Source organism: Hippichthys cyanospilos, chromosome 4, assembly GCF_059441005.1.
Source record: "Hippichthys cyanospilos isolate Australia breed blue-spotted pipefish chromosome 4, RoL_Hcya_1.0, whole genome shotgun sequence".
Taxonomy (NCBI): domain Eukaryota; kingdom Metazoa; phylum Chordata; class Actinopteri; order Syngnathiformes; family Syngnathidae; genus Hippichthys; species Hippichthys cyanospilos.
In genome coordinates this window covers 12760182-12821383 of record NC_142372.1, presented here as the reverse complement: position 1 = coordinate 12821383, position 61202 = coordinate 12760182, and the positions used below count along the sequence as shown (strand labels likewise).

The 61202-nt window shown below is 38.8% G+C and overlaps 2 protein-coding genes across 6 annotated transcripts; both read left to right on the top strand.

Annotated features, from left to right (window-relative positions):
- The first annotated feature begins 15223 nt into the window (after window positions 1-15223).
- On the top strand, window positions 15224-35743 carry syt9a (synaptotagmin IXa). The gene is made up of 7 exons (XM_088413903.1): window positions 15224-15691; window positions 22965-23463; window positions 23728-24283; window positions 28429-28549; window positions 28651-28822; window positions 28971-29100; window positions 34270-35743. The coding sequence occupies exons 1-7, from the start codon at window positions 15544-15546 to the stop codon at window positions 34336-34338; spliced, it is 1695 nt and encodes a 564-aa protein (XP_088270029.1). The 5' UTR covers window positions 15224-15543; the 3' UTR covers window positions 34339-35743.
- An 8452-nt stretch (window positions 35744-44195) lies between these two features.
- On the top strand, window positions 44196-60600 carry ppfibp2a (PPFIA binding protein 2a). 5 transcript variants are annotated; one of them, XM_088413925.1, is made up of 22 exons: window positions 44196-44678; window positions 45966-46052; window positions 48157-48270; window positions 49617-49748; window positions 52339-52527; window positions 52917-53009; window positions 53891-53987; window positions 54248-54309; window positions 54914-54992; window positions 55097-55218; window positions 55310-55374; window positions 55454-55514; window positions 56312-56423; window positions 56956-57070; window positions 57341-57469; window positions 57616-57766; window positions 58198-58309; window positions 58395-58483; window positions 58566-58688; window positions 59427-59552; window positions 59647-59835; window positions 59911-60600. In XM_088413925.1, exons 1-22 carry the CDS (start codon window positions 44631-44633, stop codon window positions 60133-60135), a joined length of 2520 nt encoding a protein of 839 aa, XP_088270051.1. In that variant the 5' UTR covers window positions 44196-44630; the 3' UTR covers window positions 60136-60600. The 5 variants fall into 5 exon arrangements, with proteins under 5 accessions (XP_088270051.1, XP_088270049.1, XP_088270052.1 ...); XM_088413923.1 differs by having other exon boundaries at window positions 52339-52617; XM_088413926.1 differs by lacking the exon at window positions 52339-52527.
- Window positions 60601-61202: the final 602 nt, after the last annotated feature.

Below are 61202 nucleotides of genomic sequence, written 5' to 3'. Positions count from 1 at the left end.
ATCCAGTCTTTTTTTTTTTTTTATTGGAACCAGTGCTGTACCCATATAGTACAATTTTTAACCCCTGTCCCTGCAACTTGTTTTGACAAGCAATTGTTCTGATTTTAGTCGATCAAATAAATAATACAACATATCAACGTACCCTTTGCAATGTGCTCACAGACAAGTAATATCGGTTTGGTGCATTAAATGAGTATTTGTATAGATGTTTGAGATGTTTTAAAGTGTGAGTGGCCATTGAATGCACCTCCAGTCAACTGTGTGAATGAGTACAGTACTCGCTTTCTTTAGCTTGTCCATGTGGTTATTGATTATTGAATGCAAGTACACTTTTTTCAATACCTTGTTCATAGAACTGAGAATCATTTAGTACAACATACCCAGCTGTCAAATCCTTGGAATGTACCACCAAAAACCTCAGCTCGCTATGTTCTGATGCCCAACATTCCCTGTTGGAATGTGACCTTTGTAAAATCTGGACTAAACAATGGGGCTGGCTGGCCAAATCCAACAGGCTTTGGGACACAAGGCTGAAAATCAGGACTGTCCTAATTAAAATGGGACTTTTGCTCACCCTAAACTAGCTGTACGCTAACTCACTGATTCTCAACTGCTGTGCCAAGGCACAGTAGCGTGCCGTGAGACATCATGAAGTTTGAATGTCACGTAACTGGGACAAGCTGTTAGAAAAATGGATGGATGGACCCAAAATCATTTTTTTTAACTTCAAATAATGCACATTTTTATTTTTCTATGCCATTGACATAAACTGTAATGAGAGGCCGTAAATTAAAGTAAGTATGGCAAGTATGGCTGCATGCATGGGGGTCTCAACAAATAGGTTCCATGAACTATTATAAGCTTTCTTTCATACAGCCTGTCAAAACAATAACTTTTTTGGGGGGATACATACTTTTTCATTGTAAACCGTCCTATATGCACCGCAAGTATGCTTCAAATCCATTAAAATACATCTTAACCAATGTATCTACCTTTGATTAATTTCTGCACGTAGCTTGAGGCATTTTTCGTTTTGAAGGTGCTTTTGGAGTTTTTTTTGTTTTTTTATTCATGCAAAATACTGTTTGTGCCTTGGCTCAAAGAAAGCTGAGCAGACAAGCACAGATTTAAATAAAAAGAAAAGAAAAGCCCTCATCTCGAAAGAATGTTCTTTTTTTGGTGGCCAGGGTGAAGACTTTTTTATCGCTTCCTGTTTGGCATGTGTCACTTGTTTCATTTCATTTCAGAGCCAGATGGTAGAAAATAGATGGATGCATATATTAACCAAAAATCAGATATGAAACCAAATTAATATTTCATTTCTTCAGTGATCAAAATGATCATGGTTATTAGTTTTAACACAGGTCTGCTAGAATAAATATAAGCAAATACATTATGGAAATATGGCCCTACAATATATTTGGTTTGCGTGAGCTTTTTTTTCCCCCCTTTTCTCTGTGATGTTGTTGCATAGTGATATATTACCCCTCAATTTGTCCAATCCTTTCCGTCCAGATTGGTTTGGACCCCAATGAATCAGAGAAAGATGCAGAGAAAACCAGAAAATCACACGTCCATCTGTTGGGCCTGCACCAAAGGTCCCTGTGATATTTCCTGTGAAATTAATGATGATGGTGATATGACGCCTCACTGAACACTCCAGTCGCTCAGTAGACGAAAACTGCAGTTTGAAGGAGGAGTAAGCTATTCCTGTGTTTTTAATTTTTGCCTGAGTACTCTTGCTACTTGTTAACCACAATTGCAGCACAGCACATTGAGTTTTATTTATGTATATGGTCAATTTGTTTGACGACATCAGTGTTTTAGGAGTGAATTTTAATCGAGTGGAACAGCAGGTTTTTAGATCACTGCACCATTATACTGCTGATATTGGCCGGGGACCGGTTCAGGGTGCATCGCACCTTTCTCTTTAAGGCAGCTGGGATCAGCTCCAGCTCACCCTCAGCCCTAATGAGGACAGGCACTATAGAAAATGGATGGATGGAAACCGTAACTTTGACTGAAACAAAATCAATAACACCGACACAATTTCTTGACAGATGTGCGCGTGATCGTTGGATAAAAGCAGCTCACTGATGAGCCATGTACTCAAAGGTATCCAACACCTGCTTTGGCAAAAAACAATAACCGACAGAATACCCAGCCTGTAATGTTTCCATGGTTGCAATGCTATGGGATGTTTTACCCTCAATTACCCTCGGGCTTATTCTCAAAGCCAATATTGCACAATGGATTATAACGTGAGATGAAACAAGAATCTTATAGTCTGTGGAATTTACAAACTTAATTGAAACCCATCCTTCTAAATGAGAAATAAGTAGGCATTCAATAGTAAAATAAAAGTACAGAGTACACATTAATGTAATGTGTCTGATATTAGGACTAATTCCCCACTTTTCACCAAAGCCAGAGAGTCCTGCTTATCTATGGCTTTTAAGATTATCTTAAGACATGTTTTAATGAGAATGATTTTTCTATTATCATCCTGGTTAGTAGAGACAAGAAAAGCTATTCACAATATTAAAAGTTGGTCATGAATTATGCTTTGTGACAGCAGATATCTAAATCTTGCTTTCCGTAATTGTAAAGTGGAATGGACGGTAAAAGCGGCAGTCAATCAGAGACTGAAAAGGACAGAAGCAAAACAAAAAATTAATTATGGTAGCGACCGCCCAAGGTTGCAATCATAAATATAATATTTAGAAACAGTCTCTCTCGTTCTGTTTTTGTGAACATTTAGGCTAACCATATTACTATATTTTAATATTGGCAGTTATGGTATGTCAGACCAGACAAAAGTTTTTATTGTCATATGGATAGTAACACCACACAATGAACTTCTTATTCTGTTCACTTCTCTGAGCAGACTACATTCCATAATAGAACAAATAATAAAGTAGGCAATAAAAGAAAAACCCCTCAAAAAACAGTAGTGGATGGTCGCGCTTGAAGTGCAAATTTTGAATTTGACGGTACTTCATGTAAAACAGCTGATAATGCCTGTCAACGAGGTCGACACATCTCACTAACATCTTTGAAACAATGAAACTTTTAGCACAGTTTATTGGTAAATGTCTCATTGCTAGTGAGCGAAACATAAACACTACATACACACTAATTTGTTAAATTTCACCTCCATGGTGTATTACCTAGAAAATAGCAGGCTTTTTGTACTCCACCACTGTGCCTCTTGCCCTTTTGCCCTTGCGGAAATCATTATTGATTGACAGTGTTCAAATCATTTTTTGCAGGGTGGGTAATAAAAGTGTGACCAGCCTTTGTTCAGTATGTTAGCCAAAAGGCAAAGACAGATGATCAGTAAATCAATTGGAGCTCAGCGGAGGAAAGTCCTGTTTATGTAAACTAATGGCTCCCGCACACGACCTTGTGATGGCTCCTGCTTGTGCTTCTGACTGTCTTCTACCAACCCCCACTGCTCATTTCCATTTTAATCCTTGGGGTGTTCTTTATCAGGCTATATTACTCCCACTTCCTCAAAGCCTGTTAATTTCTACTGAATTGACTTAAGTGGTATTATATTTAACTTACACCGCTGTGAGCTACGTTAGCCGTATAGACTGATAGTGTTGGATAAACCTCTGAGGTGTGCTATCTACAGGTTCATGTCTTACCCTGAATAATAAGAAGGATTTAAGATAAAGCAGCTGGACTATGAATACTGGTTCATTCACTGAAAACATACCGTTTTGTACCATGGAATGTTTCAATAATTCATATATGGAATGTTTAGCTTCGAGAAAAGATGCTCACTTCAATGACTTTGAGATCAGTGGTTCTCAACTTTTCTTCAGTGATGTAAACCTCTGAAATATTGTTTTAGCCAACTACTCACTAATCAGTGAGAGGCAATTTTGGATTAAACATGAAAAAAGACTTAAAACTGTTATGTTCCATCCATGTCTGATTTTAAACTTTGGACCAAATTTAAAGTGATATTACAGTTTAGAATTAAATGTCTTTTTGCTTTTTAAATATGTTTTATATAAAGTAATTATTTGCTGATAAGAACATTCTGTGATGCATTTCCACTACAGGCAGTCACCAATGGGGACTGCATCAAAATTTGCATTCTTTCTCTGATTGGCTCTTGGCCAGAACATGCAAGATAGAAGTTTTTAAATTGTCTGCATTCCCTCAGATGTGGGATAAACGCGGAGGTGTATTTTAACCCCTTATCTGGCTTTGTATTTGTATTTGTGTTTCTATTGCTGTGTAACTGAAGAACCACAGACATGGTCTTAACTTTAAATGTAAATAATAAAACAGGAAAAAATAATTTGTATGAGCACAGACAGAAGTAGAGTCGCGTCTGATGAGTGACAGACCAGAAAAAAACAAAATGTCAAATTTTGCCTCATAGTGGCGGCGGAACGTTGGGCAAAAATACTGTACACAGACGGACTGACAATAATTACGGGGCGGGCCTCTGACGAATGTCGGACCAGCAAAAAAATTGGAGTTACCCACTTCTGGCTGTGATGACAGTGTGTGTCCATGCTAGTGAATAAAACTCTTGTTTTATTTCTGGTTCATGTGCAGCCAAATTGTTAAATTTCATCACAAAACTAACAAAATTGAGGCTTACAATGTATTGCAAAGGAGTCATTTTCATTTCCAATTAATTTCCTCTTGATTTTGAAGAAATCTGTCCTGTTCAACAAGTATCAATTCCTCAGAAACACTTTTAAATCTCAGATAGTCTGTGACCTGAAATGATTTCACGTATCCCTGTTTGAGAACCGTTGCTCTAGAGTTCATTATTTTCAAAACACTGAGTGGGAATGAAGCATGAGCAGAGCTTAATGGAGTCACAGATGATGATGTTAGAGTACAAATATTTCATTTGAGTCGTCAGGATGAATTATTTAGACATGGACTATCTTCTCAGAGCACTGCAAGCAATGAAATGCAGTATATTGCTTCACATTTTGAGAAATTGTTCATTTTATTTAACATTGAGTAGCTAACATTACTCTTGAGGGCTATGCTTGCGGATGTGATGCTACACACATAATACACACGTGTCAGAATAATCACGGTGGAGTTTGTGGTTGTTTGCTCCGCCCTCTGCGACAAAACACTGTTATCATCGCTGTACAATTGCACAAACACACAGTTCCTTAATTAGCTTCTGTGTCACATGCGCAAAGCCGTCTGAACCGTTCCAGCAGATAAAGCGGCCAGGAAGTCCACCTCAGAAATGCACACTTCCTGTTCCATAAACTGAAACATCCTGTCTTTTGAGTTTGTGTCCGCAATACAGGCTGAGAACGTATGACACATTCATCCCTTTGCAGTGTGACAGAGAATATTGTCATCTTCAAGTAGCCCATTTTGGCAAGTAAATTGCAGAATGTAATGAGAAAGAGCTTTTATGGTATACGAGTTCAGGCCATTTCCAGGTGTTCTGCATCAGTGCCAACCCAGATTACACATTTGGTGAGCAGAACAGTGATCAGTCCTTCCACCTAAGAATGGATCTGGACAGCCATAACCAAAGACATGAGCGCTAGAGGTACTTGCTGCATTGTTACCGTGGCAACCCACCATGCAGGGCTATATGTGCCTGTCGCTGTGTGTGTTATTTTCGGCCGTGAGATGCAATGTTAGGATGGTGTTGGGAAAGACCAGACACCCAAACGGCAAAGGTGTGGGGGTGATTAATCAAACAGAGCCACAGGAGATTGAGAAGGATCTACGTGATTAGATAATATATTACACATTGCGTGGAACATATCAGGTGAGCTTGTTTATTACAACTGCAATAAAATATGTATGTCAAGTCAAGCACAGAATTGTACTCTGACTTCAACATGATGATGCGCAGCTAAAATATTTATAAATCTATTAGTTTGGGCTTTCGTAGTGTGCTCCGCTATTACACTACAGTCTGCTGGGAACGTGACAAAGCTAGCCATGTTGCCTATCCTGCCACCATTCCTAACCTAAGGACACACATGCAATAACAACACTAGGACAAATTCCATTTGTTAAAATACATGGCAGAGATGTTTCAAATATAAGATAGTGTTGCTTAGTGTCCCCTGGTACGTCCAGTACAATCCAGAAACATTTACAATACAGATAGCACACACGTCAATGCAAACATGTCTTCTTGCATACATGTGAAGGAAAATAAACAGCACAGAGGAGCTCCCATGAACCCTTAGTTCCCTAGAGTCTACTTACAGAGTTCTTTTTTCTAATATGCAGGAAGCCAGCTGAGGCTGTGCAAAGAAACGATGGAAAATGCAGTATACACACTGGACCACAAGTCTCATTTGGGATATCACTCATTACTCGATCAAAAGAGGCTTTATAAAAGGAAGACACTTTCGCTTTGTTAGGTGTGGATCACAAATGTCAAGATATTCAATTTGTGCAGTTCCCTTTCAACATGTAAATGATGTGAGCTGTAATAGGCTGAAAGAGAGCACATTAGCAATGATGTGTTTTGCATTTTGCTCAGTTTTAAATGACAGAGTCACTTGTCAAACCTTTGTACAGCAGCTCTTTAAAAAATAGCAGAGTCTGTTCTCAAGCAGGAATAGACTATTATGAAATTCCCTCTGATTACAGTGGTGTTTAGCTGGTGACCCGGCTTACGGGTTCTTCGAGAAGCGGACATTTTTTTGCTTCGCTTTGTGAGCAAAACCTTGAGATACAAATGATGTAGGGTGGCATTAACTCAACTCAACTTACTTTACAACAAGCAGCAAATTTGCAATTCCTCAACAATTCCTCAAAAATGAGGTTTCAAACTGTTGAAGGAGACGGTCAAAAAACTCATACAACAAAGACAATTACACATTGTACTGCAACCGCATAACTTTGTCTCAGGAAAGTCAACTGAGCTTTTTACAGTACTAACAAACAATGCATTAAACTAGCTATCAAATATCATTAGCATTACAGTTACTCAAAGCGCTTTACATTGACAGCTTATACACCAGAAGCAGACACACATTAGCAGGGACAAACAACCAGTCACGCACCCAATCACACCTAATGCATGTTTTTCGGATGTGGTAGAAGGCCGGAGGGCCAGGAAGACTTGAGGAGAACATGCAAACTCCACACAGGAAGGACGGAGCCAGCTGGAATCAAACTTGCGTCCCTTCACTGTGAGGTGCTAACCATTCTTCCAATGATTCTAATATGACAGCAAAATGAATGAGATACGATATGTTGTTTGGCTATTTTGCAATGAAAAATGAACCCTCCCAAAATCAGCGTGTGAATAACGGTGAATCCTCCTGTTTATCTATTATGCCCCATGCCTAAATCCTCTTTAGGAAAATCCTCCTTTGGGCCCCAGGAGGTTTAGCAGGTGCTAACCTTTTTCTGGCTGCTCCTGCATGAGGTACAACAGTGTCATGTAGAGCGACACATTTTCATTCCCTGAGGAGATTGTCGTCTGCCAATCACACAGGTGGCGATGATGGGTGGCCACATCAATCTCCCTCAGTCCCAAAGTAATTTTACTCTTTTGTTCTGAAATGGAAAAATATCAGTGAAACACAACTGGAGAAGTCTTCATTACTTTATTGTAAAGAAGACTATCCTCACAAAAACAGCACTTGTACTGTACACTATATATGTATGAACTAGCCAAGCATGTCATTTATTTGAAGAAATTACTGGTGTAGTGGTTCACGTAGCAGACAGAATTTAGAAAATTGATATGAGTATTGTCCTTGTTTCGTTTTCATTCCTGATTCATCCACCTGTCCATCCCCATTCCACATTGGTTGACACTCAACCAGAAACTCACAGTGACACCTATGGGTAATTTCCATAAGAGTCCTTAATTAAAACAGCATGCTTGTTTTTGAGTTGGGAAAGGAATCTGGAGAACCTGGAGAACATGCAAATTCCACACCGAATCTTTGATTGTGATGCATACACCATGCATATATTTATGATTCAATAGCTACATTTATGTGCACTGTATGACATAAAGCCGAGCATTGTGGTGCCCCTTTAATTGTTTCCGCTGTGTGTTATTTCCCAACAGTGTTTTTTCCCCCTCAACTGGCCCACTGGGTGCACTTTGGCACACCTGTTTCCATTCACCAGCTGATTATCCTAGAGACATTCTATTTCTTGGTCAACATTTGCTTTCGGCTTTTTGGACTTGCTTTTAACCCTATGGAAGTAAAACCTTCCTATGTAGGATGTGTGACATTTTGAGGACAGTGTGTTTTTTGACTAAATTACTGTACGTGGACCCCGTTATACTGTACTTACTAACATTGTGATGTTTAAATAACATTGTCTGATTATAGGGATTATATATATATATATATATAGATTATATACTGGTTGTTCCCAACCAGTTTTCAAAGTACATCCGTGTAAAACCTCACAAAATAAAAGCGTACAATGTTGTAAAAAGGTTGTGTCTCTACAACAACAATTAGGCAATAATAATCCAGAAGAATGTATTGACATTTCTTCGGCCATTTCGGCCCACATTTAGTCCTTAGTAGATACAAATCAAACTCAAATGGACACCAATTTGGCCAGAAGAGTATTTCAAATAGAGTATTTCAAATATTTGTCTACTTGATTTGGTTTCATTATACATACAGTATATATATATATATATATATATATATATATATATATATATATATGTGTGTGGACAGTCCAGGATTGCGTGGCACTCACATTTGAAAAACATTATTTGTAAATGAGTCTTCATTGTGCAGCAGCTTCTGTTTGTGAGTATTGTCCAGGGGTGGCCGGAAATAAGGTTTATGGGTAAGTGAAAGCCTCTGAAGGACCCTACACATTGATGTTTGCAGGACCCCAGAGGCACTAGCAGCTTCAAATACCTGTTTACTGCTTTGAAATGGCATTTTAGCTGCTGCTCTCTTCATGCAATGTATTTGTCTGCCAGAATCCTTCCTCATTGTACCTTTATCTGCACAAAACGGTGTGTGCATTCAGTCAATTGAAGAAAAGCCTATGTAATTCTGCAGTGTCAGATATGATGAAAAAGGTACATATATGTAAAATGTATCCATTTTTGATGTCACTCTCTGTACTGAATTACTACCTCTTGGGAACAAGTTGTGATGATATACCAAAATAATCCTTTCGTGAGAAACCTCTGTTTGCTATTCAAAATCAATTTCTTCCCAAGCGTATTTTTTTTCTCTGACTTTCACTTTTCCTTCTACTCCCTGCCCCCTACGCCAATACTCTGGCTTATCACATTCTTGATACACTCAGTATGATCACTGCTGTAGCTTCTCGCTCTCTTTTACACCCTCTGTGTCTTTGGCACACACATGAATGCACACATGTCTCCACACACAAAAACACACTCATATTGGTTTGTTTCTTTTTTAAGACCTGTCACTCACACTCACACCCTTTCTTTGTCACAGAAAATAGAATTAGAGGCAGAAAAAAAGCCAACTGAGATTAGTGACAAATGATCCCGCACATCCTCCTTCTCTGCTTTTTTGAAACGCTATTATTTGATTTTGAAAACTACTGAATAATGAACGATGCTCAGATTCTAAAATGACGCACATTCTCTGGGAAATATGCATAGTGTAACCTTGATTTACCAGGCTAATTGAAGGAAGAGCTTGCTCGTTAGTGCTGATTGGCTGTTATTAAGGATACTTTTTTCCTGGACTAAAAACACCTAGTATTGTACAAAATTATCCTTCATCCATCCATTATTGTAATTGCTTATCCTCACACGGAGCGCAAACATACTGAAGCCCATTTTATCTGTGTTCGGGCAGTAGACTGGGTACAACCCTAACTACTTGTCAGCCAGTTGCAGGACACACAAAGGCAAACAACCATTCATATGCACAAACACACCTAAGGATATTTAGAGCATCGGTGTCAAACCCCAGTCCTGGGGGGCCGCTATCCTGCATGTTTTCGATGCTTCTCTCTTAAACACACCTGATTCGAATGATTCTTATCAGAAAGCTTTGCAGGAGCTTGAAAATGATCCCAATCATTTGAATCATGTGTGTTTAAGAGAGAAGCATCGAAAACATGCAGGATAGCGGCCCTCGAGGACTGGAGTTTGACACCTATGATTTAGAGTGTCCAGTGTAGCATGATGGATGTTTTTGGAATCTGGGAAGAAAACTGGAGTACTCAGAGAAAGCCCACACAGGCACAGGGAAAACATCCACACTCCACACAGGAAGGGCGGAGCTGGAAGCGAACCCACGACCTTTGCACTCTGAGGTCAATGTGCTAACCATTTTGCTACCATGTAAATTATTGTATTCTCCCTCAACCCGCATGGGTTATCTCTGTCTCTGCGTGCCCTGCGATTGGCTGGCAACTAGTTCAGGGTGTCCCCTGCCTACTGCCCGGAGCCAGCTGAGATAGGCGCCAGCAAGCCTGCGACCCCTGTGAGGATAAGAAGCTCTAGAAAATGGATGGATGGAAAGTGAAGTGTTGAATGGATCAACACAGACGCTTACATGCATTGGGTGGAAAGCCGCCAAGCCCAGATATTATCCAGACGGATACTATTGTTTTTTTCCCGCATGAGTGTTGATTTTTCAAATGACTATATTTGCCACGCTAGAGTGATGGGAATTGTTTGCACTCATTACAACACATTTTTGTGCCAGTTAAGACATTTTACTTTTTTTACTGTTTGGAGATTATTTAACTAAGCAAAACAATTTGAAGATTTCTCTAACGAAAGTAAAGTGAAACGACTGTAAAGATTACATACCAGAAACCTTTAGAGAACCCAATTGGAATGAAGTCAAATTTAACTGATTTGCATGTGGAAGAGGAGCATTGAGAGTATCATTTCTTGGCTGACACAGTGGAAATTCCTGTCATTACTTTATCTGCACCTCATCATGCGTCTGCTTATTTATGTATGTCGACTGATTTTAATATGTTTTTGTGTGTCTTCTTGGAAATAAAACCTCTAAAATTACACAGCAATTTCTTGTGACAAAAGTGCAGTCGTGTCTGTGGAACAACAAACTGTGAACCTTCATTCTGTATGAGCTCATTGCCTCCGACGTGCTCAACAACAAATTCCGTTTTTCACAGCTGTTGGCAAAAAATGGGAATTACTCACTAGCTCATGACAAGCTACCTGATAAGAACCCTATCCAGCTTGAACGAAATCACTTTAAACGGCTTGCTAGAACGCCTACAAGCAGTAGTCCCTATTTTCTCTTCGTCTTACCATGGATTTCCTCTAAAGTGGATTGATGGCTTATACTAATTCCATCCACCCATTCATGTTCTATACTCTCCACAGGGGCTGGAGCCTGTCCCAGCTGATTGAGGCTCTGAGGCAGGGTAGATACAAAACTGGTCGCATGCCAATCACAGGACTGACATAAAATGAAGACATTCAGGTTCAGGTCAGTAACATCATGAGCATGCGTCAGAATAATACAATCCTGAGGTCCTTTTGAAGGGGCCAAACAAAGGAAAGACAGACAACTACAATTATGAGCCTTGCAATGATTTCATGTTTTTCATTTGATGTGTATGTGATTTTGATTTTAATTCTGCTAACTACATTGTGTGCGTGATGTGTTTTAAATCTACTGTTAAGTCGTTGGATCATTTGAAAGTTCAAATAAATGTTGAATGTAGTTTTTCAGCACAAGACTTTTACTTGGTTTATGTTTAATTAACATATCCATTTAAATGGTATTTATATGCATTCTTGTAAAAAGACTTTTTGATTATGCTTATTTGATTATGTTTTTTTTATAACATGTTTGCTGTTATTTTTTATAGAGAGAGCCAGGACGACCCAATGATAATATTGTTTCTGGGAGTGAAAATTGAATCATTTGTTAGGAGAATAACCAAAGAAAACACATTACGGACACGTTTGGGTGACCTACATAATACCCCCTGGGTCAAAGTGACCGAGAATATTTTTGCCTTTTTTTTTTTACAAACAATCATAACAAGAGGCTTTAAAATACATTGAGAAAAACACTCGAAATCCGGAACTCTCTTGCTGTTAAGCAGCAGAACTCACCAACGGACAATTGTGTTGCCCCCGATTGTGTGAAGAGATAAACTTGCCTCCAGTTAGAAATAAAATAGACTGCGATTAAACTCTTCTAAGCCTGTGTAGAAGAGTGAGAGCCAGTTGGGGAAAGAGACGATTATAGAGACACAGCTCATGCAGTGCCAAGAGTGTCTGCAGGCATCTTTCACAATGGCCTTTTAAAACTGAGTGAAGACTGTGTGGTAAGCTTGCTGCATTAGTTCACGACCAAAACTGTGAGTTAGACAGCGAATGAGGAAAATGAGACACCCAGGGAGATGAACAGGAACTCTTCACAATTATCATAACCGCTATTACACACTCACCGAACTCACATATTCATAATTGAGGAAAGACGGACGTCATATTTTGTGTGAAATTGGATGCGCCGTCACGATTACAAGGCGCAGAAGCTCGACAGCGCATTCCTACAACAGACGAGCAGCAACGCAAAAAGCACGCAGGGCACATCTCATTAAAGGTGCTTATCATTGATGGGAGATGGCTGCTGTTTTTCCTTCTTGCTGAAATAAGCATGCAAATCACGGCGCTATCACTTGCTTCATCGTCTGAGAAATTCAAACTGATAATATCCTGAAGCGCCCATCAATTAAAATTTCGTAACAGAAAATCCCTACTTCTCTTTTTATGACCGTGCTTTATGTTTATGTCAGCAGAGGAATTTGGTAGGAAGTGGTCCAAAAATATTGCTAGCAATGCATTTCTTTGCAAAGATGCACTCCACTAGCATTACATTTCTTGTAACAATCAATCAAAACTTTTATAGACATTTGGTCTTGGCGCAACAAAAACAACATTAATGTGTGTTCCTGTAAGAACAGGTTTTGTGTGTTCTCTTGATATCCACTTTGAAGACAAATTCTCCACTGCTTAAAGGACAGACCATACATGGAGACAACCAGATTTGATGATATGCACTTGGAGACCACGTGGAGTTTATCATCCAATTACTGGTCAATCAAATAAATGCATTCAATGAAGCAGGAAGCGGCTGTGTGTTTTGAATCAAGCTGTCATAGTTCAGCTCATTCAGTTAAATATAACTGCATTCATAATTCATACACTGTAGAATAAATTAAGCATTGCATAGCGTGACATTTTTTCGTGTCAAGGCACACACTCGGCAGCCTTAGCATTACGTACACCTGCGTAATCAAATGAGATACAATAAGCTATAGTGCCTCCCTCTATGAGAGCAAAATAAAAAAGATTCTTTGTGACTAAAACTGTGAATATTTAATTTTGAAGTCTGGAAAGAAAAGTGAAGCTGAATATATTTTATGGTATCATTATTTGTTATTAAGGATGGGAATCTTTGCCTGTTTCATGATTCAGATTTCGATTCGATTTAAAAGCAATTTTTAAGTCTGAAAGATTTTCGATTCAAAACTGTTTAACTGACATCGATTTGTGCTTCAACCTGTAGATGTGCAAAGAAACATCAGGATTGACTTAAAAATACATATTAAGGTTTAAATTGTCAGGAAAGTGCCTTTTTTGACAAAAAAGCTTGTGGACCACAACTACCACTCAATTCTTTATTTTGATTTATTGGCATGCCATCTAACTAGAAGGGAAGACGGGAGGCTCGTCTACAAAACATAAGTGACTAGATGGACTCTTTATTATCATTAATGGCGGTCTATTGATGTTGGTAGAGACGTGATGTGATTGGCAACAAAAATGGATTCACAAGGAGGAGGAAAATAGCAGGTACCAAGCACCACTGAAAACAGTAAATTCAAAATAAAAGCATCCTATGGCTATTGTGTTTAACGACATGTTTATTTTAAAATCAGCCTTTACAACACGCTGGACTTGTGTCATGTTACATGGAAGTTGACCAGAAAGCATATATATATATATATATTTATATATATATATATATATATATATATATATATATATATATATATATATATATATATATATATATATATATATATATATATTTATATATATATAAAGCTGATTTGGGTGCGTTTCATATTGATTCTTACTCATAACAAAGAAGAATCCTTTTTGTGAATTGATTTTATGACACACCTCTAGTTGTTCTGTACGAAACTTTGTGGGTCATAAATGACTCGTGATCAAGTTTTAATCATATCTGGCCAAAAGTGACATATTTTTAGTGTACATTACATGATAGAAACATAACATTTTATCAACAAGAATACAGTAGCTCCCCTTTTTGTCTCAAAAATGATTTTATCCTCCTGATCCTACCTATTAATGCTCAATGTGGCAAGCCAAATGTGTAAATATCAGAAGTTAAACTCAAGGACCGGGGGCCAGACCCAGCGCACCACACCATTTCATGTGGCCCGCAAAATGCTTATTATGACTTCAACTTTCTGGCTAAAATACCAAACTTCAACTTTTACACATTTTTTTTGCTACCAATACCCGGCTCTGATTTTAAAATGTGTAACATCTATTTGACCTCACAGTCACAATGGCCCTCCAACAGAATCTTTAAGTACAATGTGGCCCATGATAAGAAATGATAAAAAATGTAAATCATAGATCTTAATCTCCGGTCCTCGAGGGCCGCAATCCTGCATGTTTTCTATATTTCTGTCATAAACACGCAAGATTCAAATTATTAGCTCATCAGCAAGCTCTGCAGGAACTTGCAAATTATCCTAATCATTTGAATCAGATGTGTTTAAGAGAGCAGCATCGAAAACATGAAAGTTTGCGGCCCTCGAGGTCTGGAATTTGAGACCTGTGGTGTAAATGATGAGCCCTCTTGTCTTCGGTCAGCATGAAGCAGCATCAGAAGCAACTGAAGGTTCTGCGTCTTGCTCAAGAACACTTTGCCATGGTCACATTAGTGGGGGATGGGAAGCGCACGCGCCTTAAAGAATTTCACCACAACTGCACTCTTAATATCTGACGTAGGAATCCCATCCGTGTATACCTCTTCCTTGGGTTGCACAAGTGAGCCCATTTAGGTGACATGCACTGACCGTGTACATCAAGAAGTCTCGAATTGAACGTTATGTCACATGGTGGGCGCACACTGACATACTGCTCTACTTTCCCGAACATATTACCGCACCACAGCGTATCGTGGCGCACCGTAGTCGGCGGAAGCGCGCGCCCCTTTCAGCACTGTGGACAGAGCGCCACGCCGCAGTGTCAGTGCGTGGTGGATTCAACCGGTGGCTTTCCAGTGTGCGGCGGAGAGCGGCGGCAACGAATGAGAGTGAACGTCTCACGCGAGATGCGTTTATTGCACGCGGGACACGCAGATTGCTTCTTGGCTCACTTTTGGTTCTAGAGCGGCGGTTTCATTTGTGATCGTCAATCGCGTGGGTAGGCGTGCCACCGGATGAGTGCTCGACTGGGCTGCGCGGAAAAGCCGAGTGCGAGGCGAGTGGTCCGCTGTGGCGGTGGTGGTGCCTGAGAGAGCCTCCATGATTTAAGGATGCTGTTGGGAAATGCCTGGAGACAGAGATGATGAGATTTGTCGAAAGGCACTTGAACTACTCTCAGATCTTTGTTCCAAAGGGGAAGTGCAGAGCGAAAACTGCCTGGATTTCATTTACTATTTCCGAGATTTGGCCAGGCCACGCTACACGGACTCAGGTGAGAATCAGCTCCATTTCAACGCCATCAAATTAAATGAAATCAAAGGTGATTTTTAAAAGACGCACATTTTCCTCCATACTATTTCTCCACACGTTAGCTATTAAACGTAATGCAGTGAGGTTATTTCTGTATTGCTTTCGATTTTCATTGTACTATAATGGAATAATCATCATCATATTAGTTCAACAACTGCACACAGAAGGCGAACACATTTAAACATTTTCCTGCTGTTGCTCCCTCTAAAACTACACTTAGATTTTCTATCAAAGTTGGATTCAGATTTCTGTGAGCGTTTGTGTAATCAAATTGGGTTCATCACCGGACTTCGGTGAACTTGCTAAAACGTGTTGCAGAGGGGAGAAAAAAGGTGTGATTTTTCTCAACATCGGCTCACACATTCAGTCACGTGCGAAAATGAATGACACGTTCAAAGCACCCAACCTTGTGCGTGCGCGCGCGTGTGTAATGGTGACTGAGTGAAGGCAGAGTATGCAATGTACAGTAAGTGCACAATTTCAACAAGTATGTCATAGGCATAGCTCTGTGAACTCCTTGTGATTTTTTTTTTCTTGGGCATCTTTGGGCTCACACTCGGAAGTTATGATGTGGAACTGGAACACACTTCTTAAAAAAACAGATTAAACAGATGAAACAATGAGTGAGAAAAATGGTGCAATATTGGCAAATACACTTTCAGATAAAAGAGAGCAGCTTAGTTTGAATCCTTAAGGGGTCACTTGAATGCAGCTCTATTATGGCTTCACCATTTGTATCCAATCCGTACCACTTAATCAAATAGATAACGTCTTGGTTTACTGGAAATTCAGTAATTTTTTTTTTCTTTTTTGTGACCTGACTTTCGAAGACATATGTCAAAGTAAAATGGCAGCCAGTGGCTTCATTTCAACTTCGGTCTACCGCAAGTAAGCACTGAACAGCATTGTTCGTCAAGTCAGGACACTATTGCTTAGCTCGTTAGCAAATAGGGTAATTAAAAGTAGGAAAGAGAGGAAAATTGAAAAAAATGGGTAAGTCTTCATTACTGCTCAAATTGGTAGCAATAATTAGATAGCTCCTGCCTGAAAGTGGAAGGGCAGCATGTAAGCCTAAATGATTTCAGCGAATAAGGTAATTTGTGATACAGACATTCAAGGAATCAACTCAGTACTGATATGAATATGAAACATTTCATGCAATGTGCATCAAATAACAATTGTGTTACTTGAAACTTTAGGAAAGTAACTCCTAGAAAGCATAGTGAGACAAGAAATAAAACCAAAGCCTGTCAAGACAGCCACTTTATTTTGTTATTGATTTAAAAAAAAATCATTGATAAATGCTTTTAATTCAATCTTTTAGGCACATGTCCATCAAAATGTAATCCTTGCAGCTTCAAATGTATTTTGGAGCTGTTATTTAATGTCAATCATTCAACTATTCATGGTCACGACAGAAGAAACAACCAATTTGCCACTGTTGAAAACAAAAGTGGCATCCTTTGATGCTTCCACCCACCAGTAGTTGGCAATTTTAGCTGTTAATTTGATTTAAAATACATTTTTGACTCATAGACGGTGAATTTTGTGTGTAGTTTTTTTTTTTTTTGTTTTGTTTTGTTTTACCTGAAAATGATGGGCTTGGCTTATATTGTTAAAAGAGTGACCGTTTTTTGCATGCACCTTTGCCTACACTGTGTACTGTACACATTAACTTTTTTGTGATTAACATGCTACAAATGTATTTGCTATGTTTGTTTATGTAGGTATGTATTAAAACCAAACCAAAAAAAAACACTACAAATCTATTTTTTTACAAAGTACAGTGGGCCCCTGGGTTACGAGATTAATTTGTTCCGCAGTTGGGCTCGTAAGGCGAATTCGGCGTATGGCGGACAATCCAAACCTATGTTAAATAGCGAATGCGTTTAGAACCCCAGGTAAAAACATCAAAATTGTAGATACATATTAAAAATTAGTACCAAAACAGTATAGTAAGTGCTACGTATATATAATGTACATGTATAAAATCAGAAAACATAATAAATAAAAAAAATATAGAAATGATTTATTTACCTTTGAGTGGCGCTTGCTATGCCCATATTCCCTAGCAAGGGTAGCCTTGGCTAGGCTGGCTTCGTATTTCTTGGTTATCTCCAGCTTCGTTTCCATATAAATCAAAGCGGGGAAAGTACCGTAAAGAGGGGACCAAAAAACTCAGTTTTCTACATTGCAACAGGAAAAAAAAATGTAAATCAGGGACGCTGTAACCTGGGGGTCCACTGTATTTGTCTTTGAAAGGTACTCGAAAAATAGTTAATTCATTGGTTTCATTCATATTCTTTGCATTATCCTGGGGTCCCACTTCGTAAACCATAAAATGTTATTATTTTGTCTACAATCAGTTTTATGATTACATTGTTCATGTATAATTCATATTTTTATAAACACATAATGCCGCTTGCTGTCAACTTAAAATAACATTGCATGTCCTGAATGCTTGGGTAACGACAAAAACCAGCTCAAATTTTGAATATCTTGTGACCAACAGGTCAGTCATGATTGGTCATTATTACTCGAGTCTTGGGCAGAGGTGGTGTCACCTCTGGAATGGAGAATGATAATTGATTAACTGATCATTAATAGGGAATTTGGTAACACCTTCATTAAGTCATTTAAGTTTGACTCGAATCTTTAGCATATGCTTGATTTTGCCTTAAGGGCCTAATAATTAGGCACTAGCTGAGCCCTTAACAATCATACTGTCATTTTCCATCAAGAACAAGTGGTAAATTGGCCATCCCCCTGAGCTGTGTTTGAAGATTATTCAAATTGATTTTTGAGATAACACCTCAATGTATCTTGACCACAGATGTTCTGCACAAAGTTTCAAGGCTTGAATGCCAAGAAAACCAAATTGGATGATGCTCAATGCATTGGTGTAGTGTTGATCATGTCATCTTAGGTGAGTGAAGAACTTGAATCTGGACTACAGTTATGTTCTTTTTTCGGGGTTTGTATAGAGGGAAACATGGACACATATTACATTGAGGGAATCTTCAGACAAATAAGATCTCAAGAGAGACGTGTTCTCAGATTGCTTTTTCAGCACTAGGTTGCCTCCTACACTGCTGCATGTTTGAAGGCTCTAAAATTGCTTCACTCTCTGTTGTTAGACAGTCTCTGAATCCTTCCAGATGCCGATAGATTTTTCTCATGCTGCTCTCTGGCAGCCTGCCCACATGACGTTGTCTTCACACGGCAGGTCCTTCCATTTGCTTACATTCCTCTTCCAAACCTCACATGCTCCGGTTGGTATTCACAAGATCCCTGAGTACAGAGAGGACTTTTTGTCAGTTAGCCTGTGAAGTCTTCTGACGGTGCCCACACAAGTCTTGTTCTCACTACTCACTGTGATTTCATAAGCTCAAATGAACTTATCCCGTGCTATCATGGTGAAGCCCAATGTTAAGCTATTTAATAGTCATGCTAATGATTTAACCCACTGGTAATATTGTCTAATTTGGAACCATTGGAAAAACGTGTATTTTATTGTCCTACTTAACTAATAAAACAAATTCATTAACATTAAACAAAGCATGGGCAGCACGGTGTAAGAGTGGTCAGCACATCCGACTCACAGTTCAGAGGTATCAGATTTCATCCTGGCTCTGGCCTTCGGTTGCATGTCCTCCCCATGTCCGTATGGACTCTCTACGGGCGCTCCGGCTTCCTCACACATTCCAGACAAATGCACGCTAAGTATATTAGACACTCTAAATCAAGGGTTTCAAAGTCATACTGTAAAGTTGACTTTTGCTGATATGCTTGCATATAACCTAATGGATAATGATGAATAATGAAATGGAGCCACATTGCATTGTGGGAAATCTAGTATTGGTATGTGTGAAACACTTACAGCTGCAAGTAGGCCCGCAGGCTGGTTGTGATCAATTAAATCGGTTCTGAATCAATATCATCCCAGGGGCCATTACTATGACTTTGACATTCATTCATTCATTTTCTACAGCCTCTTATCCTCACAAAGGTCGCAGGCCTGCTGTTGTGTATCCCAGCTGGCTTCGGGCAGTAGGCGAAGGACACCCTGAACTGGTTGCCAGCCAATCACAGGGCACACAGAGACAAACAACCATTCACACACCCCATCACACCAAAGGACAATTCAGTATGTCCGATACACCTGCCATGCGTGGTTTTTTTTCGAGTATGGGAGGAAGCCGGAGGGCCTGGAGAAAACCCACGTATGCTTAGGGAGAACATGCAAACTCCACACAGGAAGGCCGGAGCAAGGTGGATTTGAAGTCGAGTACCTTCATCTTTGACACTGACGTGCTATTCACTTTGCCACTGAGCCGTGTGACTTTGACATATTGGCTCTAAATTGTCTGTAGAATCAATTGGATGCGTGAATGCTCCCTCTGTGCCCTACAATTGGTTGGTAACCAGTCCGGAGTGTCGTCCGCCTATTGCTCGAGGGCAGCTGTGTTAGGCACCAGCAAGCGAGCATAAGATGGGCAACAATGGAAAATAAGATGGTTTGACAGATGTAGCATGTACATTTCCACTAAGATTTAAAATGTGGTAGTGGTCTAAGTTAGGTTGGATTGTTCCTTATAGTCATTTACATTCATGACAGAAAAAAGAGTGAAATTCCGCTCATTATGATGATAATGGTTTCCGTATCAGCACGGCTGGTCAAAAGGATCTTGCTAATTTGACACTTTGAGAGCAAAGAATGTAGCAAAAGTTGACGAGAGCATCATTATCCTACCAGTGAATGTGGATTGTATCTCATTGTTCACAAAGATGAGGTGAACAGGAGTCATTATGATTAATTGTCCTTTAAGTGGCTTCTTGAAAATTCATACAAATCTGTTCCAAAACTATATCTCCATAAAATCCACCGGCAGAGTCAAGGCACGACCGGAGTTCAAGTCTGCCTCACTGCCCTCCCACAGAACGAGGCGAAACCAGACAATAATAGGTATTGTCAGAGTAATACAGCAGACTGACTTTATTACAGCACTTTACAGGAGCATATGTGTGAACATGATCTTAACAACAAGGGAGACGGAAGAGTCAGTTGGCAATTCATCACAATAGCTAACAATTGCCACTCCGTTTTTTTCCCCCAATTATTAGAAATAAAAACCATCTCCACATATACCCACGCTGGTTTTTCCTGCCGCTCTCAACAGTTGTTGCTGAGCAACAGTTGAGCCCTGCACATGCAGATTAAAACTGAAATAAAACAATATTAAGAGTCTTATTTATTGAAATAAATAAATAAATAAATAAATACATGTCAATGAAAATGCTTGGAAGTGCCTTAGAGCGAGGATACAGTCTTTGAACAGCCGCAAAAAGAGTATTAATCAAGAAATGGCCACACAGCAAAAGGCTGTCCACATATTACTGTATATATGATACATTTTGTTAAGTTACGTCCATTGGTATTTTATGATTGTGCCATTAGGCACCACCGTAATGGATTTGAAATACATCTCAAAATGCAAAGAATATCAATTCACATTATCACATGTAGTCGAGGTGTTAAAGATGGGATTTATCACATTTACTGTATAAGAATACATAAGAAATGTGCGAGTGACAAGACTCAGGATGACTATATTTTGCCCGCCAGTGAACATAAAATGTGGTGTTAAAACATAACAGCCATCATGCTATGGTGAGTATAATATATGTTGTACTAAAAAGTTTTCTGAAAAAAAAACAACAAAAAGTAGCCACATGAATAAACTTTCATGTTTCAAAATTATGATCACACGTGTGGCAACTTGTAATTCATACTATGATATTCAGCAGTTCCTTTTCATGTAATGCATTTATGACACACATTTAAGAGAAAAAATGATTCAGAAAACATTTGATGATTATTAGTACACCCTTCATCTCGCTGCATGGTGACAAACACACATCGTCTTGTAAACAAATTCACCATTACCCAATGTCATGCTATCTAAAATTAACATAGATGAAACTGTTGGAAAGCTGCAACTGGGAACTGTCTGGTTGACTTTAGGTAGATGTTAGTGCGGCTCAACATCAAACATACTGTGTTGTTTTTATATAAACTTTTGCCTTTTTTTCTCCTTAGCATTGCTGTGAAGATAACAAGTCATTTGGCAAACTATTAGGAGTTTAAGGACATAATTGAGAGACTGGTTAATCCTCATTAATCTTATTGAGGACTCATTACAATTATAAACGGTTCTGCCCGTGGAAGAGCAGGGTCAGTTTTATTTTGAAAAAAAATTGGGGGACCAAACCATTGGTGGGGTTGATTCCACAACAAAAACTACAACGCTCACTGTGACTGTCTGATTTTTTTTTAATCACTTTTGTAATGCAGAATATATCCATTGAAAGATTTAATTAGCAATTTAGCTAACATACTCTTGCAGTCACTATAGCCTGGACTTTCTCGAATAGTGGGGGAGGGGGTGCGCAATGTGATTGGAGGGGGTATAGGGTGGGTGGGGGTCCTTCATTCGAAGCTTTTTTGTGCCACGAATGACATTTCTGTGCATTTTTGAAAACTGTCCTTACCTGTCCACCTTCGTGCTATTAGCTTCGGTTATAAAACAAAGATCATTGTCAATATGGCAATGCGTTTGAATTAGAAGAAATGAATAAATTGCTAACGTTTTGTTTGTCATGTTTTTTTTTTTTTTTTTTGCACTACCAATTAAGTAGCATGTTGTGTGAGCTGTTTCAAACGCTCTTCGTTAGACGGGAAGGAAACACGCACTTGCACTTCTTTGGGAAAGGAACAGCCAACAAGCGTCCGGGAAACCTCCCTTCAATCCAGTGTTTACATTAGCAATAACTTGCGCTACATTCACATGCTCGTTTCATATTTGTCAAAAAAAACATGGCTGAAAATTAGCTGAATTTGGAGCGGTAAATCATGCACGACATTTAAGTGTCCTGCAAGCCATGACACATCTTGGATCAAAATAGGTAGGTACGCAAATGCGGACACTTGTGTACTACACTTACGGATATTGCCACAATGCTCAACCATAATTGCTCAATTGGCCAATGAAAAAAGTAACATACACTCACAAATAAGAAGGGGAGTCACCACCACTGAAGATACCAGTCAAAAAGAACGCAACTGGATCAACAGCCCCCTGCCCGTAATGCAGAGTAACCATTGTACAGGAAAGTTCCATCAAAACAAAAATAGTTGTCTTTTGTTCGAACTATTGTCACTTTGTATTCTCCAGATGTGTCGGTGAGTCTGCTGTCATTGGTCGTGACAGCCTGTGGCTTGGCTCTGTTTGGCGTCTCCCTCTTTGTATCTTGGAAGCTCTGCTGGATACCATGGAGGGAGCGGGGTCTCTCCCCCACGACCAAGGAGCCCCACGGGGGGCACCTCAACCCAGCTATGAGCCCTTTGCCCTCACAGCCAGTACCCAGGCAGCCAATTTACACTGCCGTGGACCCCCCGACCCACACCCGCCGTGAATCGTCCCACTGCTCCATCGCTAAGGAGCCAACTCCTATGGCATCGGTCGTATCCGTGGAGGCTCCGGTAACTCCTTTATCACCCCCTCCTGTTGCCCTGACCGCTCCGGAGGCAGCCATGAAGATCAGTCACACATCCCCAGACATTCCCTTGGACGCCCAGGAAAACAGTCGGGAAAACGGGGTTCATACCAATCCTCGGATTCAGAGACAGACGACGGAACCCTCACCCTCCGGGCATTCCATGTCAGAAATTGGGTCAGTGACTATCAGATATACTTTTTTCATTTTTTAACTCTTACTAATACTTGTGCCACTGGTTCTTTGTAAGTAATATTTTATTAAATAGATCATAGTATACGGCAAACATCTAAATGAATAAAGGAATAAAGTATGACAAGTGTATGGTTGGCAGGAGTGTACAGTCGGTCGAGGATCTAAAATAGGAATCTTTAGTAACAGCAGACGAGGCCTACATTTTTTACGCTTATTATGTTCTCTTTTGATGCTCTTTATCCACAGACAAGGCTCAATACGCCGGCATATGAACCTGTCAAATCCTGACTTCAACGTGGCCCAGTTCCAAAGACAGGACTCCCTCACGGGAATGGGACTGGGCCTCGGGCGCCTCAAACCAGAGCTCTACAAGCAACGGTCTCTGGAAGGTGACGAAGGAAGTCACAGAGGCGGAGGATGTGGGTGTCTCCACTTCATTCTCAAGTTCGACTGTGACCTGGAGCAGTTGATTGTTAAGATCCATAAGGCAGAGGACCTCCCAGCCAAGGATTTCTCTGGAACCTCTGATCCTTACGTTAAGATCTACCTGCTGCCTGATCGAATGACCAAGCATCAGACAAAGGTGCACCGCAAGACGCTCAACCCTGTGTTTGATGAGGTATTCTTGTTTCCTGTGGCCTACTCAGAGCTTCCCACACGCAAGCTGCACTTCAGCGTCTACGATTTCGACCGATTTTCCCGACATGACATTATTGGCCAAGTTGTTGTGGACAACTTCCTGGATCTGGCAGATTTCCCGCGGGAGACAAAACTCTGCCGGGAAATCAAATACGTTTCCACAGTGAGTAATTAAAACCTTTAAAAATGAGGCAGCTTTAGAGATTTCAACTCTCTGGCAAACTACAAATGCATCTTTTTGCAGACGAAACACTCACATCAAATATTGTTATGATAAAACTTTGATCTTAAAGCCATATTCCTATGTCCATGAGCTCAAGTGTTGAGTCCAAGGGTATGGTTAAACTAATCAGACATGAGGCAGCAATGAAAGCAGTGACACCATTGTAAATGTAACTCTAAATAAGCAGATTGTATAATCTATATTTTGTCCAATAAAACCGACAGAGAGAAAAGATAATCAAGCTACCCTTAAAAAACTAATTTTGCTTGATTAATTTGGATAATCAGTTTGTGATACGCAATCAATGAAACACAAATGCTTAAATTAAAAATGGACTAATTTTAGTTGCTCTCAGCTGTACTGAAATTAGAAAGGGGCCTTAAGATCGGCACAGAAGCAATTTAGCTTGCACTTTTATTTCCTGCCTTGGTTATGGTTCACAGTTGTATTTGACTCACTTGGAACTCTTTTTTCCCCTTTTTTAGGTTGAAGTGGAGATGTTTTCATTATCATGTCGTTTGTATCTGTTTGGCCTGAGAATTCTTCACCTTTTAGCCAGTATTTAATCAATTTTGGTGTGTTTTTATACATTCTATTTTTCAGTAGGAGCGACATTACCATATGTCCGTTACCGTCCGTTACCATATGAATTGGATTCTTCAAATATTTAAATTAAAGGGCCTAGGCTCATGGTGTTCTCCTCTTTCCCCAGTTAAATATATACATATAAATTACATTTGGCACATTGGCGATTTAATTTCTTATTAAATATGAATTTTATGGTACCAATATTCTGAACCAGGAAGAAAAACGCCTTATTTGCAGAAACCTGACTGCCACACCCCCTTCGTGACGTTGTTCAATAATGGCCATCCACAAAACAACCATGCGTCCATCACCTTGACTGCTCATCCTCACAAGGCTTGTGGCTGATGGAGACTATTCCAACAGCGTGAAGAACGGGAACACAAACAGGCGTTTTACTGACATTAAAATGCAAAACAGCGTCAATACATTCATAGGCAGTGATAATGTATAGGGGAGTTGATTCTTCTCCTCGGTGTGAGAGTGCGGAATAAGCAAGGAATGCTTAGAAACACATCAGTGACAATTTGGGGGTGTTTAAGGTGAGAAATCAACATTAGAACATGGTGAAAAGCTCAAACAAGTTGAATTTTCATGATATGGCCCCTTTAAACAGCCGAAGAATAAAAGGTACCCACACAAAGAGCAGAGGAAACAATGAGCCTCTGTAAAGAAGCCATTAGCAGCTGCTTAAACACACCTTACGTGCTTTGTCTCACCGGATGAAAAAGTAATGAAATAAAAGTTGCCCTGCGTAATTGCAAGATCTCATTTATTAAAATTACAACCTTTGGAAAAAGCAATCACACTACAGTGCAATGGTTGAGTATAACATCTAAAAAAAAAAAACAATATCAGTAAGTAGTTGGCGCAATGATCAGAGTAGATTTAATTTTGTGCCGTTCCAGAGGTAACTATGATATTTTTGCTCACATTTAGATGCATTAACTAATTTAATTTGGTCATTTTAGTTTTTGGTCACTTTTTTGACAATGATGAACCATTCAAAACTGAGTGTGAAGAAGGCATTGCTATTTAATCATTTGCTAACATACTGTATCAGGCTGTTAATGTTGATATCAAGGTTGCAAGTGAAGCAGTTAATTTCATGGTCTCACATTCATCTGAATGCCATCGCCCCTATTATTATAGCTGGCCTCCAAAAATACTGTTTCTTTATGGGGGCCTCTAAACATAAGGTAATGTACACACTGTCAACTTTATTCTGGCTGCACATGGAAGATCAAAACATCTATTGTTTGCACACAGTAAGGGAACATCAGAAAGACTGAATAATTATAGAGCAAGTACAGATGGATGTCTGTGTCAGCTACATTTGTCATCTTCAATTCTCTAATGTTACTTTGTGATGGCTGCTGAATTTTATCCGTGGTGAAATCTCATATCATATCTCGATTCGTATTAATCTATTACCAAATGTTAATCGCAATGTCAACAACATAATATTTGATTGGGGAAAAAAAAGTTGATTGATATGTTGTTCCGTCATCAAAGAGGGGGTATTGATTTTGACAACATTGAGTTGTGTGCAAAGTCTGAATTGATGGTTGCTAACATTTCCCCATATTGATTGTTAATCAGCGCAGCAATAGAATATCATGCGTCAGTGGCATATGATTGGTATGGCTGATCTGTTTTCTTTACCCTTCATGGGAGCCTACATGCACAGCGCAGATCATTGCGCACAGCGCACAGTTTGTCTTTCCGCAAATGCCAACAGTCTTCATGAGTACAGTACATCTCATCAAGGAAATGTGTGGCATTCGCGGCCAATTATAATGAATTCTGTTGAATGAGAGAAACATTTGAGGGTAATTGCTGCAGCAATATTTACTGTAATGCTGACCATATTGTGTGTTTCAGTGCCAGATATAGCAATCTGTTACTGCAGCATGATTGGAGAATACTTACACTAAAGCACGATTTTATTTAGAAGATAAAGGCATTTGTTGTCAGTGTCTCTATTATGTGTAATGTCTAGGACTGTTAAAGTTTAACTTTGAAGATTAATTTGCATTTTATAAATGCATTAAAAAATCTCACTTAATGCATCTTTATTTGCTTACTGTGGCAGCTTAATTTTTCTCAAAATACCTCAACAAGTTCTAACAAATACTGTTGGAGTATGGTGCTGATGGGCAGAAAACCTAGAAGTGAGAAATTTTGAGAATTGTTTCTGTGAGAAGAATATAATGAAAAAAATGCTATTTACAATGAGTCAGATTTTATAGTTTTGTTCATCAGTTTCAATTTACAGCAAAATCATTGTATCAAATGATCAAAAAAGGTTTTAAAACAAAAAAATGTTTTTCATTTTATGTATTTACAGTAATACAGTATTTTATTCAATATCTGTTATAAGCTATGTCGAAATCAGTTGCTGAAAAAATACATCAATTGTGGAAAATTACATTTAATTATGACATTTCACGTGCTTGTCTTGGTAAAATACTAGTTTGAAATGAGTACAAATGAGTATTTCTTGGGGGGAAAATAGACAAAAAAACAGACAACGAATTGCTTTATTTTGCAGAGACCTTGACTTATTTAAAAAAATCTCATTAAAGTTTTGAGCAGAATTTACAGATTTAACTGCAATTCTCGTGACGGTGTTCGCTATTACTTCATGCCAACCATTTAAAAAGTAACAATCAGTTTGCCAGGTTATGCATACCTTTGTACCTAACGGTATCATTTCCTCTCTTTCCAGCATCTCGCTTACTGTTAAATGTAGCTCTCAAAAACTTAAACACAAGTCTCCTAATCTGTGAAGAAAGATTGCAATGAAAGCTACAAATATGTTGTGCACACAATGATGATTAAAAGCTGATTTATTCAATAAAGTCTTATATTAAATGACGTTAACAACTCCTGCAGCAGACATTGCCGCTTGCAAACTGCACGCCTGCCTTCCCTTCCCACTTTTTAATGCATTTTAATGAAGAAGATACACAATTTTTTTTTGCCTCCTCCATTAAAGTAGGTAGAGTGTCTATGTGATTAACTACAGTCATGTTTTGGCTAAGACTCAAACACCTGGCCATGCTTTACCGAGCTGGCATACTTAATTGCCAAGTGTGTGTGTGTATGTGTGTCAGTCAGTATATCTCCTTGAAACGCCGTTTGCACAGGTGAAATCCTACCTTAAAACTGTTCTGCCATACGATATAGTACAACAGTAATTATGTGAAGCAGCTCTAACCAAACCAGACAAGAGTTTCCCACCATTCATATTTGAGTGCTGCTTCTCACCTCTCCCCTTAGTTATTTTAAGAGCAAGTGATAAGTATGCTTCTGTCTCTCTCCATCCTAACATACTGTAAGTCTCCATTTGTGGAGAAAAGCACATGCCCTAATTAAACCACATTCTTAACCATTGCACTTCACAGTGTCTTAAAACAGTATTGAAAAAGTCACGACCATCTGCCTGAATGGAATATTAATCCCACGAGTGATTAAATGTGATTTGTTTCTGTTAGGATAATGTGGACCTGGGTGATCTCATGTTTTCTCTGTGTTACTTACCAACTGCTGGAAGGCTGACCATCACAATGATAAAGGCTCGCAATTTGAAGGCCATGGACATTACTGGTGCATCTGGTAATTACAAGTCTAATTCTGTGTAAATGACTCCTGAGTCTTGACTGGTGTCCAGAATCTGTATAATTATATCTTTTTTTTTTTCCCTCTCAACTATGCAGATCCATACGTGAAAGTTTCACTCATGTGTGAGGGCCGAAGGCTGAAAAAGCGAAAGACCTCCACAAAAAGGAACACTTTGAATCCGGTCTATAACGAGGCCATTGTTTTCGATGTTCCCCCGGAGAACATAGAGCAGATCAGCCTGTTGATTGCGGTGATGGATTACGACCGGTGAGAAATTTTCACTCTGGTTTCAAATATCCCAAACCTTTCTTGACCTTCCTTTTCATGATTCACTTTCAACATTGTATACTGCAATGCAGTTGTTGACAAAGCCATATGTCTTTTCCTGTCTTGTCTTTCCCTCCTGTGTGCACAGAGTCGGTCATAATGAGGTCATCGGTGTGTGCCGGGTTGGCAACGATGCAGACCACCTCGGTCGGGACCACTGGAGTGAAATGCTCACGTACCCCAGAAAACCTGTCGCCCACTGGCATCCTCTTGTGGAGGTGATGACTTTAATATATCTGTTACGTGTGTCTGCGCAAATAGGAGGACTGCCATTATCCAAATTCTACCATTTAGAGGATCTTTAAAAATGCTATGATGGAACCTCAAAATTCATATGATTTAAAAATTGTACAATTTGACTAAAACCTGGGAGGTCAACTCGTCATAATGGAGGACATAAGTCGCACCGATGGCCTACCTCTCCATAGGGCTTAACTAGTCAAGGCAAAATATTTTACACAGTCTCAGAATGTATGGCCTGAGCTGCAGGCCTCGTTTGTCACCCAGGAGGACAATGGCTCATAAAACTCACGCTAAAATCACCCAAGAATGGCTCACAACAAAACACTGGAGTATACTGGAGTAACTTTCAAGTGTGACCTACAATAAAGTCTATTGAACATCTTTAGAAGAAGGTGAAATGTGCTGTCTGGAGAAGGCCCTCTTAAAAATGTTGTTACCTTTGGAGAGGGACAAAAAACATATGCACGTGTATCACTGTCTTACCATATTGAATTATTGCTTAAAAGGGTTTTTCAAAAATATGTCAAGGGTACCAAGTATATTGTCCTAAAGTGTCCTAAAGTGTGACTGGGTGGACAAATGGTTGTTTGTTCTGGTGTGCCCTGCAATTGGTGGGCAACCAGTTGAGGGTTTCCCCCGCCTACTGCCCAATGGCAGCTGAAACAGGCAACAGCAAGCCTGCAAATATTGTGAGGATGTGACCATAGGATAGACGTATATTTGTATACTTTAATTGACCTACAAACTGTCCAATGTCCATCAGTTCGTTTTCAACACTTTGTAAGTATCTAACATTATCTTTGACAGTTTCATGACAAACTCACAATGGTCCTTGATGAGGACTTTTTTTATTCCTTCATTTGATGGGCACCGCCAATTATGCAAAGTGTGTTATAATGGTCAATTTCTAACGACACTGTCAACGAGTTTCTCATCTAACAAATATGTATTGCATATGCTCGTTATCATTGCAGTGACATAGAACTGTGAGAGCTCTTCATCTCACACTGTAACAAGACAAAAATGACATCATTTTGATAGCAATCGTTTCTATTTATGCCATTATACAACAGGAAGTTGCAGACTAGATGAACAGCATGGGATGCCGAGTCTTTTAATCTTTGTAAATGTTAATTTTTGGTCCTTTTTCCATGGTGTTGGTGCACCTAATGAAGTAGCCAGTGGGTTCGTATTGGCAATGTGCAGAAAATGTCCAAGTAAAACAAATTGGAGCCTGGACTGTGGAGTCGGACCTCGGGGAATGCAGGTTCAAGTGTTTTCGCCCTTGGGAGACAGCTTGAAGTGGAGCGAGAGAACACGCTCTCTCTGCCAGGCTTGGCTTTAATTCCAGAGCCTATGCCTTTGAATTAATTATCTGAAAAATCTAGGAAGTCTTTTGTCAGAAGAAAAAGAGGGCATTAAGAGAATTCATCACCTCATTAACTTCTTTAATGAGAAGGGCTACACTGCTGGTCAGATTCTATTGTCACTGTGAATGGGGGCAAGTGGACCCAAAGTACACAAAAAAAGCAGTCATGCACTTTATTTCTTAACTGGAACTTTCAACTCTACAAATTGCTCAGAGATACTGTGGCTGATCTGAAAATGTCAAGAAAAAAAGTATGAACCAAGCACTATATTAATGGTCGGTATGTCGTATCATATTTTTGTGATGAAGCCACAATGCACAGACAACCCCTTCAGGGCTGTGAGTGCAATATAGATGACACCAAAAAAATGTGAATGAATGGATGCTTTTGCTTCATTTGGAAAACAGAGGCCAAAAATTTTGGACGGCTGACAAACGTACGCTACTCATTGTCAAACTTGGATTTTGCACAACACTGCTCTCAAGATATGTCCGGGGAGATTTTGGCAAAACGTGTCATCCAAAATAATGCCCGATATGAATCTTACAGTTTTCTTTTCATTGAGCGGACTGCAAGAAAATTAACAATATAGCACATAAATGTAAACATAAACAGAAGAGTCAGAGGAGCAGAGCGGGTTTTACAAAATGCACTCAGCTTGTGTTGTGTTTTTTTAAAAATGACAAGCGACGTCAGACCCTCATTACATACATTTGGTTCAGCCTGGTATGTTCTATAGAGATCAGTAGCAACTGCAACTCTGTCAGGATGTCAGCATTAAATTACGTATTTTTTTGCTAGATGCTGCGTTAAATGCTGTCCACATACGTGAAATAGGAAATGTCAATGTAATAAAGTTGTTTTTCATTGGCCTAAATTCACAAATGAACGTGATTTTCTAAAAGAGCTGACTCCCAATGGTTTTCGTCTACGTTATTTTTTGGTTTGGTAAAGGTTTATTTTGAAGCATTAGGTGGCCTTCTCACCATGTTTGGCTACATTTTTTACTGTCATGCAGCGCCCCCAAAATAAAATGGATCTCGTGCTGTGCAGCGATGAGTCATATTTTAATCCCTCATCATACAAGATCTTTTCTCATGCCTGATAACATCCCTCTATATGCTTGTTCCATCCATCTTTTTTCTTTTGCTACTTATTCTCCCTAAGATTGCACCATGATTGGCTGCTAGCAAATCGTATTATGCATGTTTCCTGACTATGTTTTTTAATATACCTGTTCAACTTTAATTTTAAAGAAACATTTATCATTATTATCATCTTTTTTTTTCTTCAGTCACCAATTCCAAGGTTGCGAGTAGTTATACCAAGCTCATTTTAAAGAGACACATACTGTTATTTGACTGAGTCCTCGAGAGACAGTAACTACAGTATGTGGTTATTTCATAAAACCACATTATAAAATGAACAGTAAAATGGTAAGAAAAAGTTTCATTAAGTGAAGAGGACTCACTGATTCAGTGGACCGACTCACACATGATTAAGATGGACTCATACATGATTAATTTGAATGCTTGTCTTATATTGTGACTCATTCAATATAAAAGTGGAATGAAATGGCTCACTTGAAAGAAGCACCCAAACCAACCAACAAAAAATGTGTCGAGTAAGCAAACATGGTGAGACAAAAGGACCAAAATGGGAGGGAGACAAGCATAAAGCCAATTGAGTTAATGAAGTGAGCTCTGTAAAACTAGTTGAGACCATGCTCTCTCAACATTAATAGCTTCTCATGATTTGGCTTTATCAAAAGGCTTCCTGCTTTCGTCCTCCTTGCTTGTACCAGTTACGTCATTTTAACTTGTTATCAGCATTCTTATTTTAAACAGCACAGTGGGAAACTAATGAGAAGGAAAGGGGAAGACAAAGCCTTGTCATGATATGGCCTAAGGCGAGAAGAGATGGATTTTCCTCCACTGGAAATACAGTCAACTTTATATCGTCAGGTCTCATGACTGTTATAGAAAAAAAAAAGAAGCAATTTTCTGTAATAGTCACAGTTTTTTTAATTAAGTATAAAGAGTGTGAAAAACGAAACTATATCAACTACATTTCAGAAGACTCCAAATTCAAATGTTTTGATGGTAGTTTTGCGGTAATACAGCAAACGACCACCAGGTTGCAGTAAGGTTATTTGATTTCAATGTTGTTGACCTCAACAATGGCAAGCATTGGTGCATTTTGTAATCTTGTTCATTAATGAAGACGTTCAAAAATATTTCTGTGATCTGTAATTGACATAGGTCTAATAGAGGAACAATATATTCCTCACTACTAACATTTGTAATTGTATACTGTATTTTCAAAATGTCATATTGAATACAGTATAAACCATCACAGTAGTTAGCATGGAACACATACGTAAGTGCATTGGTCGTCTTAAGGGCACAACACAACAAAAGATTTGACCAGTTCCGCCAACTTCAAAATAAACGCAGCAAATAAATCATAGATGACAATGCAGTTGCCAAGAAGGCTTTGCTTTCGATGTTAGCCTTCGTCGTTGTGAAAGCGGAATGGCTAGCGTGGGTCCTTGCAACTCTGTTATCGTGTTACATCACAGAGCTACCGATATCAACACATCGCCATTAAAAAAAAAAAAAAAATCATATTCAATCGCTGATTAAGGATGCTAAGAGCCTTTTAATCAATCACACTGTCATTTTTGATATGGCACAAGTCTCCAGCGTTAGCACTAGCTGCTAACGATATATGCAGTGCTCTTGGTGCATTTAAATGCATTCAAACTCTGATGGAAAAATAAAGTCCAACACTGTATGTTGTTGGTTAATAAGGTTAATAGCTGCAAGTTTAAATGATGTGGGCTTCCTATTAATCGATAAAAGCTGATTTATATGAAGAAGATGATTGAGGTGAAAATGACTTTGATATTTTACTTAATTATTAACGCTCAATCTAGTCACTTATGTTTACACATCCTAATCAAATAATTAGACCTGTATTACATTCGAGTGGTTGGCATTTGAATGAATTTAAAAAACAATTAAACAAACAAAAAAACATTGTATTTATATAAGCATTATCACTCATCAATCATTTACAGAGGGGGGGACATTACAGTCCGCTCATAAAGTCGATTAGCTACCATGAAGCAATGTGCGAAAAAAGTATTTATTTTCTTTTGTATTTTGGCCAGGTATTTATCATTTCCAACTTTCAGTTTTGGGCAAATATTTTTATTTCAATGTACCGCTACCTTAAATGTTTGTCACATATTTAGTGACACATTTTTTTCTGTGTCTTTTCAATAAAACCTTAAGTAAAAAACCTTAAGTAAAATACCTTTTAATTCTTCCTCTTGTTTCTTGTTTGTCAGTTGTTTGGCAACTACCTGCTTTTTGAGAGAAACATCTCACTTAAGTAAACGGAGGTACAACAGAAACCTATGATGACCAATGACAACAATGTAGCCCTAACGTTTGAGTATATGATTTTACATCTTCTCAAAAATAAACATCAAAAATAAATGTGTGAACTGTTTTGAATGAAATTTAGATTTAAAAAAAATGAGAGTACTGTAGTTTGACATTATTGAAGAATACAATGATGTAAATAATTCAATGAATGAGGCAGTAATGTGTGCTTGGCATTAAAAACAAAAAGATACCCTCTCCAGCGAACAACGAATGACACGTCCTAGGTTGGAAGTTTTAAAATGAAACGCTGACTTTGGGAAGTCAATGTTTGCCTGCGAATACCACAAGACTAATGTTTCATGCTGTGCTTTTTTTTCAGTACCAGGGGACCACAGGTAGTAGCCAGGGAGGATCCTGTAACTCTCTGAAGGCACCTCCTTCTCCATAACCCAGAATAACATTTTACATAACATCTTGGCAGGCCCACGGCTCAGCCCTGCGCTGCCGTGGATTACTGCACACGCACCGAGAAGAGAATAGTTTGGCCATCCAAGGTATTTGAGGATGGAGAGACACAACTGGATCAGTTGCATGTTGAATGATCACATTGATGGATTTTTTTTTTTTTTTTATAATATTACATTAGAAAAATGACACGCATATGGACACATTTGACGTCTTGTCTTCCTGGGTTTAAACAAGTCACTGTTTTTACATCGTCTAGTTGTTTGTCTTTATCTGAGGTGAATCTGTATTTGAACCAGTCAAACTGCCTTTCTCCTCTTTCTTTTGGTGGTGATTGGTGCATGAGGTCTTGCTTGTTGGGGTATCTCTCCTTGTTTGTCTGTTCGTTTCCCCAGACTTTGGGCCTATTATGTGTTATTCTGTTTGTTGATCTGTATAGTGGAAGTTGATTTTTTAAGAAAGTGTTCGTCAGTGAAGAAAAAAAAAGACTTGGTATTGTCAATAATTATGATCAAATCAAAAATAGCCATCGTCAATTCAATTATACCAGCATAAGTGTCCTCTTTTAAGATCAATCAATAGCTTTGCTTTGTCATTCCTTGACATGCTAAAACCTCATGTGTACTTGTTTTACATTCATAGCAGAGAATATTCTGTCAGATAAAAAGAATGAAAGGCCCACAGTGAAACAAAGATATATAATGATACAAGGGGAACAAACCATCGTTTGATGTTGTAATTTTGTGAGAAAAAAATACAAAACGAACAAAATCCTGGGCATAAATCTTCATTAAGACGATAATTGTCAAATGTAGTCTCGTTACAAACTAGTAACAGATAATTTAGCAGGAAACGGTTTGTGTGGCTTTCTCGGATGGCACAGCTGCATGTGGATGTAAAATTCCAATAAATTTATATAAAGCGTAAAACCTGGAATCATATCAAACAATACACACACATAAAGCAATACTCCAAGATGGATTTCAGCCCTGGCACTGTGGACGCAGTCAAATGTGTTATTCATAATTTGTCCAAAATGTTGTCCAACTGAAATGATGGGCTCATGAAAGACTTGTGTTATGGTTCTCTCTTGCATGCAAACATGAAATGGTTGAAGGTTATCCCGATGTTGGCCTGGAAAATAATAGCTGTTTGTTTTCCATTGTAATCAGTTCAAGGATGACTGCATATGATTGGACATCAAAGCATTCTACTTTTCTTCCAATTCCTAGTCATGTGACTGAACAAATGTTCTTTTATTAAGCTAAATTGTCTTCAGATTGCCACGTTTCTCTACTGTGCCTATGTGGATGTTACTTTTTAGGCTAGTGCTGTTCTGTTTTACCTGTTGAACGGAGAGCGGTTGCAATAAAACATTGTAATTGCAATCAGATGAATTCAAGTCATTTCTATTCGCAGATGAGAACTTTGAACTCCTACATTACAGTTTATTTAATGGGGAGTTGAAATGAGCAAGAATGCAGTGTTATTTGGACTTTTGTTTTACGACAGTAAAATGTCATACAAACAAATATTGACCTCACTTTTCATAGCATGTGAAACATTTTCTATGTATTTAATAAGGTTAAAAACTTTTACTGACAATATAAAAAAATGAAGACATTAACAAGACACTTTATTAGGTTCCTCTGCACAATTCCGCCTTCATGAAAATAGCCTTAGGCTGCATTCAGACGGCGGGCATATCTGAGTCCAATCAGATTCCTCCTCAAATCCAATTTTTCGGGTTGTTTGTCCTCATTGTTTTTATCAAGTGCCCAAATCCGATCGGGGCCTGTTCAAACTGGGCCAAATCTGAAGGGTTAGCAACATCGAAAAGGGCTCGTCCTCCAGTATGTGTAGTGTTTGACGTCATATAACCGTGATAACGGTCACAACATTTGATGTGCATTTGGAGCAGTTCAGACTGAGATGTATCCTCTCAGGAGCGGATAGATATGAAACTACCTCGTGAATGTGGTCTCAATTTATCCTGCAAAATATTTGATTTCATTTCCTTTGTGACTGTTCAGACTACAAAAAAAAACATCAGGTTTCAATCTGCATGTGCTAAAAAATGGATTTTGCCTGGCAGTCTGAACAAGGCCTCATTTGTGGCAGTGGTGTGGAACTATTATTAGATCAGTGGTTCTCAACCTTTTTTCAGCGAAGTACCCCCACGAAAATAAATAATTAAAGAAATTATCAATACATATTTGTAAACAAAAAATAATAAACTAAGTCAGACCTGTTCTCAGAAAATGTGTAAAAATCTGTAACAAAATATAAAAAAAAAAAAAAAACATCATAATTTGCCAGGGGCAAGGTGGCACGGGACAATTTGGGTCAAATCATTCTAGTATGGGGGAGAATCTGGGTTTTTAAAATAATCAAATTGAATAACCTGCTGAAAATAAATTTGTTTTATGAAATTATATTTTACTGAAACAATTAATTCAATTATTGTTTTAAATGATTTTTGCATGTTTGTCGATATTATTTAAAATTTCAAATACCTCCTGCAGTTCCTTCAAATACCCCCAGGGGTACCCGTACCCCATTTGAAAACCACTGTCAGTATGCCACAAGTCTGCCTATACAAAAATGCAAATTACACTTTAACAACATATTATTGAATCAATATTGTTACTAACTCAACAACCAATCCTTATTTTAAAGGTACGATATTTTTAGGGCAGGTATATTAAGACCTTATCTCATTAACTCATTCAGTACCATGGATGAGAATTATCGTCTTTGAAAATAGCAATAACAATAATAAATACAATTCTCGTCAAGTACATATTTTATGGAGGGCAGCTGACACCCTTGACTAATGCTTAGCTAATACAAGCCAATTGAGCACTAGAGTGACAACTGTTTCCAGACATATAATCGGTATTACCTACCTGCAGTTCAAAGTAAGAAATGGAAATCAATCTTTCACGTGTTACCACCCATATTTACATTGATAATGTACACAGTATTCTGTTGGCCTTGGAAGATGAGTGAAAATGCTAACTATAGTGACCCCCTAGAGGTTTCCTTTTCCAATAACACTTGGCACTGAAGGGGTTTAAAAAAAAAAAAAAAAGAAAAAGAGAGCAAATGTACCTAATTCTGTGACCAATGAATTCACATCTGTGTTCAATTGATAACTAAGTTATTTCATCTTTGGCTCTAATTGAGTTTAATTTTCAGAGCCAGATCTTCATGAAGGCAACTTTTGATAGTTGCTTTAGTGTGTCAGATTTCCACGTGATTAATGTACTCATGCATATGAATCAAAGTCAAGGGTCTCCTTATGGCATGGATGCATCTGGACTTTATGCCTCTGAACAAACCTGTTAATAACCATAAAGGGTGCTTCTGATTAGACACTAGCACACACAAAAAAAATGTATTTTTGCTTCTTTTTTTTTTTGTAACCCCCAAAAGGTGCGGACTCCTTGTGAACATCTCATTAGGGAGTGTTGCATATGACACCTGTCTGCTTTAACAAGTTAGCCAGCCAGGATAAAGCGAACATCTTTCTTGTTGTTATAATTATCCGTCTGACATTTATTCTGCCTAGTCAAACACACTAGCGGCAGTGAAGTCAGCATGACCTCACAAATGTCCCAACTTTTATTAGCAATATGCCTGCTTGTTGTTGCACGGAGCACTTCTTCCAGGAAGTTTCATTTCTGGTTCTGCGGTTGTCATCATATTTTTCATCTTTGCCATCGGTAATACCGAACTTTAGCGACACAGCAAGTCACGGAGAAGCCAATTCATTTCTGGATCTCGCCAACAACGGCAATCTGTTGTCGGGGAAATACACTCTCGGGACACGGGGGCTCTGAGAGTGGGCGATTGTTTAGTCGTTTAGTCAACACGCAGTTTATATCTCTTCACAGGCGTCATTTTATTTCATGTACGAGGGAAGATATTCTCCTCGAGGCGGTTGATAAGAAACATTTTTGTGTCAGTCACACCACACAGACGTTTATCATGACCTCATCCGGCTCAACCAAAGTTAAGAATTATTTCCTTCGCCAGTACACGCTTGTGGAGTTAATCCTTTGGATGTTCACTGATCTGAAGTGTCACAAGATTTAAAGGCTGCCTTACCCACGGAAACACAAGTTAGAAATTGTGTTTCGATTGAATATACAAATGTGCGCCATTAATCCTTTTATCTTATCATAACTTAGAATTATTTAGCAGTCAAACAGAAGAGGAAATAGAATTTAAGGAACATGTTTTTGAAATTATTCCCTTCACATGCAGAACTGTTTTTTCAATAATATATTCTCTACAATTATATGGCTATGCTGTTTTTGCATACACTAAAATATGAGCGCAACCACATGAGTCTGAACTTTTAATTGAAAATGACATCACAGTTGCTCAGGGTTTCTGGAACACCAATCCCTACTCAGCTTGTGAACATCACATGACCAAACCCAGAAAGGTTCTTGTCTTGACTTACCCTTTAATAAGAGGGGAGTCAATGTAGTGTAAGGATAAATTTACATCCTATGATGAAGTCAAAGAGAAGAGAAGAGAAGTTTCAGATGTGGTCATTTGTATATGTGTGCCTCATGGAAAGTGGAGATCAAGCAGTTCCTCTAGTGGTTCACGTCCCATGGCCTCATTTCCCTTTGTGGTGTAACCATCATTTTCTAATTCTCTCAGTTGTACTCGCAAGTTTCACTGCAAAGGCAATAGTCGAGGTTTTAATGCAAGGAAAATGTTCCTTTTTTTTATGTGGTATATCACATGATTCAAAATAATGACATGGCAGTTAATATTATTCATGGTAATAGTCACTTTATATCTGTACTGGATTACAAATTGTGGGGTAATGTACAAGACAAAAAAATGTATGAACGTGTATTTTCTTCTCATTTGCTGTTTATTAACAAGTTATTGTCTTTCATTTGGTATTGCTTAGTGATTACAAAATCTTTTAAGCAATATCACATGCAAAAGATTTTAGTTGTAGCTACTAACAAACCTTTTTGAAAGTGACTCAGTTTTTGCTTCGGTCATTGACTTCCAAAGTAAAAGAAGATGTTGTAAATGTCTTGTTTTGATTAAACACAAAAGATAATCGGCTTTCTGTCATAAAGGACACCAGGAGTCATTGAATAATTACTTTGAGAGAGGACGAAATTGAATGATTTGTAGTCAAAGTTAAACATGGCAATGGCACGATTATTAAAGTTGCTTCCAATTCATTTGATATTCAATCAGAGCTTGATGAAGTAATTCACAATGCACACCACCTAATAAATAAACACATAAATAAACAAATATATACGTATTATTTTTTAATTATTGCCAAAAAGCCGAACCTTAGCTTAATCAGATCATAACAAAATCTCCCCAAAATTATAGTCAGATTTATAGCCATCCCACACGCACCATAAATGTAAGCAGCAGCTTCCTTTAGTCTCAAGCAATGATGTTAACATGACATACTTTAATCATAACACCATATTTTTCCTGTAACGTGTTTGATGTAAGTGGAAGAACAAATCCAGTAATCACATCCGACATTGGACCATCTCTGTGATTGTATTATGCAGAATTAATGGAAGGCCAGTGTTTCATGCTACAGAAATACATAATTTGTTTGATGTTTTTTTTTATGTTTTACAGGATGATGTGAGGTACAAAGGGATGCAAAGGCACCACCACTCCGTTTCATTTTTGGCAAAGTGTTTGATACTGATTTTGCATAGGTTTAGCATTGCTAATGTACTTTAATATGCTAGTTTAACTTAAGTGCTTTGTGAATACTTCTGGCATATTATCAAATGTGCATTTTCTGCACGTGCACTCTGCAAGATTATAAGTGCTGTACATTTAAGTAGGTAGTACAGTTACGCATGTAAAGCAAAATCTTTTGTGAAAGGAAACAGGATCATGTGAAGACAGGATGCTTTAGTCCCTCAGCCACATATTACACGGTTGCCTTGTGTCACTATACATGATTTCATTACTCTTGAAATATTATATAAGACCGATTTATGTTCCACAGAGCATTTGCTGCATTGTTGACATAACCACAAAAGTCATTACATGGCTTAGCTGACTCTGTTTAGTGGCTATTATGTTTCCCCTCAACTCATGTGGTCCATAAGGTCCTGAAGCTTATTATTCAAGCTCATGCTTGAATGCATGTCCATTCTTTGAATCAATTTATTTTCTTTGAACCTCTTGTTATGATCATTGTGAGTCTATGATGATAATAGTATATCTATCTATCCATCAATAATCTACCCATCCCTATAACATCTATGTCTTTAAGGGTCGTGGGAAACTGGATGTCACAGCTCACCAGTCCAGCCGCTGCATTCTCTGTCTCTCACTAATCAGTTCAACCACTTTCCAGGCAATCAGCCCTAATTAGCAGCAGCTACCACAAATTACCCTGCACTGCATAAAATCCGGTCTCTCCCTTAAGTCCTCCCTCGCCAGATTGTCTTGATGTCTTGTGCAAAACTTTACAGCAACTTAGCATATTTCTCCGAGTGCAAGTCGAGTTTTTTTCCCCCTCATTCTCAGTCATCACTTGGGTAAAAAAAAGATGGGATAATATCCCAAGTAAGATAATGAGCAAATCATCTCCGAAGACCTCCATTTCAAACAAATTGGATGGCTCCGAAGATGACTACCCATGGAAGAGTAATGGGATGTTTGCGCAAATGACAAGCAGGAAGGAGAGGATGACCATGAGTAAAATCGGAGGAGCTATATGCCTTTTAGAGCTTTTGACAATTTCATTTTCAGCTGTGTCAAAGAAAAATAAAGAATTGAAACTTCGAACTATTTTATTGTTTCAGCTTAAGCTTCAGCATTTGCATCTACGCACATGCGTACATTGCCTTGCACTTGTCTCATTTACGCCCCCCCCCCCCCCCCCTCATAACCACAACAGTATGTTATTCCACATACGATGAAGAAATGTGTCTAATAGTAATGTAATTTCATCATTTTAATAACATACACCATGTGTTATAATCGGACAGCCATGATCTATGTAACCACTGAATTCAGGTGTACACCTATAATCGTGTTTCCATAAAATTCGCCAGATTTGAAGTAATAAAGGGGGGGTCAACTTATGCATGAGGTCGTCTTGTACACAGAGAAATACGCTACTTTGCCTGCCTCCCTGTTGCTTGACCAACTTTAATCAATTCCAAAATATTTTATCACTCACAACTATGATTCAATGTCTTTGCTCAAACACAAATACAGTAACGATGAGGACAATCATAATCCAAATTTTGAACAGATTTATGACTGTGATCATGGTAGACTGTTCAGCCAGATACTGTTTACATTCAAAGTTCATTGTATGCCATTTTAAGTCAGATATAAGCATAAATCAACACGAATTGAAAGCAAACACTCAACCAAACAATTCTAAACTCAAAGGAAATCCAGGACCAACCCATTCTAAATATGACAACTGGATTGGCATTTAAATAATACAACCGATGACAATGAGTTTGGGCCACAAATGAGAGGAGTGTTTAAAGCCAAAGTGAAAAGTCAGGGTGTTATTTCCAGTGGGAAGTTAGTCAAATGGCTTGCCAGCTTTTAGAGTGAAGTTGTCTGAGGCGAAGAGCTTCCTCCAGCTCAAAGTGACCACTTAGATCCGCTAAATGAGCATCTTACTGTGCCATTTTCTCTGACAACTGATGGTCGTGGTGCTAGATGCCTGCAACAAGTTGAAGGCTGACTTAGAGCAAACGGATGACATAATTGCAGGTGAGTATCTGACACAAGACAAGTACATTGTTGTGATGTTTTTTATTCACACATTTGTTGTAACGGTCATTGGTCTAAAAGTGTATGGATTGTTTTATTTGTATGTGCCTCAGTCTAATGAGCCACAGTTAAAGCATTTATCAAGGTAATAATGCTGTTTTTAGAATATTTTAGGATTATATGTACTTTTTGTTTCCCACGTTGTTTCATGCTCAGTTATTTTGAATCCTTTACTCTCGTGTAAATGAGTGAAATAACCAAGCTATCATAAACACCTCTCAGTATGTCTAATGACAGCCACCACAAAAAAAAAAACATATTAAACCATATAAAAAAAAAAAACATATTGTTCAATTAATACTTACCTGAAAGCGAGTACTAATTCATATAATTATGTTGTCATGGCAAAACCTTTGGAACAACTTGTAGCGGTGTAACTAATATTGTGACCAGACTGTGACCATGAACATGCGCACTCCCTTTACCCTACTTTCTCAAAGAGGTGATAGATTTTTAGGATTACAAGCTGTTATCTTAAATTCTCTTGTAGCAGAGGGTCACAAGACACACTTCTAATAATAGAGGCATCAGCCAGGTCAAGACTCTAACATGCCTGATAATAGCCTATAACTGAAGATACGCAAAGGGTTGTGAAAGCAAAAGTTTCATCTTCTTTCCTGTGTGTTTGATTTAATTGAAGGATCACTGCAGCCAAAGCACTTTCTACTCAGACGTTGTTATTATAGCGGTACACAAATTAAACCTGTAATTTGAGGGTGCACGAGGATGAAGTGAACTACAGTTCAAGCCAAACCATGAGATGCCTTTTAGTTTATAGTCAGTAAAAGCTGTTGTGCAATACAGTATTGCTCCCATCAGGCAGTATCAGGAAGTGCTCTTCACACAGGCCTCAACATTAGGTACGCATACAAAATCCTCTCATGTGCAGAAACATCTGCATGTACAAAGGTAATGATTTTAGGTCTTTGTTTAATATTGTGACAACTAATCAATTATTAGTTGTATTATAGTTGATGTCATATCCTCCTGAAAGCCAGCCTTTTCATTTGTGTCCATTTTTGTGTCTATTATGGCTCAACAATATGTAACTTTGTCATGCTGTATTTTCTTCACCAAACAATTCCATTAATTAGAGTAATCAGAATGCTGTGCTTAATTTTAATTCCCTACAAACAAAATATCAATCAGGTAGCGCAGTGGCAGCCCGGTTAGCATTTTTATTTTAAAGTTATTGTGCTATACCTAATGGCATGTCCAGTGAGTATAATTCTGTACTTGTTAACTCAGCATTGATGCAGGAAAAAGGTACTCACAAGCCCCCCTAAACGCACACACACACACACACACACACACACACACATACACACTTCAGGCAAAATAAAAGAGAGGCCTAATAGTGTTCTGATGTCATTATACGGTCCGACCCTTACACTACAAAAAAAGCCCTCCTTAAAAGCTCTTGAGTTGACCAACATTTTGGGGTACTGCAGGAAGTCAATGGGTGTGATGAAGAATATGTTTGCACAGAGGCAATGCACAACTGTGTAGTGGCAAAGTGAGTATTCGCACACAACCACAAAGACATAAACATGTATCACCTTGCACAGAAGCAAATATCAATCAAAGAAAATCATGAACACCACATAAAACTACAATTTCCGTCTTTATGTCACACTCTTCTGATCATCAACATCTGGACCCGTGTGCCCTGAGGGACTTAGGTGAATGATGGCCCTAATGAAAACCAGAGTCCCTGTTGAAATACAAGCAAACCCGTTTTTCTCCCACTCTTCTTTACTTCCCTTCATCTTTATACCTGCATTTTTCTTGCCTTCATTTCCTGCATCAATTGCGGCGTCTCCAAAACCGGCCTCACTTCACAGTTGTAGCCACATAATTCTGCTTTGAACTGCTACTCTACACTCGCAAAGCCTCCTTCCTCCTCCTCTTCCTTTATGAACCCCTTGGCTCCACACCACATCTGAGGAGCATGTGCTGTGGAGAATATCCCCCCCGAGCTCTTTTAGTTTAAGACCAGGAGGTACTTTGTCCGGTGTGACAGACAGTGAAGAACTACAGGAAGGACTGGAGAAGATGAGAGCAGGAAAAGTGGCGTTATTGTGCATAAAGACGCGGCTTGTGTTGTTTTGAGAAAGCGAGAGAACAAAAAAAACTCAGAAGAGGAGGTAGCAAAGAGGTAGGAAAAGAAAAGGGACTCAAGCCAATTGGCATCATTGAAGTTATTCTGCTCGGCTCGAAAAACTGTCCAGCTTCAAAAAAACGCCAAGGGCCTCTTTCTGCTGTCAGCACCGTGGATGGTCTGCAAGACGAGCACACAAGTCCACACGTGTGAGGATTTATCGCTGGGACTCGCTTATGACACTGGATTCTGTTTTCCTTCCTGGCTCTATGCAGCAGCACGTCTACTAAATTCTTAGTCGTATCCAACATTGAGAGCCAGGGCTACTACAATGGGCCTGTAGAATGGAGTATGATATTGACTTCTACAAACACTTTGCTTGGCTTAAGAAGGTAAGACACTCTCAACGTGCATGCCATCCTTTTGTGCTACCCTTGCATGCAAACTCACTTAACACGTTTGTTGTTATGCTGTCACAGACTCAAAGAATGTGTGCGCATGTGAGTTTCAACCATTTGCTGCCACTTTAAAGTTACAAAGTCAACACAGAACCATCATGATGTCATTAGGAAGCCATTAGTCATCCGGCAGCATTCATTATGTCGCAAATTATAAAAAGATTGTAGGAGGGAGAGAAGGCGACCTTTCACGCAAACACTCATCATCATTTACATTCATTTGGATGTATAAATCTTTATAAATCGGATACTAAAATAGATTGAACAGAAATGTGACTTTTCACTCTTTTGCTCATGATGTATTGAGACTTCAGTGGGAACACCAAAGGTACAACTGATTAAAAAAAATTACAGTCTGAGACACTGCTTTGTAAATTATAGAAATTGAATCTGTTCTAGGCTGAAACTATTGTTATCATAAAGCATCTATGACATGATACCACAGATTTGTTTTACACAATGCCATCACTGACACCCCCAACTCAATTATACCCAACTACTTAACTACAAAACTATATCCTATTTGTACAACTGGAACTTGGAAATGTCCGAGTGTTGTATGGCTATTGTGGGTAAACTATACTGTATATGAGGTGACTTATTATTTTTTATGCTAAAAAGCATCATGTATTGAACCACAAAACACGTTTTACAGGAGTGTATCAGACTTCAAAATAAGGAAAGCCATACGAAAACTAGCAACTAAGATAAACACCACGCAAGCATTAGGGAATTACAAAGCCTTGACTACAAAACACTGTGCACAATATCTACTAAAATGCTGCAAGTTACAGTATAATACATGCATTTTGTTGTAATGCCTCTTGGAAAAGAATCTATTCAAGAACCAAAACTGTTGCAAACCACTTGGGATTCTTGGCAAAGGCTCGAGGCTGAACTACATAATGTTTCCACAAGTGTGGTTTTGTGAAGATTTTGGAGTAAATGTAGCTCATTGGGCTGCAATCATAAAACTCTTGCCAGTCATTGCTCTCATCCCAAAATAAACAGGAAGCCCTGAATTTCAACTAATCAGAAGGAATAAAATATATTGTACAATTTGAATGAAGGATTAGGAGGCAATGAAAAGCTCTCCAAGTTCATTTTGACTAGAAGTTACTGTAGCCCCATTTGAAGAAAACCAGAATTGACCTATTGCAACACTATTCTGTTTCAGCAACGCAGGAAGTAAGCTTAATAGTTGACCTGTATATTCCTAAGGTAAACCACCCATCATCAGACAACAGTGAGTCCTACCAGGAGCGTTTATCACGTCTGGAAGGAGACAAAGAATCTCTCATACTGAAGGTGAGAGGATTTTTTTTGTCGTTTCAATTTACCTTATGTGGCATTTAACAATTTCCTGCCGGTATTGTAATATGCAAACAACTTCTACAAATATTTGACTCAGAGCAGGTCAAAGGCTAGAGGTTGAGCTGAGTGTTATGCTGTAAATGTTGCGTAACTGCTGTGTTTTTCTTCCTGCTGCAGGAACAAAGCCCCAGTGTAGGTTTAGCGCTATTACAACACTAGGGTGTTGTGCAAAGATTGTTAGACGTAGTTTCAGGAACTGCTGAATAAGTGCATACCTTAGACAGGTTAAGGCTAGTGTGCAACCATGGTAGTGTCGATGTGTATGTGTGAGAACAGTTGCCCTATTTGTTTATTTTGTTCTCATGTCAAGAAGCCTCTGGGAAAGCAGCTCCAATTGAATGTTACAATGTGTGTTCTAGCTTGCATGATTCAAAAGAACAAAAAGTTTTATACACACAGTCCACACAATGTCAACATCTTGCAAATACATATTCCAACAATGCTCAGGTCGAAGAACTCTTGCAAGCTTGCACTAAGACACTATGTGTCATTAAATGAAATATATAGAGGTGAACATTCCAGCACAGATGAACATTGTATAGATAAAACAGAGTAATGTGAAAAATATGAGTGGATGCCATCTCGGAGTTATGGAGGTTAACTAATGAATTTGTGCTGGAAAATCTTTATGACCAACATGCAGTGGAAACACAATGTTCAAACTATTTATTGTGAGGATATTTGTTTGGACTTTGAAACTGGAAATAATGGAAATAAACTCAATATTAAATATGCATTTAAGTAATAACCAATAAATTTTTCCTGGCATTCAAGTCTAAGGTTAACAAGGAAAAGTAATACAACACTCTTAACCAATGATAAATGACTAAGTATAATGTGTGGGATTGCAGATTTGCCTTATGCCGCTTAAATGTTCTCACCTTCATGTAAAAAGAAGTTTGATCCCTGGTGTAAAGTCTTCGTTATTGCCTTTTTGAATTTGGCCCTTTCTTTGTGATGAACAAAATAGCAACACACAAAAAAAAATCTACAGTTAACATTTGCAGAATGGCCTGTCATAATCTCAGAGGTTCCTTCATAAAATGTGTTTGAATTCCAAATAAATACTGAATGTGCTTTATGATTTTTTTGAAATAAAATATTTGGTTTTAAAATCACAATTCAAAAGGGAATAGTTTGAAAAATGTTTGCGATTAAGCCATTCAGTAAATGTTGCTACAATTTGGATACATTGGTGCTTATGGTGGGGATTGGGACAAGATCTCATATTACAAAATCTACTGAGATGAAGACAAAACAGGTTTTCTCATCCCAGCACTGCACAAGGTCTATTTTCTTTTGGCTGTTTTTTGCACTTTGCTCACAAGAGAATGGACTGCTTGTTACTGCTCTGCATGACAGTAAAACATTATTTTAGATGACAGTTTCCAGCAATTTTTGCAGCATCTATCATAAATTAGCGTCTTGCTGGTAGCACCCCCGTGCTCCATATAAGTATGCGAGAGTAGGCAGTCTAATCAACGAAAATCACTCTGCACACTTAGATGCTGACAGCCTGACACCGTCGCTGTTCCTACTGATCACATTTGAACATAATAGCCTCACTCAAATGTTTGTTCTGTGTTTTGACATCACTAAAATTTATTGGGAGAGAGTGCTTGAATATCAAAATACTCCATAGCTGACAAGAGAAATGTAGGATGCTCAAATTCCTTATCACCTGTGTGTCGATCGATTGGTTTTCTATTTGAAGAAGTTATGATAAAATACTGAGAGAAAGACAAAGGCAGTTTGTTTCCTTTTATGTTTACATTTGCTAGACTATTAATTTTCCTGCAGGCTGCTCAGCAAAAATAAAACATTTTGAGAACAGGCCGATATATAGGCTTTATTTCATGTAACAATATTGCAATATTGTTTCATTTGCTCTTCTGAGACTTCTCGTCATGTGATGTTTAAGTCTTATCCCTTCACTAAAACAACATACTGGTCATCATATCTTAAGAAGGTAGACTGCTTTGTTCTCTTGCAGTGTTTCCAACTTGTTTTGTTTGCTCACACACACCTACACACACAGGTGGGTGTGTTGACAGACCAGGTGGAGGCTCAGGAAGTAAAAATCAGTGACCTGCAGAGTTCGGTAGTGGAGCATCGGCTCAAACTCAACGCCACTGAAGAGATGCTACAGCAGGTACCAACAAAGGTTTTTATATCAACGTTATTTGAGTAATAAATCAGCTTGAAAATGACCCGATCAGATCTCTAATGCAGATTCAGTCTGTCTGCTAATATATTTTGCTCCCTGGGAGGAAATTCCTTTTCAAAATTCCACTCTATGGAGCCACATATTACCTTGGAAACCAAAATATTTGGGATGCCCAGACTCATTCCAGGACAGCGTTACAGACTCTTTGGGTGGTTTCTGCTGGGCTCGACTAGTCCGTCTGGGCAGGTGATTAGAGTTGGAACAGCCACACCCCTAACCTTTAGTCTGTGCATGGTTTCTCACTCTAACAAAAGAAGAGAGAAATAGAAGGGAAAGGCAAGACTGACTAATGGCTTAAGAAGGGAGCAAAAGCAGAAAAAGGTGGTGAGATGGGCGGTACACCGGGTATGGGTTGTGCTTCTTGAGGAAGAATCTTCCACAGTTACTTGCTCTTGACTTGAACTCTACTACTTACTAAATGCCATTAAATACACCATGGAAAAGGATTTACGATGACTAAATGTGTTATGAGACTGGGAATTATTCGCTACCATGCGGGAAGCATACTTTAAAATACAAGGTAATGCATTGCATAAATATTTCTTTTATTTGAATCTTCTTCTCTTATCTTCAGTATATTATTAATTTGCCAACCTGTAATGTTAGCTAATAATACATTTTTCCGGAGCTGAGGCTCATTGGTGGTAGTCGCACTGAGCGCACTGTATGTGTGCAGTGTATCAAAGGGCAGCCAGGACCGTTTTGCTTGAGACGTGGTCATTATGAGGCTTTGGACCAGAGCCGTAAATCTCTTTCTGGTGACAAAGCTCTAATATTTTCCATATGCCCTTGAAAAAGAAGGGCGGAAATTTTCCAAAGTCAGTGTTTGTCCACGTGGGCTTGCCTCAGATGTTGTTTTCTGGGCTTTGAATGAGTTAGCACCTGCATGGAAAGAACCAAATTAGCGCTGCATGTGTATAACTCTCCAGGATGAGAATGGTCCAGTCGCTTACAACGTAAGCTTTGATTGGCAGCAGTTCAAACTGACAGGCTAATTACCTGTTAGTCACGTTATTTCTCCGAATGCTTTGCATGTTTTCGCCTCCCTCCCCCGCGTTCTCCCCACCGATCCAGGCATTATAAATAGTGGTCATGCGTTGTGTATATTTAGCCCCCCTGAAAGCAGTGGGTTTGTCCGAGGAGACTGTTATTACAGACCTTGTAGCTTGCTGTGCCTCATAACTAATGTCGCTTTTGTTAAGTGAGTGTCGCATAGCGCCGTGTACATTCTGCACATGTATCTGCAATGTGTGTCTTTTGCTGTATGACAGGAGCTCCTACATAGGACGACACTGGAGAAACAGAAGCTGAGTCTTAAGGGGGAGGTGTCCTACCTGAAGCTCAAGCTGACAGACATGGAGGAGAAACAAGGCCAGGGAGGAGAGAGGCAGCACAAAGCAGAGGTAAGGCTTTTTAAATCTTACACTACAAGATCTCATTAATGGAGATTTATTTTGTGAGGATGACAGCAATTGCAGTTTTTAATGGTTTCCAAACTTGAAGAGGTCGTTGGGTTTTGGTAACTTCTTAACTTTTTAAGTGAGACAGCGATGCTAAGAACTTTAGACCCTATTTTTATTGAGCCACGTTTTCAAGGAAGAGTGAGTTTAGCTTTAATCTCCTGGGATCCTTCTGTTTGGAGAACCTTTGGAAATGTTAGCACAAGTCTGCCAAAAATGACAAGGCAACATACGGAAACCTGTACTATACTGTGACTGAGTCAGCTGCTGATTTTATGGAGGTCCATAAACACTCAGTGGACAGATGGGAAATAATGTTCCCAAAATTTTTGGCATGGGTTAATCCTTAGCTGAAAGAATACAAGGATTCAAGAATCTTAATTTTTGTTCTCATTTCTGATTGAATTGTGCATTTGCCTAAGACTGTTGTGTAAGATTACCAGTAGTGAAACTGAGAAGAATTACAATTAGAGCCAGGCAGAATGCTGTAAGGTTCCTGTCAAAACATGGCCAGTCAAAGAGCCTTTGTGTCCTCAGGTGAAAAGAGTTCAGGCATAGTAGAGCTGGCATGTTGGATGGAGAAACACATGTGAGGCTTCACAGCCCAGAGGATTTTGTTCCTGGAGGTTGGCAAAAGATTCACAAAGTCATTATGAGGAGAGGAAGCGTGAACGGGAGGACGGAGTACAATTTGTACAAATGCAAGTGAACAAAAGTATGTTTGACATTGAAGCTGAAAAAAAGTATGGTTGATAATGAAAGCAGAGGACCCTTCTTTTTGTCAATGCACTTTCACCATGTGCTCGTTTCCTTGCAACATATGGTTGGAATCAAAAAGAGGCAAAAAAAAAAAAAAACACTCTCTTTGAACGATTACAAGGTCCATGCTTTTTACTATACAAACACACGCAACATGTTGAACGCCCCCTACCCCACTTTTAAACCAGTAAGCTCAGTTAAATTTAGCCATGGAGTGGCTCCATATCATCTGTCATATGGTCTACACTGGCCCGTGTGAGACTTCCTCTGTCGACAGTATCAACATAACTTGGGTGTTGTATACAACTGCTCTGATGGAACATTGGTGCCTATTCCTTTGAAAACTTGCAGAAAGTATTCAGCTTTGTTTTATTTACTTGTGCATTCTATTTGTAATGGAACCTCTAATGCTGGTTTCCTGGTCAATTACAGGTAATTAATTTGGCCAACATTTTGGGAAAAACACAGTTTTAAGTAAACAATAACGCTGAGCCAAACTGCTAATGATGAATGTTGTCATGTAATAATTGAGCTCAGTGAAAAATTAAAGCAGCTACAAGCATACTTTGAGTTGTCATTGGCTTTTGGGGCTTTTTTGTTTTGCTCTTTGGTTAACATGCAAAAACAGGAGCGCGAATGCCATTGAAGGAAATGTGGAAAAATATGATGACACCAGAATGGAATGTTTGGTGACAAGCAAGTGTATTTTTCTATACTGTTAATAGTAAAATGCTAGGTAAAACATTGACTGGTTAAACTAGACATTAACTAGAGCCGTGCAATGCTTGAGATTTTGATTTCACTCGATACTAGGTAAATACAGGTGCCAGTATCATTACCAAGTACTTTTTGGTTCAGAATACAGTCTGTTATTTTTAAAAAAATGGTCTGATTATTTTTTTTTCCTCAAATGATGCTTTCTAACGATACCATCATATTATTAAAGCTCTACAATTTTGATGGCTGAATAAATAAATAAATAAATAAATAAATGAATGAATGAATAAATAAATTAATTAATAAATAAAATGAAATAAAGGAATTTGGAGAGGTAGACATGGAGAATTGAATCAAAGGACTACACTCGGGTAAATCTGAAACTGGAATTAACATATGTACCGGTATGTAAAAATCAATAAACTGTGCTCCAAAGTAATACGAAAAAATTTTAAAAACAAAAATCTTTCTAGCTATATCATGGTTGGTCAACAAGTGCATTTGTGCCCTAAAAGGGATTGCTAGAGACCCATGAAAAAAAAAAAAAAGACTCATATTAACTGTTTCATTAATCGATCTGCACAGCCCTACATTTAATCCATTTTCTTTACCACTTTTCCTCATTAGGTTCACAAGTAACTTTGAGTCACAGTTGACTTTGGACAAAATGCAGTAGTACATAGTATTACACAACATTACACCAGTACATTACTACATTCTAGAATGGTTGCCTGGCAATCGACAAGCATGCATCGACAAACAACCATTCGCATGCATTAAATAAAAACACTAGGAGACAAAAAATTACTCCAGATCATCAAAACTGTCAGGTAGAGTTTAAAACGGAACCATGTGCTCATTCCTAAATGCTTGCAATTTTTTTTTTTTATTGCAAGTTTTGCACTGGTTGTTTTTCATGCTAGTGAACGTCTGACCGTCTCCTTTGAAACAATGTCTCATTCAAACAGGTCTAAACATAAATAAATGCGTCTCGAGTGCACTTTCCCCCCTCTAAAACCTTCTTCAATTTTTCTCTCCCCCACACTGCATCCGGCAGAGCGTTGTGAATTTCATTAGTGAGCTGCAGGAGCAGATGTGTAGGTTTCAGAAGGAGATCAATAGCAAGATCCAGGAGAAAAAAGCCTCAGAGAGCCCTGCTGACAGCAGCTCACCGGCACCGTGCCCCGCCACATCCGCGTCCCCTGAGGACTTGCACGCCGACCCCTCGTGCAACACGGCTGCAGAGGTGAAGCCCAAACTAGAAGAGGAGGCTGCAGACGGGGTTGATGAGAGTAGCTCAGATGCAGAGCAGCTGCAGCACAACAGAGGAGAAAGCGTACGCACTGGATGATGCATGACTTGTGACGTTGTGCGCCGCATGCATTGTCTCACTTTGACATGTGTTTATTGCTGATTTTAAACTGAACGGGTCATATGCTCACCAGCAGCAGAGCTCTACCTATGTGAGCATGAAGAAATTCAATGGTCCTCACTAATAAATGCGTGGAGATATTCTAACTGCAAACAAGTTGATCTCAATTTATACAAATACCAGATTATTGATGTTAGAGTTGAGTGGGCAAAAAGCTGTGCCGGATAGTAGCTCTTGAATGAATGTGCATGCATTTGTTGCAGGGTTTGGTGCGGGAGCTGAAGATTCTAAAAGACAAAGTGCAACACTTGGAAGACGAGAAGTTGGAATACGAGAAAAGACTCAAAGCAAGCAAGGTAAAACTTTTTATAGGAGACCTTACACAAGTGATTCTCAACTCGTTTGTCAGGACTAATAAATGGACAGCAGATTCATTATGGGTGGGTCAATGATAGATAGTAAAACAGTCCTTGTTGTCCTTGGTTTATGTGGGTCTTTGTTTTTCATTTGACAGGCTCATAATCAAGATTTGTTTTATACATATGCTATGTTTACTGACACTGATTATATCAGTGGTCCACTATACTTTCCAACACAAACAAAAATGAACTGGGGCTTTCCTTTTACTTAGAAAATAACTTTGTCTTAACAGGCATGTGTTAGGAACGTAACAGGACATGTATTCATACATGGAAGATAGAACTGGCCTGAAAAGAAGAAACGTGTTCGAACATAATTTTTCGCCATGCACAATAGAGCAGTGATGTTTACACATTTTTTTAAAAGCCATTTTTGAAAAATACATTTCCTTCTCAACATTTAGTAACAACATAGCAACACTAGGAACAAGTGGGTCCTAGAGAGAAAATAGTTGAGAATCACTTTTACAGACTGTACAGTATTGTATCATTGTCCACTTTTCATTGCTAATGTCCCCTCAAATTTCTTCAATGCTATCCATCCAATCATAAGTGCCAGGCACTCTCATTTTATGAGCACAAAGCTAATTAAGTTTTTTTAAAAACTATATTAAATATGGTGTGAAAAGAAAAAAGAAAAATATGTAATATCTACTGGTAATGTGCACCATTTACACTGTATTTAGTACACTTTCGTTGTTTAAAGTTCTGAAAGACATATTGTGTGAGACATACATAAGTGGGCATATACCGAAGAGCAGAAGCTCTGATCTTCTAGAATACGCTTGAGAATCTAAACTGTTGAAATGTACTGACAGGTGGAGATCAACAGCCTTCAGCAGCTTCTCCTGAATAAGAACTCAGAGATTGAGAGCTTGCACACTCAGCTTCTGGCCACTGAGAGCCCCGAGAGAGGTGAGTGGAATGTCCTGCCAACCAACACTGCTATTGTCCCTGAATGACTGAGTAAATAAGAAGCTATTTCTATTTAATATCCTAAGTCTTTGGAATCACTTTTACTGTAAATCTAGACAAGATATTCATATTAAACCACCATTTAAACTCATTAGTAGAGTATTAAACAAAACTCACTTTGGCTACATCAACAATGATGCGTGGAGTTCTATAAATGTGTTCAAATGCTGATGTAAACTGTATTTTTCTTTTTATCATAGACCAGGAGCTGCAAAGACTTAAAAGTGACATTAAATCTTTGGAAGCTGCTCATGATGAAAAGGTAAATCTCTCATCTCTATCCAATTATTTTACCTATAAATTCAACAGAATATGAGAAGCTTGCCCACACACAAGTATGAATGAGACATCACCAGCAGGAAGCATGGAGCTAGCTTTCTTAATGTTGTCATTGCGCACAAGCACCACCCTCCATTCAATTATAGTACAACATTGCTTTTGTATTCTCCCTCATTGGGAATCTTGGACTTTAAAGACTTGCAGGCGTGGGTGTACATGTGGTAGCGCTGGTGAACACACACGTACACACCCCAAGGCGAACCATTTCGGGCAAAGCCACACTTAAGTAGGCCCCAACCTGCCAAGCCTAATTTGGGGGAGAGTGCAGTAAGAGAGCCAAGCTCGGGCACCACTTCAAAAAAGACACAGTCGCTGCAGCTGGTCACCACAACTGAATTTTCAAGTCCGCCCCATGGCAATCCCCTCCCCAGATGCTCTTTTCATGTAGACCATATGGTGAAAAAGACATTGGTGTGGCCTAGTGGTCAGGAGCAGCAGGAAACAGCCTCTATGTGTTCCTTAAACCTAGATAAAAATCTTAATGGAATTTATTGACCTTGAACGCGCTCTCATTTCTATTTCTGGAGGACCGGCGCATCGAAGAGCTCACTCTGCTTTTAAACCAGTGCAAACAATTCAGAGATCTATCACACAACACAAGGCAAGGTAATCAAACATTGCTCTCTTGCATATGTCCTTCGGCGTCTCCCATTTTTGTATTGGAGATAAGGAAACGGCATCAAAAAAGTTTCCCCTCTTTGTCGCGGTAGCTCCACCTGCTGGCCGTTCGCTGTCCAATGGGAGATCACATTCCAGTAGCAGTGAGGAAGAGGAACAAGTGAAGAAGAATGCTGATTCGTCAAGTGCCAAGTCTGAGGATCTGAAATCTGATGTGAGTAAAAAACTAACTGATTCATTGATTGTTTTTCTTGTAAGAAAATGTAGGATGTCTATGTTTTTTTTTCTTTTTTTAAATGATTCAGGTTTCTACAAACAGTGCCTCCTCTCACCAGACATCAATTTTGTCCCAGAAGGACAGTGATTGCAGGTATTTCAAGTCATATCACCCAAATAAAAAACCTTGCATACTTTGTTTGCAGCCAATAACTTCATGGATGTATTTTCAGGCCAGAGACCCAGACATCATCTAGTAGCATGACTGACTTAACACCTGGCCAGACACAAAAGGTATTTTTGGTTTTATACCTTTCATACACAAACACAAGCTTAGGACACAATCACTCAAGTGTTAATCAGGTAGGATCAATGGTCTACAACATGGACGGGCTGAGAAAAATTCTAGAATGGGAATCAATTCTATAACAGTTGCAAAAGTCTGATACGTGAACTCCTACACTCGCAATAAACTGGCCTAAATCACTCATATTGTAAAGGCCATTCAGGAAGCTGATTGATGACCTTTTCTGGTCCAGCATGACAAATTCTGCTGCTAAATATATCGTACTGCAAACACAATGTATCCAACTGGACTGGTTATTATTTGATTCCAAAGTGATGGTTTGGTCTATCTGTTTCTTGGATTAGTACCAGACTCTCCCACACAGTCCTGCTGTTTCAATCCAGGGAAAGACTATGACATCACCGGATAATCAGAACTGTGAGCAAGAAGACCCTCAGTGGATTTTGACTTCACAAAACTTCCCACAGATGCATTCCCAACATCATGTTGAAAGTCTTTTTAAAAGAGTGTAAGCTGCGTGGTAATAGCTGTATATAATAGCTGTGTGGTCATTTAGACTTCCTGTATCAGCTTTCAATACACTTTCATACAACGATTTTCGATAGCTCGATTATGGTCCGAGTCCTGCCGCAGGTAGCAAAAAAAAAAAGGCTGTTCTAAAAATGTTTATATCCTCCTATATACAGTATATGCAATAATTTAATGATTATGACCTTATAACATGTGCACAGATCACAAATGCATAAATTAATCAACTATTTGTGTTTGTGGGATCATCAAACAGAGAGAAACCAGGAGTCCAGTCCTGCCTGTTCGTTCATCGCCTACAGAGAGCAGCACTGAGCTCCAAATTGAACGCTCTCCAGATGACAGTGAAGACGGTGACTCCAGCCAAAGTAAATACACAGATATTACCAATATTATATTACCAGACGGAACTTATATTCGTAGCAAGCCGCTCCCCTCTAACCAGAGGGACTACTACACTCACGATAATAAGTAATTGCAGGGATTTCAGATTGGGATGGTTGTTTTCTTTTTCCTCCAAACCAAACACACCCTTTCCTCATCTCTGATGACCGCACACAACTGAGCTCCACCCACCACTGACCATTTTAACTCCCCCGGAATGATATTGCTGACTACAGAAATAAAACACACGCTTTAGCTCGACCCCCCCAACACATGCAGATGTGCCCACATACATAGTTTGAGGTTAAGCAATGATTTGTCATAATTCCAACCATCACACCAACACTGCTAATAACTTTTAAGTTAATTTTATTAGCTTTTTAAATATAGAATATATAGTAGTACAAACCAGAAGACGGTATTAGCACTCAAATGGCATTGGACAGTATTGCAGCAGGTCATTTTCAGCGCATTAACCAGAAGAACTCTTGTGGATATGTTTGGCACTTTTTTCAGCAAAGTTGGAGAAACAGAACCACTGCTCTGGAACAAACAGCCCACCAGGCCGGAGAAACGTGGGCTCACCAGAATATATGAAGACAAATCGGAGTCTCAAGAGACTTTGGGGAAAGTGGGTGTGAGAAATGAATTGCATGGGAAATAATAAATGATGCATCTCTTTGATATTATGTGAGCCTGTCCTTGCCTAGAAATAGCTTTTTTCAGCATCTATTAAACTCACTGGGTAATGAGGCAGTGGTTGCACAATTAACACCAAGTAGTATTTTCCTTATGTTCCTTTGGCATTGTAATTTCATTTATTTAATAAATCACTCAACTCAGGGTATATAAGCAGCTCATATCACTCTAACTTAGTACTTTTTCACTTTCCTCTATCAAGACTACGAAGAACAAATTCTGGAGGAGGCAATGCAGGCGATCAAGATACTGGTCCTTTTAGAAGAGGTGGATTCCGTGCAACAGCAGGACCCAGACTGACCCGTACCCCAGAATCTCCTGACTCTTTACGGTAAGACACCACAACATAGATGTGCTAAAACACCCATACGGTGTTAATTGGGCTAATTCCAAACATTGTATTGTTTTTTAAATGAAGTACTGCACAGTATGTTATTTAAAATTCTAACTAATGTGCCCACCTTTTTTTCCTGCCAGTGACATGAATCTCCCATTTAGCCAGTGGACCAAGGAGCAGGTGTGTGGCTGGTTGGAGGACTATGGTCTGGGCCACTATGTCAACCTCACAAGGCAGTGGGTAGAATGTGGCCAAACACTACTTTCTGCCACGCCTCAGGATCTTGAAAAGGTTCGGGAACACTAAACCTAAGACGAATCCAACAACTGTGTCAGTGTCAATGGGAATCAGTAGAAAATTTAAAAAAAATGACACCAACTACGAGAAGTATCTTGAGATAGTTTCAAACAAAATCAACAGTGTTCTTGGTTGGACTGATTATACCTTTTAAAACAACTACATTGCGGGTTTTTCGCTTCCTGAAATTATTAATGTTCATGCCGCGACAGAAAAATACATTTAAAGAAAGATACCAAACCTTTGGGAAAATTTGCTGTGCAAAATTGTTGGATTAAACAATGTATGCACAGTTGTGGCTGGCTGTACTTTTGAGGACTATGATTATTGCCATCATTGGTAGTCAAAGTTTTTCTGGATCAAAAACATCAATTTGAATGCATACGTGTAAAAATACTGAACTCAAGTGTACTTTGTAACCTCAGGAAATGGGTATGAAGCACCCTCTGCACAGGAAAAAGCTACAGTTGGCATTGAAGGCTTTCACCACTAAAACGGTAGAAAAGTCATCGGAGCTGGATCACATCTGGGTCACCCGTAAGTGTCTCGCTCTTGTCTAAATTAGCTCAAGCCGAACAGGTGACGTGTAGATAACTTTATATGACACAACTGACTCTCATAGGATGGCTGGATGACATTGGTTTACCGCAATATAAAGACCAATTCCACGAAGCCCGTGTAGACGGCCGCATGATACAATACCTCACAGTGGTAAGTCATGATAACCTACAATTCCAAACTCGCGTATTTACTGTAAGAGCTGAAGCAAGCACTGCCTTTTCAATTTCCCTAGAACGACCTCTTGAGCCTAAAGGTGACCAGTCAACTTCATCATCTCAGTATTAAATGTGCCATTCATGTCCTCCATGCTAACAAGTTCAACCCTCACTGTCTCAGACGAAGGCCCGGGGAAGAGGTAAGCACGTTCATAATAATAATAATAATAATAATAATAATAATAATAATAATAATAATAATAATAATAATAATAATAATTATTATTATTATTATTATTATTATTATATACATTTAATCTAAAATAGTTCAAGTCATAGATAACCGTGTAAAGGCTCAACTATCTGCATATCATTTGTTTTATTCCATCTCTCTCAGACTTTATAACATCATATGTCCACAAGATGGTGACAAATACTTTTCTACAACTGCTACATTGCAGTCATACTGTGCATTTGCATTGACAAGAGGCAAGAGCATTGTGTTACTTATTCAGTAAAAAAAAAAAAAAAGCTTGAGTTGTACTGTATCTTTTTTTTTTATCTTCCAAAGACATTTAGAACAATTCTATGCTTCCATATTTGTGGGAATTACTGGGACACGTTGTTGTCAATTCCCAGTGTACAAAAAGCAAGGTCAACAAAGCATGCTGGAATGAAGTTTTGCACACAGGTACCATAAAACCGGCCTTGACTACTCAAACACTTATGGGATGAAATACAACAGAAATTCTGACGTTGATTCTTAAAGGATCATCTTATTGAAAGTATTCCCGAAGAAGTGAAAAGAGATAAAAATATAGTTTCCTCAAATTTTCTTAAATTTTAATCACCAGGAGCCCTTTCATTTTGCTTTTATAGCACGATGAAAAATGAGTGTGTATTAAACTCTTGAGTATCTGTTTTTAATTGTATTTCAGAAACAGCCTTCCCCCTCTGAGGTAGTACAGTGGTCCAACCACCGAGTGATGGAGTGGCTTCGAGCAGTTGATCTTGCAGAGTACGCACCAAATCTTCGAGGCAGTGGTGTCCATGGTGGACTAATTGTGAGTAATTCCCATTTTGTCTAAAGCTTACAACATGGGCATGCAGGCCCTGACCTTGTGCAGAAACCACAATTGTCAATATGCTTCCGTGTAGATCCTTGAGCCTCGCTTTAGCGCAGAGACCTTGGCGCTGCTCCTAAATATTCCCCCGCAGAAAACATTGCTGCGTCGTCACCTGGCCACAGCTTTCTCAGCCTTGGTGGGCACTCAGGCTACACAGGAGAAAAGAGAGTATGGCAATGCCACAGGTCATGTGCCCCTTACGACCACATCCAAAGTAAAGGTAATCCAGACAATACGGTCACATACTGTGCATTGATCAAATATACCTAAACTGTGTTTGGTGTGTTTGTTACAGCCAAAGAAACTCGGTTTCACACAGTTCAGTCATCTAAGGAAGAGGAAACCCGATGAATCTGCAGACTACATCTGTCCCGTAGAGGGCGGATTACTGACTGTGAACGGGATTTCAAGGACGCCCTCCACAGCCCTCAGGAGTATCAGCTCCAACTTAGACGGACAGCTCAAGAAGCATGAGCACGTCGAGGGAAAGTTATGGCGGACTAACACAAACAACTGCTAAAAAATTAAAGTGGTCAGCTTTTCAAGCAATTCAAATAATGTGCATTGCCGGACAATATAATGCACATCATGTTTTTATTAATCACATCATGCTTGAACATACTGTATTTTCTATAAAATCGTGTTACGTGTACGCTGCTTTCAGCATTCCTTTTAAAGATGTTCCAAATATTCCATATGCTTTAAGCCCTTTTTGAAGGTGTGTATGTGTTGGATGTACGATTTATTGTTAATTATGATGCTTAATTCAAATTCAACAGCTGGACTCACTGAGCACTTTTGCATAGGACATTTATGCATGCTAAATTCAAATACGCAAGAGTGTTTGCTTAAAAGTTCTTATCATGAAAAATGTCAACGGTCTTGCCAAAAGACTTTTAAGAAGAAAAAAAAATACAGAGCAACAAATTTTTGTAGCGACATTTTCATCCATGTATTATTGTAAATAATAAATTATTGCACCGTCTTTTATTGGTTCCAAGTAGTGATTATTATGACTCTTACTGATTATTGTTTACAGATTGCTCACCGCTAAGGTCAGTACTGCAATTGATTAATGTATTGGCAGAATGTTTTTATTTCCGCAAAATCCATCTGAAACCATATATATGGAGAAATCATTGGATATTAAAGGGATACCTGTAAAGAAGAGCTTCTCATAAGGTGGGGCGGGCACCCCTAGGGGGGCGTGGAAGACCCCAGGGAAAAGGCTTTGTTTCTGTCATGTGAAGTTTCATTGCAAAAAACATAAGAAATGTAATCATTTTTTAAAAAAAATAATTGACAGTTGTTGAACGTTGATTTATATAGATTTTGTTTTTTTTGGTTAATGTTTTTTTTTGGCGAGACGTTTTTGGTTAAAGCAAATATGTTGTACATACTTGCTTGGATCAAAAAAAACCCTGATGGCTTGCAGTTATTGTAAAAAAGGACCTTGCTTACCACAGAAGCAAGTCAAATTTAACATACCACATAAATGCAAAGCACCCAACTGCTAGCACACAGCTAGCAATAACGTAGGTAATGTAGTGAGCCATAGCCAATCTATGCTCAACAATATCCCGGATT

Coding starts and splice junctions, on each gene's coding strand:
- syt9a (XM_088413903.1), top strand. CDS start 15,544: ATGCCTGGAGACAGAGATGATGAGATTTGTCGAAAGGCACTTGAACTA. Junction 23,464..23,727: donor CATTCCATGTCAGAAATTGG/GTCAGTGACTAT, acceptor CTTTATCCACAG/ACAAGGCTCAATACGCCGGC. Junction 29,101..34,269: donor ACTGGCATCCTCTTGTGGAG/GTGATGACTTTA, acceptor CTTTTTTTTCAG/TACCAGGGGACCACAGGTAG.
- ppfibp2a (XM_088413923.1), top strand. CDS start 44,631: ATGGAGTATGATATTGACTTCTACAAACACTTTGCTTGGCTTAAGAAG. Junction 54,310..54,913: donor AAGCTGCTCATGATGAAAAG/GTAAATCTCTCA, acceptor CTATTTCTGGAG/GACCGGCGCATCGAAGAGCT. Junction 59,553..59,646: donor GTGTCCATGGTGGACTAATT/GTGAGTAATTCC, acceptor GCTTCCGTGTAG/ATCCTTGAGCCTCGCTTTAG.